Source organism: Malania oleifera, chromosome 11 (assembly GCF_029873635.1).
Source record: "Malania oleifera isolate guangnan ecotype guangnan chromosome 11, ASM2987363v1, whole genome shotgun sequence".
Lineage (NCBI taxonomy): Eukaryota > Viridiplantae > Streptophyta > Magnoliopsida > Santalales > Ximeniaceae > Malania > Malania oleifera.
In genome coordinates this window covers 49,983,899-50,055,987 of record NC_080427.1, presented here as the reverse complement: position 1 = coordinate 50,055,987, position 72,089 = coordinate 49,983,899, and the positions used below count along the sequence as shown (strand labels likewise).

General features: G+C 34.8%; 3 protein-coding genes across 4 annotated transcripts; all 3 read left to right on the top strand.

Annotated features, from left to right (window-relative positions):
• Positions 1–14,439: 14,439 nt before the first annotated feature.
• LOC131168286 (protein LOW PHOTOSYNTHETIC EFFICIENCY 1, chloroplastic-like) lies at positions 14,440–23,989 on the top strand. The gene is made up of 2 exons (XM_058127606.1): positions 14,440–17,180; positions 23,955–23,989. Exon 1 carries the CDS (start codon positions 14,942–14,944, stop codon positions 17,081–17,083), a length of 2,142 nt encoding a protein of 713 aa, XP_057983589.1. The 5' UTR covers positions 14,440–14,941; the 3' UTR covers positions 17,084–17,180; positions 23,955–23,989.
• A 13,228-nt stretch (positions 23,990–37,217) lies between these two features.
• Positions 37,218–46,463, top strand: LOC131168231 (uncharacterized membrane protein At3g27390). 2 transcript variants are annotated; one of them, XM_058127533.1, is made up of 10 exons: positions 37,218–38,079; positions 41,884–41,992; positions 42,087–42,279; positions 42,385–42,521; positions 43,175–43,463; positions 44,195–44,301; positions 44,418–44,553; positions 44,681–44,879; positions 45,242–45,473; positions 45,592–46,463. In XM_058127533.1, exons 1-10 carry the CDS (start codon positions 37,986–37,988, stop codon positions 45,845–45,847), a joined length of 1,752 nt encoding a protein of 583 aa, XP_057983516.1. In that variant the 5' UTR covers positions 37,218–37,985; the 3' UTR covers positions 45,848–46,463. The 2 variants fall into 2 exon arrangements, with proteins under 2 accessions (XP_057983516.1, XP_057983517.1); XM_058127534.1 differs by having other exon boundaries at positions 37,238–38,497; positions 41,434–41,992.
• A 5,421-nt stretch (positions 46,464–51,884) lies between these two features.
• On the top strand, positions 51,885–54,485 carry LOC131168230 (early nodulin-like protein 6). The gene is made up of 2 exons (XM_058127532.1): positions 51,885–53,590; positions 53,932–54,485. Exons 1-2 carry the CDS (start codon positions 53,218–53,220, stop codon positions 54,255–54,257), a joined length of 699 nt encoding a protein of 232 aa, XP_057983515.1. The 5' UTR covers positions 51,885–53,217; the 3' UTR covers positions 54,258–54,485.
• The last annotated feature ends 17,604 nt before the right edge of the window (positions 54,486–72,089 follow it).

Here is a 72,089-nt window from a genome sequence, read left to right as displayed (position 1 = left end):
AAAGAAGGGTAAACTAAGCCTTAGGTATATTGGCCCATTTGAGATACTTGAGAGAGTGGGTCCAGTCGCTTACAGACTAGCCTTACCACTAGCTCTATTCAAGATTCATGATGTATTCCATGTTTACATGTTGAGGAAATACACACTAGATCCTTCCCATGTGATCAGTTACGAGGAGATAGAACTTAGAGATACTTTAGCATATGAAGAAACACTGTGCAGATTCTAGATAGAAAAGAACAGGAGTTGCGCACTAAGACAATTCCACTGGAAAAAGTATTATAGAAGAATCATGCAATAGAAGAGGCATCGTGGGAGCTTGAGGAGGAAACACGACAGAAGTACCCACATTTGTTCAGTGGGGATCAATATTAGACTGAAAAGAAACAGCAGTAGTTCAAATAAAGTAAGTTTTATTTTGTTACCATTTATATAGTATAGGGTAATCGATGTATAAGTTATATATTAGACTATAGAATAGGTAGTGTTTTGGTTTTAGGAGAATTTTCTTTTATGAGTATATTTTTAATCTCTTGGAACCCTAATTGTAACTACGGTATTCCTCCACCACAAGTGAGGGTAATTAATAACATAAGTAGCAAATTTTATTTAGAGGATGGTGTATAGCATAGATAGCAAATTTTGAGGACAAAATTTTATAAGGAGGGGAGAATGTAAAGACTTAGAAAATAAAGGAAAATTAAAAAGAAATAAAAGTAGGGTTCATCGATGAACCCCCTGGCTTCATCGACGAACGCCCATATACAGTTCGTAGATGAGCTTCAGTCTCTTGTCCACGAAGTGATAACGAGAGGGGTAATTCAAACCCTTTTGGTTCGTCGACAAGCTCATCACCTTCATCAACGAACTCTCTTCTTCAGTTCATCGACGAGTCCACATGTCTCTTCAAAGAAGCCACATGGCCAGTCACCTATAAATATGTGAAAAATTAGATTTAGCGAGGAAATCAGTTCTTGTTCTCTCTCTCACTCTAGAATTTCGGTTTCTCTCACTTGTCTTTAAGATTCTGGCTCCATTTTTTCCCTGTTTGATGATCAAAAGTTACCACGATGATCTTGGGGAGATTCTATACAACTTATCCAGAGTATAATTTTAGTTTGAGAAGTTCAGACGCCCATCCAAAATCAGGGTAAGTAGGTTATTTTAGGGTTTTTGTAGTTATCCGATTTTTCTGAACTCATATTTTGTTAAAGATGGGAATATATTGGTATTTGAGTTGATTAAACTAGGGTGTTGTGATTTCAGGGTTTGGGTTTCCAAACACCACAGACATGGGTTGAGGATCCCGACAGGGGTTTTCTCAAGAACTTAGGTAATATTGATAAATAAATAGTAGTTTAGAATTTTATGGAAAAAGAAATATGTAAGCCTAGGGAAAACCCGAATATAGTTATTGTCTAATTTTGGATTGATTGAATATGGGAATATATAATATTTTAGGATTTTGTATTTGATACACTATAGGTGTGAGGATAGAGTTGGAGTCAGGCCTTCTAGTTATTCAGGTAAAGGAAATATGTTATGCTAGTAATTGTAGAAATTTTACCAGTAAAACATATGTATTTTGGGATATGAATTATGGATGGTTTATAGTATGAAATTATGGGTTTTTTAAGAAAGTTCCATAGATTATAGATTATTTTTATTATTAGGAAGATACAGTTTTTAATACAGGGGTTGTATTTAGTTAGTTGTATAGCTTAAGTTAATATCAAATCAGCACAGAATTTACACAGCTTTCAGAATATCATGATTTGCAGTATACACATAGAAATATATTTTATAACAGTTTACAGAATACCATGATATACAGAGTTCAGAACCATAACATTTAAATATTTCAGTTATTCAGATACTTAGGTTATTTAGATAAGTTATTTCAATATTATGATTATTTTAGTTGAAATAGAATCATGGTAAAACAGTAATATATATATATATATATAGAGAGAGAGAGAGAGAGAGAGAGAGAGAGAGAGAGAGAGAATAGTATTATACAGTATCACACCCTGATGGATCAGATCTGTAGTGACCCGAAGAATAATAGTTTTTTAATATTAAAGAGGGAGAGAAAATAGAACCAGAAACAGAAGGAGGCCGTAGACTTTGTCGACGACATTACATTTTGGGAATAATAGAAATTTCAGAAATTTTCCAGGCTTCATCGATGAACACAGGGTTTTGTCGACGAAGGTCTTCAGAATTTCGTTGACGAACACAGGGCTTCGTCGACAAGAAAATACCGAGAGAGGTTTCGGCTACTCTGAATTTCGTCGACGAATACAGGGCTTCGTCGACGAATTTTTCGAAAGACTCATCGACGAGGTGACGTGTCTCGTCGACGAATCTGGTAGTATATAAGGAGAAAAACCGGGATATTTCTCATTTCTCTCGCCGCTGTCTCTCTCTCTCTCTCTCTCTCTCTCTCTCTCCCTTCTCTCTTCATTTCCAGACCCACTAGTAGCCAGATCGATGATCTGAAGCTACCACGACGCTCCTTGTGGAGTTCTCTACGCATCTACCAGAGCGGATCATCGGGAAATCGGAGTTGGAAATCATCCCAAATTCAGGGTAAGGCCTTTTAGTCTCTTTTTGACCTTGTGGTAGTTATAGGAAATTATACAAGCAGAAAAATACTGATGTTTAGTTCTGGAAAATATTGATTTCAGGGTGTTTTGTAGGAGGCCCTGCGGGTATCGGGCTAGAGTACAGTAGGGGTTTTTCAAAGATAAGGTAAGGGATATATGCTATGCTAGGAAATTTCTAAATATTATGCATTGTATTTATTTATGAAAATTATGTACTCAAGTATGGTGTGGCTTGAGAATATGTAAGTAGTATGGGAGTATGTTTTACGAATTGTAGTTTCATGATTTTATGTATTTCAGTGCTATGATTATGTGAATTATAGTACCATGATTTTACGGATTTTAACATCATGATTATACGAATTACGGATACAGTATTATGATTACGTAGTTCTAGTATTATGATTTACAGAGTTTAAAGCATGCCATGTTTTCTATTACCATAACATTCAAAGTATACAGACAGAGCATTTACAGAATATATAGACAGTTATATACAGTTACAGAATTTACAGAACAGAGAGATAATGTGATGACCCAAAAATATATATATATGATTAAAGTACAATAATAATAAAATAATAAAAATAGTCATTAAGTTAATATCAATACAGAAGTGTTTTTCTGTAGGATCCTTGATTCCATGTTTGATGCCTAAGAAAGACCTTGTCTTAGCGAGTGCTCAGAGACCATTGCGGCTCAGTCGCTCCCTGGAGGTCGGCCTGGTCAAAATGGAATTTCATAGGATAAACAGGATAGACACTATTTGTACACATAAATAAGTATATATACATAAAATAGTGTTTTGACAGACATAATTTGTAGAAATACATAATAAGATAATAATAATATAGGTATCATATGTGGGGCCCACAAGACTATGTGGGGTCCACATGAGTCCCGGAGCCACAAGACACTGTTTATATACGTAAATGAGTACATAAAACAATGTTTTAACTGATATAATTTGAAGAAATATATGATAAAATAATAATAATATAGGTATCCTATGCGGGGCCCACAAGACTGTGTGGGGCCCACATGAGTCCCGAAGCCGTATGGAGGTTTACACGAGTCTCAAAGCTATTTAGGATGCATAAAATCGTATAAGAATTATTCGAGTTACGTAGGATCCATTCGGGTCTCGAAGTTGTGTGGGGCCCACAAGACCGTATGGGGCCCACATGAGTTTTCAAAATTCAAATTTAATTCTTGTTCAAAAATAAATAATAAAATAAATAAATACTCAAAATAGTTTAAAAGTAATAACAATGATAATAATAATGATAATAATGATTAAGAAAAATAATAAAATAATAAAATAATTAATTAACTAATTGATTAATTAATTAGGTAAGTGATTAATTAAAAATTTATTTAATGGGAATGGTGGCAAGCACTCCCACATGGCCTCCATCCCCATCCCATACTCAACCCATACCTTGCCCATCCCTTGCCCATTCTTTAATTTTTAAAATTTTAATTTCACCCATCTCCCCACACTTTTATAAATTCTATTTCTTCCCCAAAATTTTCCTATAAATAGGGAGCTCTCAACCTTCATTTTTCACAACAATTTTCCAAGGAAGAGAAGGATTAGTGAGTGAAAGAATTTGTGGTGGAGAGAGAATTTTTGAATAAATTCTTAATCACCCACTTTTTCCGATCTCATTTCTTAAAGATAATTATTGTGTTCGTAGCACACGGTAAAAGAAGAAGGTAAGTAAATTTTGATTATGTTAGTTTCTTTTTATTTTAAATTCATACCCGAGCTTATTTTGTACGTAAATTTTAATTATGTCAATTAGTTCCACAAAATTTTCATGAGTTTATTTTCACGCATATTTAATTATACCAGTTCTATCTTTAATATACTTGCATCTATTTTTGGGTTAAGAAATGTTCCAATCCCCTCGGGTAAATTTTCAGCATTTCTTTCTATTCAAAAATAAAATTATATATATATTTTTAACACAAAAATTGTGTGGCATGAGTTTATTTCTACGTTACATTTTTTTATGTAAATATGAGTAAAGATAAGATTTTCACGATATTATTTTAAATTGCATAAATGATAATAAGATGATTTTCAAACCCCTTATGGCAACGAAAGTTCAAAGTTACAGATGCTCGGTACCGCAGCTTAAAGTTTATACGGATCAGAGTGCACCCACACTGTTTACAGAGTGGTTATTTATGTTAGTGGATTTCTCCTGAGTGCACACCTGGTTTAAGTCCAGGACTTAATAAGGAAAATCTCACTTAAAGTTTACGTACGTTGATTTAGTTTGGTCAGCCAGCCAGCTAAGTCCAGTCTTCGGACCGCACAACCCAGTCATGGGGGTAAACATGACTTACGGCAAACAGGCCTAAGGGTGGGTTTTTACAATATATGTTTATACATATTTAATTACGTGTACAAAGTTACTGATAATTTAAAGGAAAAGTGTAAGTTTACGTGAAAAGGATCATTTTGATGCTTATATGACGATCTAAGGAAAACGTATGAGGAAAAGTATATATATGTTTATCATTAAATATTTTTACAGTTTTAAAGTTAAAAGTTTAATTTAGCAGTTATAGTATATGATTTAAAAATTTACTGTTGAAATTGATGACAAAAGTTTTATGCAGAAATTGTTAAATTTATGTTTATTCTAAAAGAAATCTTGAAATTATAGTATTCATTATTGTTTTACGAAATTCTTTAAAAACTCATTTTGGCCACACACTAATAATAATCTTATTTACTTACTGAGCGTCGTCTCATCCCAATCATATTTTATTTCAGATAACTCTGAAGGACATGTCGGGAATCAGGCTTAGCAAGCATGCGGGTGGGGGATTAGAAAAATAAAGATTGATTAGAAATATTAGTATGGTTTCAGATATTTATGTTTGTGTAATTTTCCTTCTTTTGAAATAAATGATTGTAATATGGAATATTAGTGCTCTGGTTTAATAAAAATTGAGTTTATTTGCTTCCGCTGTAAATTAGTAGTAAAAAGTTAATATCCCAGGCCCGTCGGGGTCGGGGTGTTACAGATAACGTTATGGTAATTTTGAAAACATGATGAAAACAATGAAAGAGTATATATGAATATGTATATAGTATCAGACCCTGTTGGACCATACAGTTTACAAAGCACGATACCGTAACTACATGCAGTATACAGTTTACAGAGTGCAATCGCCTATTCAGATAATAGGTTGTAGGTCGATCGTATAGTGCCCTTGACGTGGACAGGTTCCCCATCAGATATGGGTAGAGGTGGGTAGATCAACCAAGGGAGTATAGTGATTTACCTGGTCGGCCAGCCAGTGTAGATCCCGCCTACGGGCCGCACAACCTTGTCATGAGGGGTTAAATCATGACATACAGATATCCACAGGGAAAAGTTTACAGTTATTATTATGTATATTCTGATTTAAAGATACAAGGGAATTACTTATGTATGTTAGAAGTATTTTGAATAGTAACTTAAATACAGATGTGTTAAATGACATGAAAATGGTAATGAATATTATGATTTGTACTGTGTTTATAGATCCAGATATACATGATTATATGGAAACAGATTTTTATGATATGATGACTCATTTGCCACACACTAGTAATAGCATATATCGTCTTACTGAGTGTTGGCTCATCCCAGTGTTGAAACTTTTTTTTTCAGGTGATCCAGGTAAGTGAGCAGATCAGGCTCACAAATAGAGGGGTGTCTGTAGTGCCCTATCAGTAAAGTGAGTACAGTGGAGGATTTTTGTATTTGCCCTAGTTAGCTGAGGGTAATTTGGGGATTCAATGATATGTGTATATTTTGGGGAACACAGTAGTACTCTAGTATTGGTTTTTGTATTGTATGTAATGATTTATGGTTATGTTACATGATTTTCGCTTCTTACTGCTTAGGGTTTGGTTGGGTTTAACCCCATCATAGTATCAGAGCATGTAGAATATTAGTGTAAATATATATATATATATATATATATATATATATATATATATAAAATACCCAGTTAATCAAGCAGGTCGTTACAAGATCAGTTCTCAGAGCACGATACCGTAGTTATTTCAGATCAGAGTGCAACCACATATCTCAGATAGTATATGGATTTATCAGTAGTCGATCGTGCCTTGGGAGATACAGCAGACTCCTCGGTAGTTCGGGTTGAGGTGGCCGATTTGGACAAGGGAAATTTCAGTTAACTTATCCTGGTAGGCCAACCAGTGTTAAGTTCCGCTTACAGGCTGCACAACCCTGTCATAAGGGGGTTAAATCATGACATACAACCATCTAGGGGAGTTTTCATAGTTATATATATAGTTTGACAGAAAAACAACAGATATATTTATTGTTGCTAAAAGTATGATCAAATAGAAAGTTAAGAAACAATTGTATTTTAAGCCACATAGGTGTGAGTTATATTGTATACTATTTTACATGCTATCTCAATTTCAGTTATCTATCAGTATATTATTCATGTAAACTCTACTGCCACACACTAGTAATAGTATATTTCGTCTTACTAAGAGTTGTCTCATCCCAGTAATTTAACATTTTTCAGATGATCTAGTTAGACAAGCAAATTAGGCTCAGAGATAGAGAGAATATTTATACTGCCCTATTAGAAGGGTGAGTATTTTGGGGAGTGTGATTATTAGTAGCATCTAGGAAGTCTGGTGGAGAATTTTTGGAAAGATGTATATGTATATATGGTTTGGGAAAATACTGATTTTTGGTATTGTAATTATGGATATATGACTTTATGTTTTCCGCCGCATAGGTGTGTTATTATGAACAAGGATTTCTTGGTACCCATTTAGGTACCGAGATGTTATAGTAGGTCCTTACTAGTTTTGTATCAGAGTGATATTAATTTACAACATATAGTTTTACAGATTATAAATATATATATATATATATATATAACGGTACGAATTTTTGGGTTGTTACACATGTACTACATATAATAAGTCAAACATAAAACATACATGTACTGAAATTGAAAGTGCGGAAAAATAAAAGCTACACCAGATATGTTATCGATGTTTGGCCAATGCTGCCTATGTCCTCGCCTCAGCCCGCAAACCCAAGGATTCCACTAATTGCTCACTTGCAAGTGCGGCGACACTGATTACAACACCTTACAGGTTGGTGCACCTAGTTCTCTTAACAGGGTCTGAACCAGTCCGAGACTATTTACAGGGCTAGTCTTCCTTTTTCGACAACCCGTTGGGAATACAATATATAATCAAATAATTTTTGTGTACAAGAAAATGCTTCTACTATAAGCAGATGTGTACAACAATAAGTACAAATACATTCACGTGTGATATGCAAATAAGCTCAATGTGAGAATGTGATTTTCACAAAAAAAAAAAAAAAATTGAATAAATATGTATATGATAAGTGCTTAAAAATTTAATGTCCAAATAAGAAATTTCTCCAAAAATATTTCTCTAAATAAAGTATTGGAGAATTTAGGATTTATGGCTCAAAAATATTTTCGCAAGCACAAGAAAATGAGCCTTTGAATCTTGCAATGGATGTAAAAGATTCACAAGCAAATAATGTTAACTCCCAAGAATATTTATCAAATAAAATATGTGGGAGAAACTTGAATAATACTCTCAAAATAGGATATGAAAGATAAATGCAATATGAGAGTAAATAGATTTCTATTTTGTAAAACAAATGCCCAAGATAAATAAAACACTCTTTTGAAAATGATTTTTCAAAGAAATAGCACAGAGAGGATGAAAAAAAAGCTTAGAAAGATGAAAATATGATATGAAAATTTGAGAAGATTTTCTAACTAATCATCTTACTAATTATGACTTATGAAGGGGTATATATAGAATTGAGTGAAAATATGACTATTGGGAGACGCTGGGTATTTTTAAAAATGTTTAATCATGTTTAATGAAAAATAACCCTTTTTAATCGTGGTAAAAATCTGACCAACCCGAGAGGTTCGATCGACCATATTACTGTGTTCGATCGACCGTGGCAATTTTGAATTGTAGGTTTGGTCGACCGTTTCAAGACGATTTCGAACCCTTCAAGGTTCGGTTGACCATTCATGAGGTTCGGTCGACCGTGGCCACTTTGAACTATGAGTTCGGTCGACCAAGTTGTTGGGGGTCAGACACGTGTGGGTTCGATCTACCGTGGAAGACACGTTCATTTTAGAACGGTCGACCGAGCAAAGTCAACATGTTGATTTTTGGTCAGTTTGGTCCATTAAGGCTTTTGTACTTTTTAGGTTCGGTCGACCGAAGCTTTGACTTTGGTCAACTTTCTCAGTTCGGTCAATTGAGGTCAAATGACCTTGCAATGGTCGGTCGACCAAGGTAAATGAAATTCCAATTTTGCCCCTAAGGTCAGCTATGGTCCTTGTCCAGTTCCCTATAGTCGAAGCTTTTGAATTAAGCCAAAAAATATGGCTTCGGTCGATCAAAATTTTTGTAAACTTCATTTTAACCCTAATCTTTGATCCTAACCAAATAATTAATTAAGAAATGAGTTTCTATGTAAAGTGCTGGTCCCTAGGGTCAGTCTATGGTCATTTTGAGCTTACATCCACATCATGCATGTCATGCAATTATTACATACCAAATTAAAAATTAAATGCAACACAATGAAATTTAAATGTCTTCTTCTTGATCTTTTGCTCTTCTTTTCATGGAGTACGCCAAGTATATGTGCATTATGATCCGTCTTGGTCTCCATTTCTGTTGTGCTGTATTATACAAGTTATGAATAGGTGTATCTGGTGCCCCACCTTGGGTATCAGGATGCTATAGCATATTTTAAGGAGATCAGATATGGAGTATAACACTCTGGGCCCCACTGAGTTCGGGGTATCATAGATTTGGTGGTATCAGAGCATAATTTTATTTATATTTATAATAGCGGGTTTTATTTTTAGGGGCATTACTGCATTAAGCTGGCTAAACTGTTATATCGTATTGAACACAACATTAAACTGGCTGAACTGTCATATCATAACTCCATAATATTTATAACATTTTATGAGAATCATCATCATATCGTACTTTCTTTGGATAATTATAAAATAATATGACATACATACATATATATAGTAAAAATATTCATACTCATGCCACACAATTTGAGTGATAATTTATAATATAATAACTCTTTGGAAAAAATATATTTTGCTGAGGATTTACATTAAATCATCATCTAGGGTTTACTCAACTCAAAATACCTGATTTCCTAAAAATATACATATAAGAATATTTCAAAATTTCCATTTCCATTTGCCTGAATATTTAGAAAAACACATATATTATTCCTAATAATCTAATATAATCAAATCCCTGCAGTTTAACTTAACTCATGCATATTTTTAAAATAAAATCTGAATATTAATATAATTAATTGCACATACTCAAATTAAATCATGCATATTTTAAATAACATAAATCTAATTAAATTCACATATTCAAATTTAATCGGAAATATTTTTAATATAACCTTAACATAATCTATTTCTCTTATCTTAACGCTGAAATGATGTCCACAACGTTCCAACGATGAATCCACTTCGGTTAAAATGTTTAGGAGCAAAGTTGGGACCCTGATATGGTGTTCGTTTTTCGATTCAGCCGAGAAATGCCAAAAAATTGGAGAGAGAGAGAGAGAGAGAGAGAGAGAGAGAGAGCTGTGAGGGGGGTGCCTCAAGATATTACTTTATACATATATATATATATATATATATATATATATATATATATATATGTGTGTGTGTGTGTGTGTGTATGTATGTATATATAAAATATTATATTATATTAATTTATTGTATTATATTATTTAATTAATAATAATTATTAATAAATTATTTTATTTAATTTAGTTTAATTAAATTTTTTTTTTTAAATCACTTCCATGCATATTATTTTCTGGGGCGTTACATAAACTACTCGAGTATTTTAAAGAATCAAGTTCGAGTTTGATAATAGTACTCAAGTAGGGTTTCTGACCTAATCGAACTTTTAAATTTTATTATTTTTATATTATATAAGTCATATAATACATATTTTATAAATATATCTAATATTATATAAACATTATATATATTTATACATGTATTTAATATTTATTTATAATGGAATCGAGCTCAAATTTTAAGAACTTCTAACCGAATTGAGTTCCAATTTAACGATTCCAAGATTGATCGCACTTGAGTCAAATTTCAAGTTTAACATTTTCAAGTCGAGTCGAGTTAAAATATTTTATTATCTCAACTCGGCTTGACTGGAATCCAGTTCATTATTTTTTGTTATGACGACAAATTATGACAAATCCCAAAACACTAAGCTTAGTGACTAATTTTTTGATTTATTTAATCAGTTTTTGTAATATAAATTAATGACAGAATCAACCATGCACAGTGAACAAAGAAGTCACATTTCTTGCTTCTTGTTTTGACAAATATTAAATGGTATCCAATCACAAGTGCCAAAGATCCTTGACCCAAAAGAATGCAGTACAAGATAAATAGATTAATTAATTAATTAATTAATTAATATTTTTATTTATTTATTATCTAGAATATGAATTGAGGAAGCTTTGTTGAAGACTCAACTTTTGTCAATCACAGTAATTCTAGGTACCCAACTAGATTTTCTGTCCCCTAAACATAGGGCACCCTATATTTGAAGGGATGCAATTGGGTCTATACTTAATTGTTTACCTTCATCTGTCCAAGAGTTTTTTTTGGATCTATACATGTTGTAGAAATATAGGGGAGTATAAATTAATATGGATTTTGACCCCAAAAAAAATTGTTAATGTAAAAAAAAAAAACATTGATTTAGTTAAAAGTTTAACTAAGCCGGAATTGATGGTGTCTGAGATTTTTTGAAAGTTCAACTAATCCATCGGGATAATAAGTCCGTTTCTCTGCCTTTCTCTACTAGAATGAATGTTAAGGTATTATATTAAATGGAAAGTTGAAAACTAGATAATTCAATCAAGAAAGTATTAAGTATGCTTTAGTAACAATTTTAATGTTTTTATTAATTATTGCACACTCTCGTACACTTAAGTTCGTACTTCTATAATTTTTTTGTTGACAACCAAATAGAATTAGACCTAAGAATCAGTAAAATATGCGCACATTTCGTGCTAAATTTTTTATTTTAGTTAGAAGAATGAGGACATTAAAAATAAATTTCTATATCTTTAAACTTTAAAATTGGGTGAGACTCAAAAATAATTTTATTATTTCTCTAACAATAATCTCCTAAGGAAAAATCTAGCCAAATGCATGGAATTTTTTTCTCTCGTCTCATTTCTTAGATGAGGTGAAGAACTTATATGCATTGAAACAAGAAAAGGACGGAAGAGTAAAATAATTATTCACTACAGGTCATTTGGTATGATTGTCAAAAATTAGAAAAATGAAATTTAGAAACAAAAATAAAAAACCGAAAACAGAAACCAAAAACTAGAAATCAGCAACCTGTTTGGCTAACATTAATGAAACTAATACAAATTAAAAATTAATTAAAAAATACTCATTTTAATATTTAGATCAAAATATTATAAAAATATGATTAAAATAATTAAATTATAAATAATGCACATCAAAAAATTATTGTAATAAAAACAAAATTTTTCATAATTATTTTACTTAATTGTTTTATTTTCAAATTTTACTTCACAATAAAAATTTTACTGGACATAACAATTGAAAAATAGTAAAAGCATTTTTTAATTGGTTTTAGTATTATTTTTTGAAATTTATGTATATTTTTATTTTAATTATAATTAAATTCATATGTTCATTTAAATTTTATTTTGATTTAAAAGTGTATAAAATGAATAATCCAATTCAAAAAATTATTTCTGGATATTAAAATTTCTGGCAATAGGTTGTCAAAACAATTGAAAACCATAAAATTTAATTTTTTATTTTTATTTTTTTTTCAAACAACTAAAAATCAATAATAAAAACAGAAAACTAACAATATAAACAAACGCATCTTTATAATCTGTTTTTTCACTGTGCAGAAACAGAAATAGATTAGAGTTGAAAACAACAATGATAACAAATAAACCCTAGATAATGTGGACTTGGGGGGTTTTAGGGCCTTATTTGTTAACACTTAAAAAGATTATTTATAATATTTATCAATTAACACAAGAGTTTTGCTTGGCATGTTTAAAAAAATGCTTGTTATGTGAAGTCTTTTAAAAAAAATTCTTATTTTCAGTACATTTCTATATGTGTGGCTGTCCATTAAGTATTGGGTGGGGGTTTTGAGTAAAAACACGACAGCTATGACTCAGTTAAAGGATGCTGATGTTCGGATTTTGCAGAATCTGAAAGTGCAAATTGTGAATAAAAGGAATAAAACTATGTAAGGCGTGAAATGACTAAAATCAAGGCAAGAGAGGTTGAAACTAAATTTGGATGGGAGCAGCTAGGGGAACCCAGGGCTGGCGGGTGGTAGTGGCATCCTTAGAGATTGTACATGTTATTTTATTATTGGTTTTTCAAAATATTTTTGTTCTTGTTTAAATAATGAAAATAAATTGAGAGTAGTGATGGAAGGAATAAAACTTTGCAAACAATTAGGCTATTACAGTATTGACATTGAATGCGATTCGAATATTGTAGTAAATTGGATAAAATCTAATAAATGCTATTTGCGATATTTGTGAGATTTTTGGGAGCAACTTATTGGTTTATTATAGGGAGTAAACTTTTTGATAAATCATTTGTATAGAGAAGGGAATAAAGTGATAGATGCTTTGGTTAGACAAGCTACTATGGGGAGGAATATTTTGTTTACAAATAGTAGTCAACTTACTGGAGTGATCAAAGGTTTGTATAAACTGGATAAAATGGGTACAACTTATATGAGATATGTTTAGTTGATTTTCTTTTGGTATTAGTATAAGTTTATTTTTTCTTTTGTTTGCTTTGATGTGTGGGGTATTTTATTGGTCAGTATGTTTCTTGGTTCGTTTTGTTTGAATTTGTAGTCCTATTTTGGTTGGATGTTGGTGTTGTTTTTGAAAGACCTTTAATTCTTTCTATCTGTATTCTCCTAGTACTTGTCTTGTAACCGCGGTATTCTTCCGTCAAAAGTGAGGGTATATCAATAAATAATTGGAGGTGCCGTCCTTCTTTAGTTAAAAAAAATAAAAATAAAATACATTTCTATATGTAATCTAAAATGGCTTACTTCGCTTCTATGAGCTAGTGCTACCATTACTACTCAATAATAAATGTTGTGAAAAAGAGTTTTCATTTCATTATTTCAAAAAATTTATACTAAAAAAATAGAAATATTAAATTTGTTTAATGTGTAGAACTATTTTCTTTTTTATTTTATATTTTAAAATAATTATAATAGGACCCCTTTTCCAATATTATAAGAAATTAAAAAATCAGAAAATAATAAAAAGATATTTCCTAATTTTTCTATAGAACTTTTAAAATTTTAAAAATAAGGTAGCATTTCTTTTAATTATTGATTTAAAAAAAAACTATATTCCTCAAGTGAATATTGCCAACAGTCGTTATTATTTTTTATTCTTTTTATATAAATGTTGCAAATTATAAAAAATAACGTTTTTTATTTTTAATTCTAAAAAAAACTAATAATAAAAAATAAAAATTGTTTTTTACAACTAAATTGACTCTTAATAATTTTTTCTAGAGTAGAAATTTTATCAAAAAATGGGCCGAAACTCACCCTGACAGGCCCTGGCCCAATTTGTCGCTAAATGGGCTAAGCATCATCGTGAATATGGGTCTAGAGCCCAAAATGCTCGCCAACCAACGGAAACTGAAGAGGGAAAAAAATATCTATTATCTACTACGATAAGTGCTAAAGAATGGATGTGAGATGAGTGGCGGTTGAGAAGGATCACTCAGATTTTTCAAGCAAGACAAACCTCAGTTCTCAGGTCTCTCCGTTTACCAATCTTCTTCAAGGTAAGAACCTTGAACCCATTTCTCTATGTTGGTGGAAATGCAAGTTCAGTACCCAAATTGCAGAAGAATGCCGTAGCTATCCTCTACTGCACTTCTTCGCTGTAGGATAGAAACTAATTTGTGGAGTGGTACTCAAATGTCTTCTTGTTCTTTTTCTGAATTTTGGTTCTGGGTTTCAAGCGTTGGGCATTTGGTCTGCAGCAGATGACTAGTGGGGAGTGCCCCAATTGCAATTCCAGCTGGTTTCTTGTTGAGCCATTTGTGGAGTTATATTCAATGTCTTCTGGTTCATTTACTGCGTTTTTGTTCTGGGTTTCTTTTCCCACTACTAAATTTGTTTGAAAGAAATGCAAGCTTTAGGCATTTGGGCTGCAAATGGTGACTTTTGGGGAGTATCCCAATTGGAATTCGATCTGGGTATTTCTTGTTGTGGTTCAAGTACAAGAAGAAGGAAAAAACTATGGAATCCTGGTTGCCCGTTTTGTCCCAACTTCAATTTTCCTGGAAAATTGGGGTTGGGACATGGGTTTTCCTCTGTGTGCCCAAAATTCGAAGTTCGGCTCTTTCATGGGCCAAAGAGGGATTCTTTAAGTGATTCTGTTGCATTGGCTTGGGCATTAACGGACCAAGAAGCAGTAGGGAATGAGTTTGTGAAAGAAAATTCAAATTCAGTAAATGGGCTATCAGAAAAATCTGAAAGGGAGAAGGTGAGTTGTCTTAATTTGGATTATGAAGTGAGAGATAGCTATGAAGATGGTGCTTGTGAAGGAAAAGAAGTAGATTCACAAAATAAGGAAGGAATTGAAAAAGAGAGTAGAATTGATGTTCGGGTGCTGGCATTGAGGTTAAGATTTTCTAAAACTGCAGATGATGTGCAGGAGGTTCTAAAGGATGAGGGGGAAGTGCCCCTTCAAGTGTTCTCAACCATTATTAAAGGTTTTGGCAAAGACAAGAAACTTGATTCTGCATTTGCTATTGTTGAGTGGCTTAAGAGAAGGAAGAAGGAAACTGGTGGTGCTATTGGTCCTAACCTTTTCGTCTATAACAGTCTTCTGGGTGCAATGAAACAATCTAAACAATATGACCAAGTGGAGAGAGTCATGAATGATATGGCCATGGAAGGTGTTGTTCCTACTGTTGTAACCTACAACACGCTAATGGGAATTTACTTGGAGAGAGGACGAGCTTCAGAAGCCCTTGATTTTCTTGAGGAGATTCAGAAGAAGTGTCTGTCTCCATCTCCCGCATCTTATTCTATAGCTCTATTGGCTTATCTTCGAGTCGAAGACGGGTTTGGAGCTCTAAGGTTCTTTGTTGAATTAAGAGAAAAGTATCTAAAAGGTCAAATTAGAGGAGATGCTGATGAAGATTGGGAAAATGAATTTGATAAGCTTGAGAACTTCACTATTCGTATTTGCTATCAAGTGATGCGGCAGTGGCTTGTGAAGGGTGACAACTTCAGCCCTAATGTGCTGAAGCTTATTACAGAAATGGACAAGGCACAGGTTCAGTTGGGTCGGGCTGAACATGAGCGCCTTGTGTGGGCATGTACAAGAGGAGAACAGTATAATGTGGCAAAAGAATTATATAACAGAATAAGAGAAAGGCATTCTGATATTAGCTTGTCTGTATGCAATCATGTGATCTGGCTGATGGGGAAGGCTAAAAAGTGGTGGGCAGCTTTGGAAATTTATGAAAATCTATTGGATAAGGGACCAAAGCCTAATAATTTATCATATGAACTGATTGTTTCCCATTTCAACGTACTACTCACTGCAGCTAGGAAAAAGGGAATTTGGAGATGGGGTGTGAGATTGCTCGACAAGATGGAAGATAAAGGTCTAAAACCTGGAAGTAGAGAATGGAATGCAGTTCTCATAGCATGTTCCAAAGCTTCTGAGCCTACTGCAGCTGTGCAGATATTTAGGAGAATGGTGGAGAAAGGTGAAAAGCCCACAATTATATCCTACGGAGCATTGCTTAGTGCCCTTGAAAAAGGGAAACTTTATGATGAGGCCTTTCGAGTGTGGGAACATATGATTAAAGTGGGTGTTGAGCCAAACTTGTATGCTTACACAATAATGGCTTCGGTCTGTGTTGGGCAAGGGAAGTTTAATAGGGTTGACTCCATCATTCGAGAGATGGCTTCTTCTGGGATTGAACCTACAGTAGTCACATATAATGCAATTATCAGTGGTTGCGCACGGAAAGGGATGGGCAGTGTGGCTTACGAATGGTTTCACCGGATGAAAGTCCAAAACATCACTCCAAATGAGGTTACATATGAAATGCTGATTGAGGCACTTGCTAAGGATGGCAAACCAAGGCTTGCCCTTGAGTTTTATTTGAGGGCTCGCAATGAGGGCCTGAATCTTGCCTTGAAGGCGTACGATGCAGTCATTCAATCATCACAAGTCAATGATGCTACAATTGATGTTAGTGTTTTAGGCCCTCGGCCTCCTGACAACAAGAAAAGAGTAGAAACTTGAAGAACTTTGTTTCAATTCTGTAATTTGGCTGATGTCCTTGGAGAAGTAAGCCGTTTGATAAAGAGGAAATCTACAGTCCTCAAGCAGAAGGAAGCCTGTAAGTAAATTTGGTGTTATGAACTCGGTATAATAATGAATTATTTACAAAAAAAAAAAATGTATACATTATGCTATTGAGAGGAGCCTCATATCAGATGCAGCCTAAATTTAACATTTTGCATTGAAATAGTCATGTAAATGTAGGGGATGTATGGTGGATTAACTTCTTCATCAAAAACAATTTCTGGTTCCAAAGTTCAAGAAGCAATTTCACCTTTAATTAATGATTATCAATACCATCCATGAGTCTCATCGAAGTGCTAGCTCTCGACTCTCGACTTGAACTTCAAATTTTACTGCAGATGTCAAAATTTAGGCACTGTGCAGCTGTCATTTGCAGACTACCTTTCCAGTTTCTGCATTGGAGACAGGAATTGCTTGCTGTTATTTAGTTATTTGGCAATTTTTGGCCTTCAGTTATGTTTGGTTCAGTTCAAGGAATATATATTCATAATTTTCTAGGAATAGAATGAAATAAAAGGAAAATGCAAGTAAAAGTTATATAACAATGTAATAAGTTAGAAAAATTCTTCATGCAAAAACTTGTGTTGTTCCATCTAACATTGAATATGATAAAAATAGATATTCTCAAGGTAAAATTTTGAAACAATCATTCCTTATCTATTTCATGTTAAGAATTTATAAAATTTTTACATTGTCATTTACTTTATGATGGCAACACATCTTCTTTTGCAGGCTATAAAAATAAAATAGACATTCCATGAAGTAAACACAACCTTAGTATTCCTTTGTTAATGCTAACAAAAAGAATTTTTTGGTGGTCTCGATTCCAAAGAGCAGAGAGAAATTATTGGTATGCTTGATTTTAAAGAAAATAGACTGCTTTACTATTTTTTGGTATAAGAATACCCATAAAGTATTTTGGGAAATTCCTCTCTTATGCTGGGAGATTGCAGCTTGCAGTCTCCATGTTGCAGAATATGCAGGTATATTAGTGTAGCACAATTCTCTTGCCTATGAAAGATTTTTGAACCTGTGAAGCAGACATGTGGCAAGATTTTTTTTTTTTTGGTAAAAGAGGGCGGTACCTCCTTTCTTTATTAGAAAACCCCTCACCTATGGCGGAGGAATACCGTGATTCCAACAAAACAAGTTACAAACAAATAAAACCAAAACGTAACAAAACATTCTGGTGGGAATGTTGAGATCTTGTTGCTGGGAATGTTGTGCAGCCCTAACAATGAAGCTGCATTTGAAAGTATAAATTTTGGTTCTTATATTTAAATTTGTGTAAATTTAGACAAAACTTAATAGAAAATTATATTATATTTTATCCAAATTTATACAAATTCAAAATCAAGACCTCTCCCAAACATTGAGTCATGGCATTCCACTGGTCCACCATTTCCTGACTTGGGATTCCTCCTTTCTAGATGAGCATTGCTGAATATAGATTGAAGTTCTTGCCACATTTTTCATTCATGGAAATCAGGGAATGGAAAGCAGAATTTGCTCTCTATTTTTATATGTTCTTCATTTTCTCTATTCTATTTATTTCTACCTATTCTATTCCATGATCCAAAGAGGTAACAAGTTGTTTACATAGCTCCAAAGAAATAGTCCTCAATTTTTGTGCATAATGATGTGTTCTACCTATTCTAGTCCATGATCCTAGGAATTAACATGAATTCCCAAATCCCGTGAGAAACAAAAATAGAGAAAATACAGGCCAAAGAAATGTTGGGTGTCCCTCCTTGTGGGGCTCAACAATTGAAAAGTTGTTTCTTTCTTTAATTATTGTTGGTTTCCCAGTAAAAGCAAAAGCTGGAGTTGTTTTGAATATCCAGCCCAAACCATGCGCATCACAACAACCCTCCATTTTTGGATTTTTAGTTAACAGTAGCAGCAGCCTCTCCGTTTTTTTCTCCATTCCATTTTCACTCACAGCAGATATGCCTCACCAGTTCCTCACGTTAGGAGCACCAGACACCCTCTGCCTGCAGCTAGCGCCTGCACCTGTGCCAGTCGTCCACTCCTTTTTCTGCAGCAGCTCCTCACACCTACGGAGCTGCTTGTCATCCACTCCAGCAACAGTGTCATATTTTCTCTAGCGAGCTTCCCTCCTTTGTGCAACTCTGCTGTGTTCGTGCAACTTTGGCTGTGTTTTATTATCAGTTTATTGGGATTTCTCTGGTTGTGCTACTTTGTTTGGTTGTTTGGAGTTTTGTTTACAATACTTGGTGAGACCTTTTTCATCTTACTACATTCGTTATACACCTTTGTGTATTTATAAGGTTTGTGCCTTTTGTACCTATTTTGTACAAATTTTAGTGATATTGGATTTGGACTGCCATGCCCCGTGGACGTATCTCAACATTTGAGGGTGTCACGCCCTAAACCCGAAAATGGGACCCGGGAGTGAAAATGTAATCTAACTTGTCCCTGTATCCATTAAAACATCCAAAATAAAGTACAAAGGATGAGGGTCCGATCCCGTGGGGTTCCCAAGCACCCTAAACACATCCAACACAACAAGAATATGCAATAGAAAAGGTCATTCTATATATATATATATATATATACTGTACCATACCAGAGTCTATACAATAGCAGAACACGACTCTATAAAAAACGTACAAACGGGTGCTCAAATACATCTCAAAATGGCAACCCACCAAAAATACAGTTTTAGCACTTACCTAAGTGCTAACCGCAGTACGCCGGCCACTACGCTCCCTACACCAGGTCGCTAGTTTCGGTTACTCGAAGGACCTGTAAAAATGTACGTACAGTAAGAGTTAGACACCTCTCAGTAAGGAAGAACATAAGTTATATCGGTGTGTGGCATTTGAGTGTTATCATGATGCAACATACACGTAATTAAATGCAGTCCAGTACTAGTTTACACAGTGCATACTCGCACACATACACATGATCAGCAATCCTGGTGTCGTCACACCCTTTAGCCCGAAGTCGGCCCGCGACAAACGGCATTGGCCCGTAGCCAACCCGCGAACACGGCGCCACCGGCATATGGCTAGTCCCTGACTCCTATGACATCGTACCGGCGCTAACTGGTGGATCCACACCCTTCGGCATGATCTTCCGGTATAGGCTCACGCCCTCGGATATAGAGTCGGACACTCTTGCCTACGTGGCAGGCGATAAACACACGCGCTCGGATATAGAACTGGACACTCTCAGTACCTGGAACAATTCGGAACCCTGTTCCTACTAGCATTTCAATAGTCACACACACATGCATGCTCATAAAACCAAACAAATCACACCCATTTGGTAATCTAAATTATGGTTTTCCAAACAAATACAGTTTAAACAAGCTAAGGCACGGCCATCCCAATAATCCAGTATAAATCAACATATACGCATGGTTTTCAACAAAACCAGGGATGCAACCCGTCGCCACCTTTTTCCCAAAACTGTAAGAATGAAAAACCCAAAGTTTTCCCTGTTAGATCCTCCCAAATTAGTAGCCAAAACACACACAGGACCGTGAACCACAGTTTCACCAAGTCCGATTTCAAAAATAACCAATATAACATAGTTCCCCTTGCCTTTTCCCCAAATAGCAAACCCCGAACTCCAAGGCCACTAAATAGCAAATCGAGTTCCAAAACCTACAAATCACAATACAGAATATACTCACAAGACTGTTTCCTACAAAACTACCGGATCAGAATTGAAAACCGAGCCTTACCTTGATTTTACGCCAAACCCCGAAAATCTCCGAAATGGGATTCCGATCCGTAGAACTTGTAGAGAATCCTTCCATGATCCTTGTGATAACTTCAGATTCCCGATTCCAACTACGATCGACGAAGAAATCTAGAGAGAGAGAGGAGGGAGAGCTTTAAAGAGAGAGAGAGATATTTGAAGTTTCTTAATGGAGAAGTAATGAAATTTCCATTTATAGCCCCTTTTACCCTGGAAAACTCGTCGACGAGTTAGTGTCCTCGTCGACGAGGCTCTATAGTACCCTCGTCGACAAGACGGAAGATTTGTCGACAAATCTTGATATCACCGTTTCTCAAAACTCCTCGGCTTCTCCTTATCGACGAGCCTCTAAATTTTGTCGACAAGAAGTACAAAGACTTCGTCGACGAAATTTGGCTTCGTCAACGAGGCCTGCTCTTTTACCAAAATGCCCCTCTTTTTAAATATTTAAAAACCATTATCAAAAGTCAGGTTCTTACAGAGGGAACCACATTAAATTTCTTGTGTCTTATTTTATTTATTATTTGCATTACTCCATTGATTTACTTGTGGGAATCATTCGTATATATATATATATATATATATATATATATATATATATATATATATATATATATTCCCAACAAATGGTATTAGAGTCGTGTTATTTAGACTCATTAGGATTGTGTAAATCATGGATAGTAATGTTGGCCGTATGATTAGCTTCAATGGAAGCAATTGGGTGACTTGGAAAATAAAAGTGTAAGATCTTTTATTTTGCAAAGATTTGGATGGACTTATTAAGGGTGATAGCCGAAAGCCTAAAGACAAAGTGATGATGAGTAGAATAAGCTTAATAGAAAAGTCGTTGGTGTCATCCATCAATGGATTGATGATAGTGTTTTTCATCATGTTTCTAACGAAACTTCGGCACATGAATTATGGAAAAAAAATTATAAGGTCTTTATGATAGAAAGTCGGCTACAAATAAACCTTTTCTTTTCTTAAAATTAGTGAACCTGAAATATAAAGATGGCGGTCTTATTACTGAGCATTTGAATGCGGTGAAAAATATTATCAATCAACTTGCTACTATGAAAATAGTTTTTGATAATGAGTTGCATGCCTTAATGCTTCTTAGCTCTTTGCCGAAAAGTTGGGAGACTTTGGTTGTGACAGTTAATAATTCAGCTCCCGATGGAATTGTTACTATGAACCAAGTAATTAGCAACTTGTTGAATGAAGAAATTAGAAGAAAATCAGTTGACTATTCTCATTCAAAAGCACTTGTGACTAAAATCGGGGGAGAGGTAGAAGCAAGAGTAGATCTTCTCACCGTAATGATAAATCAAAAGGCCGGTCTAGCTCAACTTCGAAGAAAGATATTGAGTGTCACTATTATCATAAGAAATGGCATATGAAATGGGAGTGTAAAAAATTGAAATTCAATGAGCAAAACAAAGAGAAAAATTTTGAGAAAAAACATGGAGACACAACTTTAGTTGCATCTGATGGTGATCTTATGATTATTTGTGATGAAAGCTGTATTAATTTGACAAGTCAAGAGACTGATTGGATTATTGATTTCGGTGCGTCATTCCATGTCACTTCTCAAGAAGATTTCTTCACTTCCTATTCCAAAAGAAGTTATGGAGTTGTTCGGATGGGAAATGAAGGTTTGTCAAAAATTGTTGGCATGAGAAATGTTTGCTTGGAAACAAATCTTGGATGTAAGTTGGTGTTCAAAGATGTGAGACTTGTACCCAACATTCGGCTAAATTTGATATCTATTGGAAAGCTTGATGATGAAGGGTTTGACAACCATTTTGCTGATGGAAAATGAAAGCTCACAAAGGGTAACTTGGTGGTGGCTAAAGGCAGGAAGACTAGTACACTATACATGATGCAAAGTAAAATCGGTAATAGTGTTGTGAATGCCATTGAGAATCACTCTTCCATTGATTTGTGGCATAATCGGCTTGGGCACATGAGCGAAAAAGGAATGCAATTTTTGTTCAAAAAGAAGCTTCTACGTGGGATGAATGGTACCCCTCTTAAAGCTTGTGTTCATTGTTTGGCCGATAAGCAATCACTCACTGATTATTTCGCTCAGCTCAAGATCTAATGGGATCAATTGTAGAATTTGAATCCATTTCCTCAGTGTACTTTTGGTCAGTGTGTGTGTGGGATCAATCAAAAGTTGCAAAATGTTCAAGCCAAGGAGTCCACCATGAAATTTCTCATGGGAGTGAATGATGTTTTCTCTCAAGTAAGAATTCAAATTTTATTGATGGATCCTTTGCCTTTTGTCAATAAGGTTCATTCTTTGTTCATTCAAGAAGAAATGTAGAGGTCTGTGCATAATGTTGTTAAAGTTGAATCCACTGCTCTAGCAACCAACAACTCAGGAACAAATTTTAAAGGCAAAGAAAGGCCTTTACGCACTCACTGCGGAAAGTTAGAACACACTATGGACAAATGCTATAATTTGCATGGTTTACCACCAAGAGTCAAGTTCAAGAACAATAAAAATGCCACTACTCATCAAGTTTCATCTAATATTGAACTCATTCAAAGAAATAATTCTAGTGGAGTTACTGATTATGCTTCATCAAAGTCTGTATCTCAAGCTCCAACTTTCACTCATGACCAACACCAACAATTTCTGACATTAATTGGTTCTTGTTCTATTCCAAAATTACCTAAAGATCAAGAACTTCGTGTTGCTAATGTTGTGTCTTGTCCATCAAATGTTGTTGCAGGTAATTATAAGCATTCTGTTTTTTCTGCTAAAGTTGTTAACAGACGAGCTTATGATCTTCATACATGGGTTATTGATACTGGTGCAAGTGATCATATAGTGTGTTCCATTCAAATGTTAACTTCTTATACTAAGATTTCACATACTATGGTTAAAATGTCTAATGGGAAAGCAGCTATTGTTACACACATTGGCACTATTCAACTTTCTTCCCACATAATCCTTCACAATGTTCTTTGTGTACCCTCTTTTACTTTTAATCTTTTATCAGTCAGTGCCTTAACCAAATCTCAACCTATATGTTTTGTTTTTCTGTCACAATTTTGTTTTCTACAGGACCTTACATGTTGGAGCATGATTGGAATAGGCAAAATGCATGATGGTTTATACTTATTACAAGATTCGAGTCGTTCTCAAGTCACTGCATCTTTTTCTGATTCCTTTTCTAAGCAGAATCTCAAGGCTTTCTCTGATGTTTGCTCTTCCTCTCTTTCTTCAAATGTGTTTTCACTTTGGCATTCAAGGCTTGGGCACCCTTCTGATGTAAAAGTTCATTCTTTGAGCAGTGTTTTACCTTTTCTTAAGAATTGTTGTAATAAACTTTGTAATGTTTGTCCTTTGGCAAAATAGAAGAGAATTCTTTTTCCTTTTAATAATAATAAATGTGCTTATCCTTTTGATCTTGTTCATATGGATGTTTAGGGTCCTTTTTTCTATTTTAACCTCTAATGGTCACAAATATTTTCTCACTATTGTTGATGATGCTTCTAGAGCAACTTGGGTTTTCTTGCTCAAAAATAAATCTGAAGTCATACCACTTATTGTATCTTTCTATAACATGATTCTCACTTAATTTGGAACCAAGATTAAATCCATTAGATCTGATAATGCCTTAGAATTTTGCTTTAATGATTTTTACAGCTCTAAAGGAATTATTCATCAATTGAATTGTGTTTACACTCCACAACAAAATTCAGTTGTGGAGAGAAAGCATCAACACATTCTTGCTACTGCTAGGGCATTACAGATTCAATCCAATGTTCCTCTCTCTTTTTGGGGTGATTGTGTCCTCACTGCAGTCTATTTAATAAATAGACTTCCATCCCCTTTTCTAAATCATAAAACACCTTTTGAACTTCTATTTCACAAACCTCCTTCCTATTCACATCTTAGGATTTTCGGTTGTTTGTGTTATGCTAACAATCTCAATCCTCATAAACACAAATTCACTCCTAGAGCTAGAAAGTATGTTTTTCTAGGATATCCCTTCAATGTCAAGGGTTATAAACTCTTTGATCTTGATTCTCATACAATTTTTTTTGTCTAGGGATGTTGTGTTTCATGAGTCAAGTTTTCCTTTTGCTTCAAATAACTCTTATAAATGTGACAATCTTATTCCTTTACCTATCTTTCCTTCCATTCCTTATTCTGAGTCTCCGACTGTCCCTTCTTCTTCTTTACCTATTTCTAATGACACCATTGCTCAAATTCATCAAGATTTTGATGACAATATTCATGAATTTCCTAATGCACATGGTGTTTCTGATACATCTGACTAGCCTATTATTCTTAGAAGGTCTACCGGGCATACTAAACTACCATATTATCTTGAGGCTTATTATTGTAATCAAGTCACATTAGATGTGATAACCCAAATAATAATGAGATTTAAATAATAAAGAGGAAGGGAAATGGAAACAGTAACAGAAGGAGAAGGTATAAGAGGACCTCGTCAACGAAGGCAAGATTCATCGACAAGAAAATACCAAGAGAGATTTTTGAGCAATTTGAATTTCGTCGACGAGGAGTGGGTTTCGTCGACGAAATTATTGAAGGACTCGTCGATGAGATGACATGGCTCGTCGATGAATCCAGTCCTATAAATATTAAAAACTCGAATTAAACGTCAAAAATTTGGAAAAATTCTTCCTCTCTCTCCTCCCTTTGGCTCTCTCTCCTTCTTTCTTCAATTTCAGGCCGGATTTACGCCGGTTCGACGATCTGAAGTCACTACGACGCTCCTGGAGTAGTTCTCTCCATATTTACTGAAGCGGATCGTCAGTATTATTTTTCATGAAATGTATTACGTTACAACAATTTTACGAATAAGCATGTTTTCAGGAATTACATAATAATGCAGTATATGATAATTTTGAAATACATGATAATTGATTTATTTTTAGAATATTATGAAATGTTCGGCACGAGGTTGTATTTATGAAATGTTCGCCACGAGACCGTAATTATGAAGTGTTCGGCACGAGGTCGTAATTATGAAGTGTTTGGCACGAGGCCATAATTATGAAATGTTCAGCGCAAAACCGTAATTATGAAATTATGAAAGATGCTACATTATCATGTATTATATGTTATCAGAACCCGGATGTTAGTTTAGTTCAGTTTCAAGAGCTCAGTACCGTAGTTATATAGATTAGATATCTATATTCAGACTTGTGCTAACCACCTCACAAGGGGGTAAGAGATGGATATTCGATGTGGCTTTCAGTGTAGAGTACAGACGTCCACCTGGTAGTCCGGACCAGGGTGTGGCGGGCCCATCGTACTTACAGACATTTTTGACTCGACAGTGGTCGGCCAGCCATTGTCGAGTCCTGCCTTCGGGTTGCACAACCTGTCATGGGGGGTAATACATGACACCAGCTAACTATTCATCCTGGGTATGTTTTCAGTATTATCAAATATAATAGACAATTTATGAATGATATGAGTTACTAGAAAAATATGAAAGTGTATGATGATTCAGTATGTTATGACGAATGTTTTCAGATATATGAAATGTATTGTATATATATAATTGCATTATATATTCATATTGTCACACAGTTGCATTTAGTTTATTTTTCCTTACCGAGATGTGTCTCACCCCCGAACTTAATTAATTTTTCAAGAGACCTTGAGAAACTGGCGGGTCATGGCCGCCGTTGAGCTTATTACGTTACCCCACTAGGAGGGTAAGATTTTGTACTAGGATCAGGATTATTTTTGTTGTATGATCCTAGGGTTATTTTGATGTTTTGGAGGTTGTATATAAATACAGTATTTTGATGATGTAGTAAACTCTAGTATTATGTTTTATGGTTAGACGTTTGAGATTTTATACTTACTGCTGCTTAGGTTTCCGCTATCATTGATAGGTGTCCCCGTTACCCACAGGTTCGGGTTGACTTTTCTATTTATTATGTTACATTTTATATTGAGATTTTGAGGTCGTTACATTAGCTGCCATTCCAAGATCTTCCATACATGCTTCGAGTACTTCTCATCCCATTCAATCTTATTTGTCTTATAATAACCTGTCTCCTTCATATAAATTCTTTTGTTGTGCCATCTCTTCCATTTTTTAACCTACTTTTTATCACCAAGTTGTTGGTAACCCCAAGTGGCAAGCTGCCATGGATGCTGAGATTTTAGCTTTGGAAGCTAATAATACCTGGACTATTACTTCCTTGCCACTTGGTAAGAAGCCCACTGGTTGTAAGTGGGTATATAAAGTGAAATACAAAGCAAATGGTTCTATTGAGAGGTATAAGGTCAGGCTGGTTGCCAAGGGTTTCACCCAAAAAGAGGGACTTGATTACATTGACACTTTCTCACCAGTTGCTAAAATGGTCTCTGTCAAAACTATACTTGCTGTGGCTGCTGTGAATGGCTGGTTTCTCAGCCAACTTGATGTAAACAATGCATTTCTTCATGGAGATTTGAATGAAGAGGTGTACATATCTTTTCCACCACGTTTTCACAGCAAGGGGGAGCAATCTCAGGTTGTTCACGGCCAGGGGGAGCAGCCTCAATTGGTTTGTAAACTCAATAAATCACTTTATGGTCTTAAACAGGCTTCTAGAACATGATTTTCTAATTTCTCAATTGTCTTAGTTGATCTTGGTTTTGTTCAATCCAAGGCTGATTACTCTTTATTCACTAGGCAACAAGGAGATTCATTTATTGTGTTACTGGTTTATATTGATGATGTTCTAATTGCAAGCAATGATAAAAAGGGAGTTTAGGAGTTTAAAGTCTTGTTAAACCAGGAGTTTGAGGTATTTTCTTGGTTTGGAGGTAGCAAGAACAGCCAAGGGCATTTTCTTGTGTCAAAGGAAGTATGCTCTAGAAATTTTGGAAGATGTTGGCCTACTAGGATGCAAACCAGCCAAAGTTCCTATGGATCCTACTTTGAAACTTAGCAAACATGAAGGTGATGTGTTAAATGATCCAAGTCAGTACGGAAGATTGCTTGGCAGGTTATTATACTTAACTATTACTAGGCCTGACATTACATTTGCTATTCACAAGCTCAGTTAGTTCATGGCAAAACCTAGAAAGCCTCATTATGCAGCTGCTCTTAAGGTACTTCATTATATTAAAAATGAACCAGGGAAAGGAGTATTCTTTTCCTGCAAAATCAAAACGCCATGTCAAAGGTTTCAATAATGTAGATTGGGCATCATGCTTAGACACAAGACGATCTGTTACAGGATATTGCATTTTTCTTGGAGATTCATTGATTTCTTGGAAATCAAAGAAACAAGTTACTGTGTCAAGGTCTTCAACTGAGGCAGAGTACAGAGCTATGGCTGTAGCAACTTGTGAGATCGTGTGGATTCTTTATCTGCTAAGGGACTTGCAGATTAGGCATGATAGAGAAGCAATGCTGTTTTGTGATAGCCAATCAGCTTTGCACATAGGGTCCAATCCAGTTTTCCATGAAAGGACCAAACATATAGAGATTGATTGTCACATTGTAATGGACAAGGTGTTGGCTAAGGTGATTAAACTAAATGATGTGAGAACTCATTGTCAATTGGCAGATTTGTTGACTAAGGCATTGGGTTATAAACAATTTTCAGAGTTATTATCCAAGATGGGACTGTTTAACATTTGTTCTTCATTAGTCCATCTTGAGAGGGAGTATGAAAAGTCAGACAACAGCAGCAGCAATTTATTCGTGCATCAAAGCTGCCCAGCCCAGAGAAGTTAGCAAGTTTCAAGTTAGAACAGAAAATTTGTTATATTGACAGCATGTATTTTAATTAGTTAATTAGTTTTTTTTTTTTTTTTTACCAAATTCATACATAAATCTGTTATAGTTATTAAGTTGAGAGTATGTATATACACAGTTGTATAGTTATTAATTCAATTAATGAAATCAGTTTTTTTTTTATCAAGATTGATTTCTCATAGGGAGATTGTTGAGAATTCCAATTGTAAATTTGTCCTACATCGAAAAAATTGAGTGGATAATGGGTGTTTATATACATGGTTTGGCCCATGACCCAATAAGCTTAAGCTTTTGAGTCAAGTTGGTGTTCACCCATGTATATCAAACCCACCCATGGGCTCTTCCGATGTTAACAATTGCTTCCTAAGTTGTCTTTCATTCCTTGAATAATCAGTTGACATCTTCACCAAACCACCCTACCCTAGTTGTTTTTAGCATTTAGTTTCCAAACTCAAGTTGATCCTTTTATCTCTTTGAGTTTGAGGGGAGATGTTAGTAAGATACAATTATGTGTTAATGCAGCTACGCATGCATACCTAACTTGTATGAATTAATCTTTGTGACTCATAAACCTTTTTTTGTGAATAAACCCATGTGATCCATGTGTATAAATATTTATACTTTGTGGATTAAGCCATGTGATTATCCTTTTGGACCCAAAGAAGATATTGTCATTTATTCTTTCCAAATTACGCTTAGCTAACAATTATATTTTAATAATATAATATAATAATTGAAGTTTTGATATCATATGGTCTTCAATCATATTAATTAATGAGATTGAGATCAACATCATATTTTTGGAAATGAGATCTTAGAAAATATTATTTTACAATAATATATTTATTTTTGCTAATCAAATGATCCTTGGGAGAACAGAGAAGAGCCGTAGAAGCAACTTTGTGCAATTTAGAAGCCAAATCCCACCATTAATTACTTGCAGAACTCATCAACTCAATGAGTCACAATCACCATTGACATGAAGAAAAGATGCAGAGCCCACCAATTCTTGTAGTGCTCCACTGAGAATTAAAATGCATACTAGTACATTCACACACTTTGTCAGTGCTCCAAAGTCTTCTTCTTCTCTTATTTCTTTATTTATTAATTAATAAAATAAGCAGCTAGTGATATTTTTAAGAATTAAAAAATAAAAAAGATATGCACTTCACCAAACAAAAAAAATTGTTTTATTGAGAAAATGGGCATGTGTATGATAATTTAAGAACTAAAATTTTTTGTTTTAGTTGTCAGATTTTTATATGTTACTATTTTTAAAATATTACCATTAATGGGTAACTTGAAATTCGGGATTTCTTTTAATTTTTTGATACGTTACTGGAGGGATTCTTTTCAATATGTTGAAGCAATGACTACAAATAAAGAAATTTTTTTCTTAATTTATTATTTTTGTTCATAAAGAAATATTTCACTAATTAACGTTTGAAATTTTCGAATTAAAGAACTTAGATCTAATGACATTTTTACTTATTTTATTTATATTTTTCATTCAAATTTATGTTCCATTTCATTCTCACATATTGGCATCATGCTGCCAATTTAACATGATATATATATATTGGTTTATTAGGAGTCCAAATTAAATTGGAATAAATAACAAAAGATAATCCATATATCATTCATGTCTCTTCTTGCTCCTCTTTGAAATTCAAGCTTAAGAAATTCAACATCCACGTACAACACAAAATAAACTATGCCACTCACAAATAATTCAGGAGTTTAGCTCAATTAGAGCTTGTTCTGGGTTATTCATTACGTAAATGATTTTTGAGTTCAACTTTTAAGCTCATTTAGTAAATGAACTAAACCTAAACACAAACGGGTTAAGATCATTTCATCTTTTGAGCGAATTTTTGAGGATACTTTGCCTTAATTCTAGGAAAATATTATTTATATATTTTCCTTTTATTTGTCCTCTAGTTAATAGGTAATTGATATATAATTATTACATGTAATTTGTAAATTAATATGAATAAACAACACTTACCACTTTACAAGTGCGGTTGTTTTACAAACACTTTCATAGTATCAAATTAGCCTCCCACAATCCTACCTTCCTTTTTCTTATTAACACTTTTAACACTACTACTTACATCATCAACCATTTGCCCATATCGCTTCTCGGGTGCAAGTCCCCTTTTGAGCTTTTGTATGGTGCCTCTCCAAATTATGACAACTTTCATCCCTTTGGTTGTCGTATATATCCTAATTTACGTGATTACATAACTAACAAATTTTTCCCCCCATAGTATTCTTTACATTTTTATGAGTTACAGTTCTTATAAAAGGTTTCTTTGTCTTGACGCCATCACCTCTAAACTTTATATCACTTGTCATGCCCAATTTGATGAGAACCACTTTCCTTTCCAACATACTTCTCAAGCTCAACCCATATCCTCCCTCTAGAACCCAATAATTCCTATACAGACATGCCCCTACCTTCTGCTGCACTAGCTTCCCAATACATTTCTCAATCCGGATCCACTTTGTGTATTATTTGTACTAATCTAGTGGATGAATCTTTGTAGGTAGCTAATTCTCATGCAGGTCCATCTCTACCGCACTTGGACCTCTGATTGGCTTTTCGTGAACCCATCACTGAGTTGCTTGTGAATTTAGGTGTATTCTCAAGAGGGGGGTTAATTGGGTATTTTAAAAATTCTTCATATGTCCTATCTTTAATCTCAGTATTAATCAATCTCAAGTATTTTAGATTGATATTCAGATATGTCAATATTTAAACATGCACAGTAAATCAAATAAATATAAGTGTGGAATTGTAGAGAGAGAGAGAGAGAGAGCCCAGATATCAAATTTTTAACGAGGTTCGGCCAAACACGGTCTACGTTCTCGCCTTGGGTAAACTACCCAAGGATTTTACTACTTCGCTCCTTAAATTTGGGGGGAGTTTCCCATTACAATCCGTTGCTTACAAGAGATACAATTTCCTCTTACTCCTCTGCTCACAAGAGATACAACTTCCTCCTACTCTGCTGCTTATAAAAAGCACAACTTTCTCCTCCTCTGCTACTTACAAGAGGCACATTTTCCTCCTCCCCAATTCACAACTCAAACCGTAAATACAAGTGATAACAAATAAATTTGGATACACTCAGATTACTTTTCAATAAGCTAATGAGTACAATAAATTTCTAAGTACACTCACAAGATATAACTTGAAACTCGATGAAGTGTATGTGATGAGTTCAATAAAATCTTTTGCTATAACAAATATATGATCTTTGTATAAAATATATATATGATACGTGCTCCAAATATCTAAACCAAATATATGATCTTTGTATATAAATATATATATATATATATATATATATATATATATATATATATGATAAGTTTGTTTCAAAGATTTAAACCCTATTTAATATTTTTTAGAAAGGATTTCTCAAGACTATATGTTTAGGAGCTCTTAGGATTTGCTACCAAATAGTTTTTGCAATAATATAATAAGATGAAATCTTTAAATAAAATATAAACGTGAATACTTTCAAAGATTCAAACTTTAGCAACACTTTTTCCCAAATAAAATTTTCAAGTAATGAATAGATGAAGAACAAGAGTTTTTCTTCTCAATAAAATATTAGATATAAGAGTATTAAAAAAAAATAACTTTTGATATAAAGATTGAATGCGCAAAGAAACTCCTTATTTTTCAAACCTCAATACCAAGGGATTGTTTGCAAGATATGTATGTTGCCCTTTGAAAACCAAGATAATTGCCCAAGGTTTCTGAATGCAATGGAGTGTTGGCAATAGTCTCAAAATGATACATGTGACTACATCACCAGCATTCTCTGCGTCGCCAGGTGTCAGAGAATACACCCTAGCCTAGGATGTACGCCCTTGCTGACCACTATGTTGCGTCTGAGTATTTCCTCTGTATGACTACTGCAAGGTTCCACTGTTTCCTGGCAGGCGACAATCTCTCGCCTTATTGTGTTGCTAGTTTATATTGATGATGTTCTAATTGCAAGCAATGATGAAAAGAGAGTTGAGAAGTTTAAAGTATATTTCAACTCCAATAGTCGCAAGTTGTGGTTCCACTTATCATATATACAATTTATAACAAAACATGATAACCTGTGCAATTCCAGTATTTTCACAAACTCATATATTCATATCTGGTATAAACTGGCACACACCCTTTCGGTTTACCCTTTTTGCATAATTAGCACGGTATATAACCAGCACCTGTTTTTCAACATTTTCCAGTATAACAATTTGGAACTCCATTCCCATAATTCATATCAATAATATCAAATGTTTACAAGTTCATTTTCATCCACATATCACACTAATTTAAACAAAAATCCGCTATATAGTATATAATACAGTAAACACCATTTAAATAAAAATAAGGGATTCAGGCATCTCCTGCATACATAATAATACAAATAAAGAAGTTTTGAAACATTTGGAGACCATACGCCAAAACCCGTATTTTTATCAAAACCATAAAATCACGAAACCTGACATTTCAACCTGGTGAAATTTAGTAAAATAACAGTCAAATCAATTATATGAATGTAAATAATTTTTTTACCTGTTTAGTTTTACGAAATAACTGTTGTAATCAATTTCCCCTTATCTTAAACTTGAAACCAAAACACGAATGAATTGATTGAAAACAACGACTCGGGGTCCTTAAAACCTAAAAACCGAAGAACAATACTTTAATATAATTTTTTATACTATCGATCTATAGAATCGAAATCCAATTCAGACCCTTACCTCGATTTTAGGAAAAATCTCGAAATTTCACAAATGAAGATCTGTTTCACAATAAACGTAGAGATTCTCCTCCTGACCCACATGGTAACGACGGATTGTAGATTCCAGCAACGGATGGCGCGAAATCCTAGAGAGAGAGAGAAAGAGAATGCGAGAGTTTATAGAATAAAATCTAACTTAGTCTTTAAGTAATCTAAATAAATATCTCCTCCAAGATATTTATATATAAATATCTCAAAATATTTCCTTTCAAAATATCTTTTCCTAAATATCTCCTCCAAAATATCTCTTTATTTATTTATTTATTTATTAATCATTATTTATTTATTTATTATTTATTTTTGGGTCGGGTTACAACATCATTAGCATAAACGAACAAATTTGAGGAAATATATATATTAAAATTCAATTTAAATTCATCTCGAATTTGAAGTCGATTAAAATTTTAATACGTAACTTCGAATATGATAAGTTCAACTCGCTCGAACTCGTTTGCAGCCCTAATAGTAACAAACGAAAGTGATGTAATATTCAAAGTTTGCTAGGTAGAAATAATGATGGGAAGATTGTATGATTAAGAAGGCCCAAGGTGTTAATTATGTTAAATTTTAATTTAAAAATGGTCTGCTACCTTCTAATCCCACACCCTTTAAAGTCTATACCTTACGTCTGCGTTCTTCCAAGTTGGTCTATGCCTTTGTGCTCACTACATTCCCATCCTCATCTCGTCTGGACAGAGTGTTCTTTGTCATGTGCTTAAGCGCCAAATTGTAGTTGTCATGTGGCCCATCCACCGATCCTGTTATCATGTTATTCTCTATATTTAGTAATTTAAAATTTTGATACTGTTTTTTTTGTTAAAAGGGTAAGGTTAATTTTGCTTTATTTGTTATGTTATGTTTGATTTAGGATAAAATGCGATGAAAATTTGAGTAAAAGGAATGAAGAAATAAGGTAAAATTCTTATTTAATCAAACGAGTGATTAAAGTTTAATGTCGTTTTTAATATACCTATAAACTTAAAAATTAGGCAATGTTCATCCTAATTTTTTTATTAATTTTTTAATATTTTTCTCCCTTACAATTTAAATTATTGTTATCATTTTAAAGGTGTCGCAATGTTGACAAGAAGGGTCCCGAGATGGTGAGGAATAAATCATATCGAAATTCGATAGGGTCGCTACTAACCTATTATTTACCTAGGTGCGGTTAGAACACCGAATTAATACTCATTTGATTGGTCACTAGACTAAACCCAGGTTAAGGAACCAAATAAAGTCAAAAATTCCTTTTGAAAAAATTTTGGCTTAAGGTCATGTGTCTAATTTTCAATTAATTTTATTATATTTTTATCCCATATCATTTAAATTTTTGTTATTATTTTAAAGGGTTTAATTTCAATTTGCTCCCTAAGTTTAAAATTATTTTCAATGCTCCCTTAAGGGTCCATTTGAGTTAAAGATTTCGCTTGGAAAAAAGAAAAGGAAAGGAAAATAAGAAGAAAAATCATTTTCCATTATATTTTCTTTCTATATTAAATTCTATTAAAAATGAAAGTTTGTTTTATATAATTAAAAATTAAGAAAAGTTAAATATTAATAATGTGAAAAATCAAAATTTTGTCAATGAATTTGGTATATTTTTTATTTTTTTTTCTTATTTTTATCGGTAATCAAACATGGAAACATGAATTCCTTAATATTTTGCTTTCCTTTTTCTAATATTTTTTGAGTTTCAAACGGGACCTAATTATAATAGAAAAATATGTCTTAAATACTAGTTTATTAAGCTTGACTCAGCTTCACTAGTTGACTTGTAAATGCATGACCTCAAGCGAAAAATTGATTTAGGTACATATTACATCGAAAACGTATACAACCATCCTTTTTGTTGTATGTAAGTTTCAAAATAAATTGCTTTCAAGTATAAGAAATGCGTTGAAATTCTAATAAGTTGTACGAACATAGTAGATTACTTCTGAAAAAAATAATTTATTCGTAGCAACTGAGTGAGAAAAGGGAAAAAGTAAAACTAGAATTATAAAAAAATTAACAATAAAAATGAACAAAAGTGCAAATCTATGTGGGTGCATCTAACCAACTAGGTTCGGTTCATGACAATCTATTAGGACTGATCAGTTGTATGTTGGGGCGTTCATGGTTCAGTTACTCAAATCAAAACTTTTGATTCGGTATATTTGCAAACTAAAACTGATCCAAACCTTTTTTTTAATCATTATGAATTTTTAAAGAAAATTAAATATTTTAATTAGATTTTGATTTAGTATGTGCATTTATACTTTATTTATATAATAAATTAATCACAAACAAAACGCATTTAGTGCATACTATTTTTTAAGATATATTTTATAAATTATTGTATAGTAATGTATAATATAAATAATATATATTGTAAATAAATACATATATCGATCGAGTTTAGGTAATCGTCGGTTTATGGACATAAAAACCAAAATTGAACCGAAAATCAAAAATCGTAAAATCATGAACCAAAATCAAATCGAACAAATCGATTAACTAATTTTTTTTTTCGATTCAGTTTTCAAAATCTAACTCAGTTTTAGGCATGAATCACCATATATTTTTTTTTAAGTCAATTGGTCAAAACTAAATGAGGTTCAGTAATATGATAACATGCACACCTAGAGTTTTTTCCCGTTTTATTATTAAAAATATATAAAATATCAAATAATACTCTCATTGGGAAAAAATTTCCCAAAGTAATGCTCACGTAATCTCGCAGCTTGATGCTGCGAGATTTAAACCGATAAGTCGCTGCAAGACGACACGTGGTAAGGAGGGAACCAAATCTCGCAGCTTGGAGCTGCGAGATTTAAAGAGAGCAGCCAGTTGGAAATCGACGCGTGGCGCGTAAAGGAAGAAAATCTCGCAGCTCTAAGCTGCGAGATTTAAAGGGCAAGCCAGCGTCACCTTCCCGAGTTATGCAGGCAACTTACCTGGATGCTGCCGGAGGTGGGTAGTCAGGTACAGGTTGCTGTGAGGGGCAGAAGGCTGGAATGCAACGGTGACGGAAAAGGATACGAGCAGCGTGGGCAACGGCATCGGTAAGGATGGTGAGCGACGACGGCGGCAAGGGGTGTTGGCGACTGTGGCGGCGAGGATTGGTTCTGCTTCAAGAGGTGTTGCAGGGTAAGGACGAGGAGGTTGCCTGAGGTGGAGATGCGTGGTGGTTGTGTCGGTTTTCTGGTGCGATCCGGAGTTGATAACGACGACGGTGACGATGGTTGCGGAAGTTGTTTGCAGTCGTGTGGTGTCGTGGCCAGATCTGCTGGTTCGTTGGGTGAGGTGGTGAAGTTGCCGCAAGGGAGGCTAGGCAAGTGGAGCAAGGGGTTGTGGAGCAGAGAGCGGCAGTGGCGGCTATTGTTTCTGCGAGTTGCCGAGAGGTGTGGGTTGTCGTCGGAGTTGCAGAGGCTTGAACTGACGGCGTTGGTGACGGCGAGGCTCGGCTCCTTTAAATCTCGCAGCTCCAAGCTACGAGATTTGCTCCCCTCCGCCATGTGTCACCTTCTCACTGGCTGTTCGATTTAAATCTCGCAGCACCAAGCTGCGAGATTTTCTTCCCCTCGTGTCACGCGTCACCTTCCCAATGGTCCATCAGTTTAAATCTCGTAGCATCAAGTTGCGAGATTACGTGAGCATTAGTTTGGGAAATTTTTTTCCAATCAAAGTATTATTTGATATTTTATATATTTTTAATAATAAAACGGGAAAAAAACTCTGCACACCCAACTACCTATAAAATAAACTAAAAACGAAAATTTCCAAACAGGGGATAAAACAGCCGTGAACCAAATTGACTCTGACGCATGACTGACTGAACTGAAGAAGGCAGTCTGCAGGCTGGGCGCTGCACCTGAGCATTCCCCTCACCATCTCACACACTTTCTGCTGCTTTAATTAATGATTTAACATTTAATTTAACGCCTGCCATGTTCATCCCACCTCCCTCAGTTTTAGCAGAGCAAGATAGGGAGTGCGCGCTTCTTGTTTTCTCTTTTTGAACAGGGTTTAATCAAAAACAAAAACAGTGATTTATTTTGTCTTCTGTGTGATTTTCTAGCAGTGATTTTGGAGTCCCTTGCTTTTGTTTTAAGCCAAAAGAAACCGCGAAGCTCTCGAAAGATTTCTGCTCTTTCTTTTTCATTTTTTCCTTTTTAGGGACTCCATAAGTATTCTTTGCTTCTGGTGCTGCTGTAACTGCACCAACCTCAATTCCTTCCCCTTCGGATTGAGGTCTCAAAGCGGTTTTTCAACCGCTTCGACCTCAAACCGCAACCCCTTCTGAGATTCTTCCTTAAATTCATACTTTTACCCCTGCTTCCATTTTCATTTGGTACTGGTGGAAATGGGAATTGCGATTCTTGGGCATGTGGGTTTGCAGAGAGAGTTTTTAGTTTCAGGTTTCTTGTCTGTGTGATGCTAATTGCCAAGTGGGTTAAAAAAGGGTGTCTCTTGTGTTCCGGGCAGGGTTTTGGGTTTGACTCTGTGATGGGTTTGGAGTGATTTGGGAGATCTGCGAGTTAGGTGCGGAGAGACATGGAGCCTCCAGTGGGGGTGTTGGCTACTCTCTGGAATTTTCTCTTTTTCTTGCCTTTCTTCATTGGGCTTCTTCTTCTGGGCATCATTAAAGGTGAGTACCGATCAATTTGTTCTTTGGTTCAGTTCAGGGGTTGTTTCAATTCATTTCTTTCCAAGAATTTGAAGATTGCGAGCGCTTTGTTTCTTTCCTTTTCTGCTGCTGTTTTCCTTCTACTTTGAATTATTTAGTTTTCCTGCCTCAACTGCGTGTATGAGCTTTGGTATGCCTACCTGTTTTTGTCTGCAAGTATTTGCAAATATCAATTTGTCTACTGAAGATTCAATCCCTCAATTGAATGTTCGAGATCTAAATACAATTCATTTATAGTCTGTCTACACTAAACAAAACACCCAGTACACAAAGCTCTTGCACCAATCTGGGTCTGAGAGAGAGACAGAGAGAGAACATGATGCACCCGGCCTTAACTCCTCCTGTGCCCTTCTGGCCTGAGTGTAACATTCTCACCATTGTAAGAAATATTTATATTATTTTATAAATTTTCCTTAAAGTGATTCACATTTCACCTTTATTTTATGGTTTCAATAACCACATTAAGTGATAGTTGTGATTGTTTACATTGCAGATTAAGTGCACTTGGTGGTTATTTATCCAATGAATGCATGAATTAATAATCTTATTAGTGATAAAGTTACAAATTCTTCATATTTGTTCCTTGATGGATGGAACTAATGAGGGAGCTCAAAAGTCATAAGAGTTACGTGGAGGGTCCCTAGTTTTGCCTATAAAAGGGTCTGTGTATTCTATCAATTTATCTGATCAAGTTTAAGGTAAAGACTAGAAGACACTTCATAAAATTATAGTTCTCTTTTCTAGAGATTAAAGTAGCTCTTAGGTGTATATTTACAAATCAAGCACAATGGACGGAGGTACAAATTTTTCCGCTGTTCATGTTTTTAACATGTTATTCTGTTTGATATTCATTCATTTCGTATCAGAGTCAAACCTCTTAGCCTATGCTTGATTAGTAATATTGACTCTATTTGGAGTTATTTTGGGTCTAAAGTTTTTTCACCCAAGAATTCCTAATCAATCTTGGAAATCAATATAAATGTCATGTGGCTTGATTTAAAATTTCGGGAGTAACCATAGCATCCCAATAAAGCAAATCAATTTTAAAAGTTTGTGCCACAATATGGTTATTGATATTAAAAATTGTAATTAAGTTGTGAAGTTAGTGACCCGGCCCTATAGGGAAGTTGTTGATTTTATAATTTAATTAGAATAAGAAAGTAAATTTATCAATCTGGTGAGGTTGCCCTAATGCCCTTAGGATAATGGGTAACTCTTTGTCATTTTGATTAAATTTATTTGTCTTACTAGTAAATTCATGCGTTTTGCAACCTTGACCCATAGGAAGGTGGAGTTTACTATATAAAGTTTTAATATTTTATTTAATAGCATTAAAGTCATTTCTTGATTTTGCAGTTTTTACTTTAGTTAATAGTGCACAACATGTTTCAATGCTTGAAGATAATAATCTTTCTGACTGGAAGGATTCCCTTATGTTTACTCTTGGGTACATGAATCTCGATTAGGCACTTCGGGAAGTGAAACCACCTACCCCTAAGGATGGTGACGCACAAGAAGTCTTTGATAAACATGCATGGTGGGAGCAAACCAATCGTTTAATTCTAATGCTCATAAAGTCCAATATGGGAAAGAGCATTAGAAATGCAATTGGTGAGCATGAACATGTTAAAGATTTTTTGAAAGCAATCGAAGATCAGTTTGTTAGTTCTGACAAAGCTCTTGCTAGTACCCTAATGAAGAAATTCACTAGCAAAACTTTTGACAGCTCTAAAAGTATTTGTGATCACATCATAGAGATGAGAGACTTAGAGGCTGGATTAAAATCTTTAAAGATAGAGATTGAGAAACCATTTTTGGTTCAGTTCATTCTGAACTCTCTTCCACCAGAGTATTGACATTTCAAAATTTCATACAACATTCATAAAGAAAATTGGACAATAATGGAACTCATGACCATGTGTGTTCAAGAGGAAGAGAGGTTGAAGCATGACAAACCATAAAGTGCTCACTTGGTGGCTCATGCGAATTCAAAAACCAAAAAGGGCAAATTTGACCAGGCAATAAGAAGCAAAATTTCCCAATAAAGAAAAATGACGATAAGACACTTAAATGTTTCTTTTGTCGCAAGAAGGGTCATATGAAGAAGGATTGCCTGAAATACAAGAAATGGTTAGAAAAGAAAGGCAAACTCTTATCTCTAGTATGTCATGAATCTTTTTTTTGTAGAAGCTCCAAAAAATTCTTGGTGGATTGATTCTGGTACTACAATCCATATTGTTAATACCATGTAAGGATTTCTCAACCTAAGGAAGCCAACGGAAAATGAGCGATTTGTCTATTCAGGAAATAAAGGACAATCCTTGGTCGTGGGTGTTGGGAAATTAGAATAATTTTGCGATCGGGATTTTTTTTAGATTTAAATAATGTATTTTATATACCAGAACTTTCAAGAAACTTGATTTCTGTTTCGAGGTTGGCTGTAATGGGTTATGGTTTTTTATTTGAAAATTTTGTTACTATACTTAAAAATAAAGTTCCTATTGGAACTAGTATTTTAGTTTAAAATCTTTTCAAGCTTGACTTAGATCCTGATTTTGAGCAAAATTTTTTATGTTTGAATGTTACTACTGGGATTAAAAGGAACCTTTTAGATGAAAGTTCCTCTTTATTATGGCATAAGAGATTAGGACATATCTCTTTAGAGAGGATTACGAGATTAGTAAATGAAGGAATCCTAAAAACTCTTGATTTTACTGATTATGAGACTTGTGTGAACTGCGTAAAGGGCAAGCAGACCAACAAGATATCTAAAGGTTCAAAAAGGAGCTCAGACATTCTTGAACTCATACATACGAATATCTGTGGACCATTCTCCACTCCTTGCCTAAATGGTCAGAGATTTTTTATTTCATTTATTGATGACTAATGAAAGAATATCAAATAGAATAACATGTTAAAAACATGAGCAACAGAAAAATTTGTGCCTCCGTCCATTGTCCTTGATTTGTAAATATACTACTAGGAGTTGCTTCAATTTCTAGAAAAGAGAACTATAATTTTTTGAAGTGTTTTCTAGTCTTTACCTTAGACTTGATGGGATAGATTGATGGAATACACATTACACAGGCCCTTTTATAGGCAAGACTAGGGACCCTTCACATAACTCTTATGACTTTTGAGCTTCTTCATTAGTTCCATCCATTCAGGAACAAATATGAAGAGTTTGTAACTTTATCACTAATAAGACTATTAATTCATGCACTCATTGGATAAATAACCACCAAGTGCACTTAATGTGGAATGTAAACAATCACAACTATCACTTAATGTGGTTATTGGAACCATAAAATAAAGGTGAAATGTGAATCACTTTAAGGGAATATTTATAAAATAATATAAATATTTCTTACAACCATTTGGTCAGGCTCGCCCTCTATATTCTGTCTACACTCTACAGAATATTTAGTCCATGAAATGTTTGAGAATTACTCCGGTTCATATCTTTGTAAATAGTTTCTGTATTTTCGCTTTTCCGTAGTTGGTACGTTTTCTTGAAGTGTTTTAGAATAAAGCGGTTATCTTGATTATGTATGAAAAAATTGCAAACAGTATTATGCTCTCTTCTTCTCTTTCTTGGTCTCAACAACTACCTTCTGTGCAGAAATGGAACTTTCTTGCTTGTCATCCCACCCCCTTCCCCCTTTTTTTTTCGGGTGGAGTACTTGCCTGGTTACACGATTTGATTGTTGTTGTTTCAATTTGTTTGCTAAGATGTAATTTATTGTACTGAACTTTTTATTACAGGGATTGTTTTCTGCCCATTGATATGCCTTATTATGTCAATCGGAAACACTGCAATTATTGTGGGTCTTTGGCCAGCGCATAGTATCTGGACATATTATTGCATTGTGAGGTGCTTTCTCCTCAGCTCCATCTTGTTGCTTTGTTTAATGCCTTTTTCATACTTTAGTAATCACCTTCTTAACAAGTTGTCTCTCTAACAACAGAGCTAAACAATTAGGGCCCATTTTGAAGCTTGTTCTCTGCATATGCGTCACTGTTCTCTTGATTTTGTGGCCACTGGTTGGCATTGTTGGGAGTATAATTGGTGGTGCTGCATATGGGCTTTTTGCGCCAATATTTGCCACTTTTGAAGCAGTTGGAGAAGGGAAGACTAATGAATTTTTCCATTGTATCTATGTATGTGACAATTTTCCAAGTTCCATTATTATTATTATTATTATTATTTGGGTAGCTTTTCTTGCCCCTTTCCATGGATGTGACACCTTTTTCCTACATTTGCAGGATGGAACTTGGACCACTGTCCAAGGGACTTGTACCGTCATCAGGGATTTTATGGATGTTTGTTTCCATTCCTATTTCTCACTTATGGATGACTTGCGCCGCCAAGTGCCACCTGATGGCAAACGTTATGAGATCAGGTTTTCTATTTGTTTTTTTATTCCCATAATCGTGTAATGACACAAAACGGGATAAGTTGAGATGATCTGAATTGTGGGGTAAAGAGTTTGTTTAGACTCTGGTGGAATGAATTCACTTGTCAGAGTTCAACTACCTAGTTTGTCTTGTGGGTCTGCCCAACAATTTCAATCATGCAAGAGCATGGAGATAAACAGTTCTTTGTACTACCAGTAATTGTTGAATTCGGTAGTTGATTTTATTCATCATGCTCTAGCTGCATACCAAAGATTTACAGTCCATTTTTTCCCATTGCCAAGCTATCTCAAATCATTTTTTCTTACATCCCTATTTTGCTCCTGAGTATGAAGTTTCAGTGAAATCCTTGCCACTATTGTAATGATACATGTGCTTGTAATAAGAGAATAACTGCTTTAGTTGACAGAAATGCATGATTCATCCAAATCCATTGATCCTTGTTTCATTGGATTTTGAGAGGACAATAGAATATTTGGACAGACTTAATCGTGGAAGATAACTTTTTTTTTTAAAGTGTTCAATGCTTTTACCATCCACATGTATTTTCCATGTATGAATTAGACTGGTGGATCTGGTGGTTATTCCTCTCATGGATCTTACGTGTTTATATCAGATTTTTTTATTAATTTTCTTGCAGATTGCTTCATCTTCCTGGTGCTATTATAGCTGGGGTACTTGGCGTCATGCTTGACATGCCAATTATTTCACTCATTGCCCTATTCAAGAGCCCTTATATGCTTTTCAAGGGGTGGCACCGTTTGTTTCATGATCTTATAGGTCGAGAAGGCCCATTTTTGGAGACTATATGTGTGCCATTTGCAGGTCTTGCCATCTTGCTCTGGCCATTGGCTGTTGTGGGTGCAGTATCAGGTTCTGTGGTATCAAGCATCTTCCTAGGTTCTTATGCTGGAGTGGTTGTTTATCAGGTTAAACTTTTTTACTCAATAAGTTCAACTATTTTTTGATTGTCTTACAAGATGAATAGATGGTCTTTTACACAAAATTTGCTTCCATTTTCTCAGGACAGTTTGAAAGTAGAAGTTTGCGAACCAAATGAAAATCTCATTCACACAGAATGTGAACTAAGTCTCTAATTCATTAATTATATTAAATCATGGATATTTAAAAAAAAAAAAAAAGCGGAACAATAAAATTCTTGTAATATAGGAGCAAACACATAGACGCATTATTTTGATGATGGTTTCATCCAAGCTATTTTGATTTCATTGTAGGCATTGAATTTGCATGTTAAAAATTTATTGGAGAGCTTAGAAAAAAAAAACCTCTATTGGGGAGAAACTCTGGATTGTTCTTTCCTTTGTGTGTCTAACACTCTAAGCAGTTTTTCCCATGTGCAATAATAGATTTCTTTTGTTTCAATGTTATCATCTAAACTTTTAATGGTTTCTTAAATTGAACTAGTTGAAAGCTATAAACAACCCGTATTTTAGCATATTTAGCTGTCATGGACATTGGAACATGCATGCATGTCAGACACCAGTCCTGGCAATGCCATCTCTGTCATTGCTCATTTTATTTGAGCCTGCCTTAGTCAACTTCGTAAATTTGGTTGGACATGACTTCATTTATATCATCATCCTTGTTATGAAGACTCCAAGCTACTCTGATAACTGTTCTTTGGGAATTTTGATTGCAGGAGTCCTCTTTTTGGTTGGGGCTTTGTTATATCATTGCTTCGTTATCCTTGTTTGACGAATACAGCAATGATGTTCTTGACATGCCTGAAGGGTCCTGTTTTCCTAGGTCCTATTCTGTGTTTCTATTTCAATAATTTGTCGGTGTTATGATAATTATATGGGGTTTGTGCTTTTGTATGCTGTAGCTTTGATGAGCTCTTTACAAATTTCTGAAATTGACAGGCCTCAGTTTAGAAAAAGGCCTGAAGCGCGAACTAGCACACATTCAAGTTCCTTTTCGAGGCCCAACTCTTTCAAAAACCCCCCTTCTCATACTGCTTCACTTAAGGGTTCCGTGATTGAGTTGAGGCCACTTGAGGTACCATTTTCTATTCCATTTTAGCATATTGATGGAAGGCATTTCCCTAAAATTTTGATGTTTGGAAAAATAAATGTTTCGACTTATGATGAAATGCTGAATGGAATTCTGCATATGGCTTTTGTAGCTATTTGATAATGTATTTAGGGAGGCTCAACGCCATGGGGAAACCATGGTTTTTGGTGGACTAATAACTAAGGAAGACATTGAAGATTCCAAGTCTAAAAAGGCTAACAGCAAAGTAATAAGGATTGGCTTACCAGCTTATTGCCTCCTTCAGGCACTCCTCCGCTCTGCAAAAGCCAACTGTACTGGTTTGCTATTGAGTGAGTAGAAAAAGTTCGGGTGTCAGGATACTTAATAGACATCATTAATTAAGAACTTATTTTTAATAACTGGAGAGGAATGATGAGATTTGAACCCCACTGGAATGTGGTGTGGATGAACTTATCATTTGTTAAGCATTTTGGAAGTACTCTCTTGCTTTTCAAGGAAAAAAAATTGCATCAAAATTATAGTTCTCAAATAAATTACTACTTCCCAGAATGCTTTCCAAACAGCACCTCGCACATATATGCACACGATACAGCAGAGATGTTTGGCAGCATAGATGTTTGTGTGCGTGCATTTCTATTTTTGACTGAGCAGCTTGAACATTACTTGCCTGCACTTGCTTTCATTGGCATAGGTGACAATGTTACTGAGATTACTAGCACGAACAGACCAAGAGATACGTTCTTTGATTGGTTTCTTAATCCCCTCTTGATCATTAAAGACCAGATCAAAGCTATAAACCTTTCAGAGGCTGAAGAGGACTATCTTGGCAGATTAGTTCTATTCAACAGCAGTCCTGAGAAGTTAAATTCTAATATACCTGAGTCTGAGCGCAGACGAGCCGAACTCGATGCATTAGCTCGAAGGTGATAATGCATGTCTTTTAGAGGAATCATCAGAGAGACTTCTCTTTCTCGTACTACGATTCCATAAAATGATTCATTCTCATTTTAACTTTTGTTGCATTTCACCCTTTTCATAAAGGCTTCGAGGAATTACAGCATCTATCTCAAGGTATCCAACATACAGGCGGCGTTTTGAATATCTTGTGAAGACCTTATCTGAAGATCTTGCCAAGAAGAATGGTGACAGCAAATCGAGCCATGAACAAACAATTCCAAGGTCCAGGAATGGTTTTGCCCGGATATTTAGCCAGAAATCTTTTAAAAGAAAAGGGAGCGACACTGGGTCTGAACTCACTGGATCCGATCAAGAGTCTAGGATTGTGGAAATTACATGATGAGAGATATCCAATACGATCCAAAAAGTTACTTGATATATCCCATTAAAGTGGGGAAAAAGAAAAGAAAGAGAGAAAGAAAGAAAGAAAGGAGGAACACTTATCATTTTATGTTTTGATTCTTGTTCCGGCCTCTTTAGAAAGGAGAGTACATTTGAATGAATGTAGGAAATGCAAATGAAATGTAGCTTTCACTGTGTATATAGGTTGTAAAAGTTACTGCTCAGATAATCCATGAGATTTTTACTCCAATGCGTGAGCAGCCGCTGGACACTATAGAAGCTTGAGAGATGGAGCTAAACATCAGAAGACTACAGGGATGAGCTGAACAACTGGTGAAGAAAGCTGCTGAGTGCTATGGACTGAATGTGTTCTCTGCTAGGGTCTGCCTTTTAATTTTTTTTTTCTCCTTTGGGTTGAGTGGAGTGCTTTGTATGGCTGATAGGGACCTTGACTACTGTGAATCAGTTAAAAAAAAAAAAATTGGAAGAATGTTTTTTTTTATTACTTTGTGTGAATAGAAGTTGATTGAAAACATAATAGGATTTCTGTATTTCTTGAATTATTTTGTACAAGTCAATACAAACTATTTATAATACAATTTTTACTCTAAATATGGAAACAATCTCTCACTCAATACTATACAATAAATACTCCCTAAATTTCTTCAATATACACAGGATTTCTATACTCTCCCTCAAGTTGGATCATAGATATTAATCATGTCCAACTTGCAGATGAAATTATTGAAACTCTGTTGGGCTAACCCTTTAGTATAGATGTCTGTTGTCTGTTCCTTGGTTAGGTATATGTGTCATACAAATGGTTCATTCTTCAACCTTTTCTTTAATAAAGTGTTGGTTCACTTCTACATACTTAGTCTTGTTATGTTGAACTGGATTGAGAGAGATACTGATGACTGCTTTGTTGTCACAATAAAGTTTGATAGGGAATTTCATCGGAATCTGTAATTCTCTCAAGAGTTTTCGTAAGCACAGTCCTTCACATATCCCTTGTGCAGCTACCCTGAATTCAGCCTTGGCACTATTTCGAGCCACTACATTCTGTATTTTATTCCTCCAAGTCACCAAATTTTCCCATACAAAAATGCAATATCAAATGGTAGACCTTCTATCTTCTGCTAATCCTGCCCAATCTACATTTGTGAAAACTTCTACTTCCTTACTTTCATACTTCGTGAAGAAGAGTCCTTTGCCTAGAGAGCCCTTAAGATACCTAAGGATCTTGTACACGGTATCTAGGTGAGTCTTTTTAGGTGAATGCATGTGTTGACTTACCACACTAACTGCAAATGTAGTGTCGGGTTTGGTATGTGATAGATAGATGAGTTTACCAACCAATCTCTAATACCTCTCCTTTTCAACTGATATTTCGCAATCTTCAACTCTCTTTACTACTTCAATGGGGATTTCACTAGGTTTGCATTCAAGTATGCCAATTTCGGTTAGGAGATTAAGGATATACTTTCACTGAGAGACATTGATACCCTTTTTTGATCTGGAAACTTCCATTCCTAAGAAGCATCGCATTTGTCCCAGGTCTTTAACTTCAAATTCAGTAGTTAGGAATTCCTTCAATCTTTCCATCTCCATTGTTTCATCTCCAGTTAGGATTATATCATCAACATACACAATCAGAATTGTTTTCTTACCACTTTCAAACTGATGAAAAAACATAGTGTGATCTGATTGCCTTTGTCAGTATCCTTGGTTTTTTATCACCTTCACAAATCTGGCGAACCATGCTCTAGGATATTGCTTGAGTCCATACAGGGTCTTCTTGAGTCATACCCTGTTTTCTTCACCTCTTTTACTAAAACCTGGAGGTATCATCATGTAGACTTCTTCTTCTAACTTGTCATTTAGAAAAGCATTCTTAATGTCAAGTTGTTGCAGTGGCCAATCCAACTTGGCTGCCAAGGACAGAAGGACCCAAATTGTATTTTATTTTACCACTGGTGCAAATGTCTTCATGTAGTCAATGTCATAGGTCTGTGTAAACCCTTTTGCAACAAGTCGGGCTTTATACCGTTCAGCTGTCCCATTAGCTCTATATTTCACTATGAAGACCCATTTACAACCTACTGGCTTCTTCCCTTTCGGCAAATTAATTACGCCCCAAGTTTCATTCTTTTCTAGAGCCCACATTTCCTCTATGACAGTTTTCCTCCATTCAGGAATTTCCAAGGCTTATTGGATATTCTTTGGAATTTTTATCTTGTCAAGGTTAGAAGTAAAAGCACGATACTCTGTAGACAGACTATTATAAGACGTGTATTTTGACTAGGGATATTGAGTACATGACTTAGTTTGTTTTCAAACTGCAATGGTTAAATTGATGTCATCAGGTACAAGTTTATAAGAAGGGAGCTTATGACCATCTATTACCTGATCGAGATTAGGCATGGACTCATGGTTGCTCGGAGCTATCACCTGTTCCAACTCTCATGGTGCCTCAGGTATGAGATTCTCCCCATTCTTCGTGTTTGGCTTTCTTGAGTAAACAAGTATTTCCGTGTTGTTTTGTTTTTCTCCATCTTCCCCTGAGTGATATTTTGTACATGACAGGTCAGGAAATGATGCAATGGTAGACTCGGTGTATGGCATAGATTCATCAATAGAGAAATCAAAGAACCGATCTTCACTCCATTTCTCTCCCTGAAGAGAGGGCTTTGGGAAGTAAGAAGTGGTTTCAAAGAATGTGACGTCAAGGTTAACAAACAATTTTTTTTGTGATCGGATCATAACATTTGTAACCTTTCTGAGTAGGAGAGTAACCAATAAAAACGCACTTAATGACACGAAGTTCCAATTTGTCCCGATTGTGAGCATGGACATGAACAAATGTAGTACACCCAAATATTTTGAGAGAGAGATTGGAGTGGAGCCGAGAGTTGGGAAAACATTCTTAGAATTTTTGGAGAGGGGTGGCAAAAAAAAAAAAAAAAAGAATCCAATTAGGCATTCAATTAATGAAATATGTAGCTGTTAAAATGGTATCGCCCCAAAAATATTTTTTCATATTTGTAGTGAACATTAATGTCAGAGCTACTTCGAAAATATGCCTATTTTTACGTTCAGCAACTCCATTTTGTTGAGGAGTATCCACACAGGAACTTTGATGAACAATTCCATTTTCTTGAAGATAATGTCCCAAGATATTATTAAAATATTATGTGTCATTATCAGTACATAAAATTTGAATGTAAGTTTGGAATTGTGTTTGAATCATGGAGTACTGAAAAATATAGAACGGACTTCAGTTTTATTCTTTCAACAGGTAAACCCAACAAATACGAGTATAATCATCAATAAAAGTAACAAATCATCTCATGTGAGTGCAATTAAGAGAGCTAAGGGCCCCCATAAATCATTGTGAATCATGGTAAAGGGCTTGGATGGTTTGTATGTTGATTTCTAAAAAAAATTACGCTGGAGTTTTGTAAGTTCACAAATCTCATATTGAAATTCAGAAGACGATTTATTTGAACAAATGGAAGGAAATAAACGTTAAGATATTGAAAATTTGGATGACACATCTAGATAGTCATAACAAAATTTCACTATTTCTAAAAAAAGAAGAATTACAAATAACAATTTTATATTGTTACATTCGTAGTAGAGTCCCTCACACTTCTTCCTCTTCCTCCTCTCGGCCACGCAACGCATTTATTCCCCTTCGCATCCTACTCGAGCTCCGTCATTGCTGGCGACCACGGACTAGACACGTAGGTGACGCTGACTGGTCGGAGAAATCACTTGGTCTTCTAGTGTAACGACCTGCTCCTTTTTCACATATATATATTTTTTATATAAATAAATTATCATCACATCATACATTCCAACTCAGCAGATCACAATCCACCTAGGCCCGTGGGCACCAGGGATATAACAAAACATACAGCAGAAGCCTTCGCAGCAGAAAATATAAAATCATATACATCTCATCATAATGTGCATAACACATACCAGAGTCACTACAATTACTATCTCACAGTATATACATCTCAAAAATGAAATCTAGGGACAATCCCCACAAAACCTAACTGTCCCTACCAAAAACTTATCCTTCCAAAGAGGGCAACAATTGATCTAGATCAGCGGTGCTTTTCCCACTCTCCTATTAGGGGCTCCTGAAAAATGTATAAGATTTAGGGGTGAGACACCTCTCAGTAAGGGAAATAAACTAATACCAGTGTGTGGCAACATGAGTATTCTGTGTTCTACATATACCATACATAACATATTTAATGTTGTTTATCAAATCTGGGAAAACATATGCATATCAAAACATGGCAGAACATACTGCATTTTCATAAACATTTCTCATCTCATATCATAATAATAATAACATAAGAACAACCCTGGTAGGTTAGTTGGCTGTTGTCATGTATTACCCCCACATGACTAGGTTGTGTGGCCCGAAGGCGGGACCTGACAATGGTTGGCCGACCACTGTCAAGTCAAACAGTAGTCTGTAGGTCCGATGGGTCTACCCAGACTGGTCCGTACACCAGGGGCGATAACAGCACACTTCTTGAAAATAACCACATCGACCATCCAATCTTACACCACTCCGTACAGCAGCGTTAACACAGATATCATGATCACGAGGACCATGGACACATAGCAACGGTACCGTGCAAGTGCTAGCCTAGACCAAGTCAACCAGGTTCTGATATCATATACGTATACTAAAACCGTGATACATAAATATCTCATATCATTTATTTTCACATCAATCATATCATTTCACATATATACGTGTATCATAAAAATCATCGGCCCGTACGCCGGTATTACACATTTTAACATAGCACGGCCCGTATGCCGGCAAATTATATAGCACAGCCCGTACGCCGGCAAATCACATAGCACAGCCCGTACGCTGGCAAATCACATAGCACAGCCCGTACGCCGGCAAATCTCATCCACATAGCAAGGCCCATACGCCGGCAAATCACATATACATATAAAAATATCTCGGCCCGTACGCCGGTTTTCCATCATAGAAATCCATATCGTCCACATTAAAAAAAAAAAACAGTATTTCACAACATTTTTATACTCATGCCACACTAAACAAATTTTCTACGTATTCAACATATTATCATTTAAATAGTATTTTCCAAATATAAATCATATATATAAATATATTTATTTTTCCTAAAACCAGATGCTATATATATATATATATACATACATTTTCTCAAAACAAAACTAGTTTAGTTTATCCCCTTACCTGATTCCTGAAAAGCCCATAAGAAAATCTTCCCTGTACCTACAAGGTTCTCAACTCAATACCCTGAAAATGAAAACTCGCAGAATTAAAGTTTAGTATTTTCGTACGTACAACATTTTCTATAACTACCACTAAGTCAAATTCAACTTAAAAAGTCTTACCTCAACTTAGGAATGATTCCCAACGTTCCCAATCAATACCCTAGAACTAAAAATTTTCAATATTAAAGTTCAGTATTTTTACGCGTATATCATTTTCTTCAACTGTCGAAAATCCAAATATTAAATATAAAGCCTTATCTTGGATTTGAGATGAAATCCAACTTCGTTTCCCTGACGATCCGCTGCGGCAGACTTGTAGAGAACTTCACCAGGAGCGTCGTGGTGGCTTCGGTTTGTCGATCCGGCGTAAAACTAGCCCGAAATCGAAGAGAGAGAGTCATAGGAGAGAGAGAGAAGAGAGAGAGAAAACACTTCCAAAAAATATCCAAGTAAGCTTCTTGAAGAAGCTTTCCACTTTCTATATATATATATATATACCTTTAACCTTTATATTAAATACATATCATAATAACTTACTTTTATATATATATATATATATATATATATATTTTCCTTATCATACTATTCATTTTAGTTGTTAATTTAATTAATTAATTTTATTTTATTATTTTATTATTTTATTATTATTATATTTTTTTTTAAATTAAATTTTATTATTATTATTTTTTTTTTTCCCGGTTACTACATCTAGCACATCGATTCGATTGGTTTATGAACTGGGACGCCTCTGCGAGGGCCGAGGGGGATTTGATCTGTGCGACGGTTGATACTGCGTTTGTGAATGTAGAAGGCGGATGACATAGATCTGGGAGATGTGGCCTTTGCCCTTGACACGGATGCGCAAGTCGACCCCTTTGAAGTGGAGGCAGCTGAGCAGGAGGATGGGTTCTAGCGCCTTCTAGCAGTAGGACTTCTGGAACCTAGCGTGAGCACTGGGACCACCGAACTTCTTAGGCGCACCACCGGGGATCGGCGACGAGGAGGGTCCGGTCGTGGAAGGAATCATCTTTGATAATGATAACGACGACGACAAAGGCAATGACGATAAGAACGATGATGAGGAAATTGAAGCTTCGTGACACAAGATCGGGCGGTCTCTGAGAATCCCATCCCAGTCATTGTTAGGCAATGTGCCAAGATGCCAGATTTCGCCACCTGTGGGATCCCGCGATGACGTCGGTAGTGCGCCTGATTCGTGCTTGCGTCGCCAGTCCAGAAGATGTCGTCTACGTCAAGCTCGTCGCCACCGCCACCACCACCACCGACTTCGATTTTCGGTTGAGATAGGGAGCAGAGGTCGAGGAATCGATCGGACGACGGAGCTGTGCTGTTGATGGCGCTGTCTGCCATTGCTAACTAAGGTTTAGAAACCCGATACCATAAAAATAGAATTGAATTTTTGTATTTCTTGAATTATGTTATATAAGTCAATATAAACTACTTATAATATAATTTCTATTCTAAATATGGAAATAATCTCTCACTCAATAATAAACAATAAATACCTCCTAAATCTCTTCAATATACATAGGATTTCTACATTGATATTTCAGTTGAAATGAGAAGAGCGTTCTAATTGCCAAAAATATATGTGTTCATTTTTCCGAAAATAAGTAAATACGAAATTAAAAGAAAAATCAGTATAATACATAGTTTTGTATTATATATTATGTAATTTGAATACTGGGTTTTGTAATTTGAATACTGGGTTTTGTCCATTTTCATAAAATTTGAAGTCTAAAGATAAGAAAAAAGAAAAGATTACATTTTTGTTAAATGTATTGGTAGCTTAATTTTTTTAGACAAAGGGGAAATGGGTATTTTCAAATGGAAAACTTATTAAGTGGGCCCAAAATCTAATGTAACTGTCAAAATGCTCTCTCTCTCTCTCCCGCCGTATTTTGGAAATCGAGAAATTTGAAACAAGTGACTAAGTCAATGTGAAGCCATGGGAGGGAGCTAACCGTTGCTTCCCACAATCCCACGACCTCTCTTTTTCTCTCTCTGGTAACGACTCTTCCCCAACTTCCCCTATTAAAGCCAAGCATGCAGTTAAGCACCAAATCTCTCAGTGATCAGCACCCAAATCCCTTCTCCTCCTCCTCCTCCTCCTCTTTCTCTTTCTTTTCAATTCTCATCGACCAGAGAGAGAGAGTGAGAGAGAGGCTCCAATCAAGTAAAACTTGCCATTTAATGGCTTCCACGATGAAACTTTCGAGTGACAACATGATGAATGCGCTGCTACTGCTGTCATTCACTGTATTCTTCTGTTCTTCTCTTCACCAACACCCGTCAATGGCGTCCGCATTCGAGTTCCAAGTTGGCGACCCCAATGGCTGGGTCGTCCCCCCCGCCAACGACTCCAAAATCTACAACGACTGGGCCTCCGAGAATCGCTTCAAAATCGGCGACACCGTCCGTAAGTACTTCCTCTCTCTCTCTCTCTCTGATACTAGCCTCCACTGGGCAATCACCAATCACAGAAATTACTCTGGAAATCAATCTTGGAACGACTCATCTTTCGGATTCCTCATCTGGGTATGTGACTAATTTTGGATTCTTATTCAAAATTATTCCACCTGCCCCAATCTCTCTCTCTCTCTCTCTCTCTCTGATAATTGTCTCAAGTGAAGAATCACCAGTCAGAGGAATTACTGTGGAAATTAATCTGGGAGGCACTCATCATTCAGATTCCTCATCTGGGCATGTGATGAATTTTGGATTCTTACTTTTGAAATAAACAAATTGGATTGTTAACAGGTTTCAAGTACAGGAAGGACTCTGTAATGGAAGTGGAGGAGGGAGACTACAAGAGATGCAACTCGACACATCCCATCTCCTTCTCCAACACCGGCAACACCGTGTTCAAGCTCGACCGCTCCGGCGCTTTCTACTTCATCAGCGGCGTCGCCGACCACTGCCAGAGAGGGCAGCGCATGATCGTCAAGGTCATGACTTCCGATCACTCTTACACCGCCGGACGCGCTTCCTCTGCCGCCCTCTCATTTGGGTCTCCCGAGCCAGTAGTCCTTCACCTTGTCATGTTGATGTCTTGTGCTCTTGCTTCTTATTATGATCTTTTCTAGGTTAGTTTCCCGGGAAAATTATGATAGTTTCCCAGGAAAATGACATGGCCAGTGTGTTGTTTAATGAATCAGAATCAGTTCATTTTATGGTTTTTTAAACAAGGTTTCTATTGTTCAGACGTTTGATTGTTAGTTTCTAGCTTGTTAGGCTCTGCTCTGAAGAGTTGTAAGGTGATTTGTTTGGAACATTAATTGGGTTTGAATTATTTGATTTTAATTTCTGCTTTCTAGCCTTCTAGTTAGGTTCTTCATTAATTATTTTTTTCTGCATATTTCTTCTTTTCTTTCTCTTCATTGAAAAATGCTTTCTCATATCATGTTATTGGTTAGTCATTCTTATGTATTCTGTAACCAATAGCTATCCTCATTTCATGTAACTATTATCGTCAATTCGAGAAATATTGAATGTTACAATATTATTAAAGCACTTGGGGCCGTGATAATTGGTTAGTGCCCGCTATTTTCAATCTTGATCATGAGACAAAGCAGTTGTCAATGCATGATAACTACTATTGCATTTTGAATTTCCACTGTTACAAGATTGAAAATTTATAAAGGATATATTTGAAGGTTTAAATTTGTTAGGTTGTTAGGGTTGACCTTAGGAGACGAAGCAATTTTACATAAAAGAATCATCCAATATAAGGGGAAAAACTATAAGGTTGAACTTCATCTGCCAAATCCTCTACTATGTTTAATAACAGTATTAGAAGTACAAATTTTTAAATCAGATTATCAATTAATGATATATACGATCCTAAGAGTGTATAAAATCTTAGATCACTACAATTTTATTAGTTGTAAGGTGAATCTAAAAACGCATAAAAAATCTCACAAATGAGTATTTGTAGCAAGTAAACAAAATGCCAATAGGCAATCATGACCGAAAGAAATAAATTCCATACCATTAGGTGCAATATATTGAAGTTTTATTGAAATCGGGCTTCAAACAATAATTTAATCTTGGCTCTGAAGATGTAGAAATTGTGAACAAAAACCAATATTTTTCTCTCCCTAGTCCTCATGCACGCTCTCTCAAAAGATTTACAAGAATGACTCTACTAACCCAGCAATTAACCCAACTATAATAGTTACTTGGCAAGATTCTCAAATAAAATGACTAACTACTTTGACTTGCTCTTTCTTCGGCATTAACATTTTTCCCCAAGATAGTTGTGTCCCCACACATGGGGGAAACACCACCCAACAAATCTCCCCCAACCTCCACATAAATGGTGGGTTCTACCAAGCTCGTTACGCTCTAAATTTTCACATTGGCAAGGTTTTAGTCATTATATTAGATTCATTATCCATATAGATTTTCTTAAACTTTAACAACTTCATCTTCGAAGTATTTTGAATCTAGTGATATATACACATATATACTTAAATTTTGAATTAGAACGTCATGTTTGAATATCACTTTAATTGTAATAATAAAGTACGAATTTATCTTCCTTTTAACTCAACTCGTATAGAAAAATTCTCAACCTTGCAAGCTTCAATTATAGTCATATGTAATCAAACTCGATTATAGATTGACAAAGCAATATATTTTGTAGTCTAAATTGCTATGATATTGCTCCCTTGAAAAATGTTTTTAACGTGAAGCGAACCTCTTAATATCAGTACCACCCGCCATATATGAATCTATAAAACCACCCAACACATGTCTATCGTCTACGAAGTATAAGCACGCCCGAATGACACTTTTTAGATACGTGAGAATCCATTTTATGGTAGTTCAATGCTTTTATCTAGATTAGAAATAGAAATGGCTAACAACATCCAATCTTGCAAACCATGGCATCATAGTAGTCCTATCATTAAGCATTTTGTTCCTCACTCCTTGTGGAGCTATGAATATATATTAAAACTGGTGGCTTGCTTCTATGATGTTTCCTCTTTGAGAGCTGCCATTGACTTTAATCCAAACCATGATGGTAAAATTAGCTGTCAATATGATTTGAATTGTTGGTGGTGATAACTAAAAGGGCGACTCGGGTGATAAACTCAAGGCTATCTTGATTAAATGACTAGAGTTGAGTCTTTGAGGTTATGACATTTCGTTTTAGATAATATCTTGGTATTTAAGTGGAGAAAGGTGGAGGGGCGGACCTATTATCCCGGTGGATCAGCCAAGTTTCCAAAGGGTCTTGGACACCATCGTTTCAAAATAAATAAATAAAGAAAATTGATAGAAGAAGTGCTCTTTTGGTCATTCTTCACCCTTGCAATTTTTTTAAATTAAAAATTATTTTGGAAAGTTAAGGATTACTCTTGGGTGTAGTTTTGGGATTTATTTGGACTTTTAATTTTTATAAAGACAAATTAAGGGTATATTTGACATTATGATTTTTGTCACTTAAGGACTACCAAGTTTTCCCCATTATTCTTTTACAAGTAGTTTAATAATAAAATAAAAAATCTTCAATAGACGTGCAGATTCAAGAACAAAGAGAAACCACAAGTTAGAAGTAGAAAAAGAATAAAAAGTATTAAGGAATCTAAACAAACAAGAATTGTGAAGACGTGGTGGGGGAGATGAAAAGGGTGGGTGGCTGTTCAATATTCACTTCTAGATAAATTTGGCATTTCAATTTTTGTGACTTTAGGGACTACCAAATTTTCTCTTTTATGTTGTACATTATATATCTAATATTTATATAATGGAGCTACCGTCAAAAAAAGAAAAGGTATTTGTAGGAGGTGCTCTAAACTTTTGATAAACCTAATTAAAATAGCCTACTGTGGTTTTTATTTTATGTCTTATGATCTTAAAAATCCTCAAAATGTGAATTGGTATAAAATTGAGATTATTTGTGAGCTATTTTAAGACATGTAATAAATTTATACTGTAGAGACACAAGAAATAGAAATAATAAGACAAATAAAGAAAAATAGGAAAATGGTTTGGTGAGGGTCAAACCGTTGATGGTTTTAGGAGAGCCTAAGAAAACCGTCGATGATTATATTTTTACCGCGGTCAGGTTAAGGGTAAACAATGAAAACTGGTTTAGTTAAAGACCAAACCGTCAACGGTTTTCTCAGAGCCCTAGAGTACTAAATCATCCATATTTACATATATGTTTAACACATTCCCCAAAAACAAAACATCATAGGGAAACACACACATCCCTAGTTCAAAGCACTCACCCTGTATATCAGGGTACCAGCTCCCCACTATCCCGAAGCTCTATCATCTACTCTATCACAGCTTCTTGAAATATTTAGATATTTGGGTGAGACACATCTTAGTAAGACGAAATAAATTATTTACAATGTGTAACAATATGAGTTTCATCATATCATAATATACTCTTTTAAATTATCATATTATCTCAGAAAATAACTTATATACGCTCATAATCATATAAATATAAAACACAAGCTTTCATAAGCTTTTAGTTTCATTTTCAAAATCATTCACACGCAACCCAAGTTTGCCAGCGAAGTTCCCGAGAATAGGGAAGATTACCCGCCTATACAAGTAGCTTCCCTCTACCCTAATACTTTATGCAGCCAGGTATGACTACATTTGATACCTATCAGGGCACTCACCTTACTCAATAAGCTCTCAGGCAAAGAGTTTTACTTCGTTTTAATTATTTATGTTATTAACTCACATATATTCATTTTTTCAATTTCACTATCCAGCACATGAGTATCCTTGGTATTCAGTACCAACATTACGTCTGTAACTCATGGCTACCCTGAGGATCTCTTTTTCATGCCATGCTTCCCCTTATGGTCAGGGTTGTGCGGCCCAAAGGCTGGATTTGACTACGGTTGGCCTATCCGGTTAGATTAAAATGGAAATTCATCCATGTGTCTGTAGAACGACTGGCCGGCTTATAGCACTGGTCCGGACTCAGGGGGCACAATAATTCTACTAAATGGCTCAGTCGAGTGCCCACACTACACTCTCCACGAGACTGAGTGGTTGTACTAAAACCTCTAGCAATGGTACCGTGCTCAATATCACAACCCCATCATTAGGGTTTCCATAACCATCTGTAAGGGTTATTATTACCACATACCTACAATCATTATGCGGTATTGACATTTCATCAATCATATTTCAATGATCTCATTACAGCTTTCGCACTTTGCAATGTTCACATTTCCTATTATTTAATGATCCCATTGCAACTTTCGCACTTTACAATGTTCACATTTCAATTTCCATATTTCAATATTTATATTGCAGAAATTACATTGCAATATTCTCATTTTTAATATTCACATTTCAAAATTCATTTCATAATAATACATATATATATATATATATATATATATATATATCTCATTTCACATTATTCAACATTTCCTAGTAAAACATTTCTATACTACATATTTCATCATTTTTCAGAAAATACTCTTCAATATATATATTCTCGTTTCAATGTTTCTCAATAAAACATATCCTCATTTCATTCACATACTAGCATATATCATAATTCACATGTTTCAATATTTCTCAAAATACCCATATCAGTAGTTCACACATTCTTATTTTCATAGAAATCATTTCTATTCACATATAAATTCCACATTTCTTCATTTTCCATTAACATATAAATAATTCTCATTTCATTATTTTCTCAAAAATTACCCATCACTATATTTCACATTTTCAATATATGACATATGCCACACAACTTTTATCTAATACTCACAATATACTAATTTTTCAGGTAACTCATCATTTTCCATTTTCACAAAATAATTCATTCAATATTTTCCAAAATAACTACTATAATTTATTCCCCTTACTTGGTTTCTAGAAATTACGCCAACGGGGACCCTAAAATTATACCCATGGCGCTCACCCGAACCCTGTATTCCAAAAACCCAACTTACTCAGTTCAACCCTAGAATGTCCAATATTTTAACATGTTCAAATCTACATTAATTTAATAATAATTTCTCAATAACTCCCTTATCTTAATTTTGGGGCTATGCCTACGACGACCCCATGAGAAATCCGCCCCACTTGACTTGTTGAGAATCATCCCTAGACTTTCATGGTGGTGTTCGATCGTCAATTAGGCTTAAGATTTTAAAAAAAATTGAGGTAAGAGTGAGAATTTACTTTATCCCAGGAGATATGCTTACGTCGCTCCTACGACAAATCCACTCCAATAAAAATGTCGGTGGCGGGGAATGGAGCCCAGCGGTATTTCTTGATTTTCGATCAACGCCCGTTTGACCAAAAAAATCGAGGAGAGATAGACAAGTGGAGACGAGAGAGTGAGTGAGTAATTTCATCTTGGGGGGGGGGGGGCACCCGAAGCTTCTTTAAGCTTCAGTTGTCTTCTCTTTTATATATATATATATATATATATATATATATAAATATATATATTATATTATTTAATTCATAATTCTTATTATTTAATTAATTTATTTATTATTCAATTTAATTTTAAATTTTAAATTATTTATTTATTTATTTATTATTAATATTATTTTATTTTATTTTTGCATTCCCAAGCATATCATTTTTTAGGGCGTTACATTCTCCCATTCATATAAAAATTTCGTCCTCGAAATTTGTTGAATATAACCCCAAGTAAAATCCATCATTAACCTAATAAGTTTTGAGTTAATTTTTTAAACAAACCCATTAGAACTTATAACTAACATAAATTGATGGATTATACATCATGTTCTAATGCACCTTACTTCAGCACTACACTTAACAACTTCAAATTTCATCTCTAGTCTTCCAAGGTATCTCACGTATGCATCTAGTACTTGAACAAGTATTTCTTGGATAGCACAAAGAGTGGAGGTATTGTCAAAGCCTAAAGGAGCTGAAAGATCAATTCATTAAGGATACAACTTGGCATCATAAAGGGCAGAGAATGAAGGCATTTTCATTTGTATTATGCATTTATTTGAGTATGTTATATGTGCTTTTATATGATGACAATGACAGCTAAAATACAACCATAGATCGACCTTAGGAAACACATCACTCTCACGAAAATCCCTTGCCTAAATTACTAAGCACTTACAAGGATTTTTGCAAATAAGCTTAAGGTGAAAAAAAAAAGGACCAAATTCTAAGTTTTAGCTTAGTTTGGTCGACCGACCCCACCATGCACAAATTGGCTTGGTCGACCGGACCTGTTACATGGAGCACGTTCTCTATTGCCTCGGTCAACCGAAGTAAAATACACACATTACCCTCAGTCAACCAAAATTTGAAATCTGAACTTTTTCACCTAATTGGTCGATCGAACCTATAGTTCAAATATACCTTGGTCGACCAAACCTCATAAATGGTCAACCGGCCTTTTGCCTTGGTCGACCAAACCCATGAAGGGTTCATAATCGCCCAAATGATGGTCGACCATCATGCTTCTTGGTCAACCGAGCTAGGATTGAAAATTCAAATTTTATACAAGTTAGTCGACTGACCCTTGCCCTTGGTCGACCGAACCTCTAAGGTTGCCAAGTTTTTATCACGATTAAAAGGGGTTAATTTTTACTAAACTTAATTAAATTTTTTCCAAAAATTCCCTTTGAGTCCCCAACGGTTATATTTTATGGGAAATCTATAAATACTATTAGAATTGATGTATTCCCAAAAGGGAGTGAATTGGAATTTTTAAACTTCTTCCTAAGATTAACCAGATATTAGCAGTATTTCACAATCTAGGGTCTTTCTAAATGCAATCTCCAAATGCGCAGATAAATATGATGTGCGGAAATTAAATCATGCGCAGCATTCACAGTCTATTGGAAATAACATATTTGTGTAGGAAATAAATTACGGAAATATAAAGTGCACACACGGTATGTTATCGGGGTTCAGCCAATACTACCTACATCCCCGCCTCAGCTCGCAAGCCTGAGGATTCCACTAATGCTCACTTAATTGGTGGAGCAGCATTGGATACAATACCATGTCAAATTACTAGGGCTGACCTCAACCTTAACAAACTCTCCTTATAGGGCGGAGAATACCCATCTCAGGCCACGCCTGGAATACAGTAGATAAGTAAATTTTTTGTACAATCAAGACACTTCTTACACTAAACGGATATGTACCACAATAAACACAATATAACTAATGCACTCAAATATAATAAGAGTTAATGCTCAAGTGAGTATATCAAATATATTTCTCAATCAAATAAATTATATGATATTGTGAGAGATTCTAATATGAAGTTATATGTCAACTCTCAACAATGTGTTATATATATATATATATGAGAGTGAGACCTTTGATTCAATATAGTATATTCAATAAATGAATAATCAAAGGTGGTTTATAAAACCCTAAGCAAATATTTCAAAATATTTTATCAAATATCTAGCACAATAGATATTAGGGTTTAAGCTTGCAAAAATATTTTTTATTAAGAACACAAAGCAAGCTTTTAAACCTTGCAATAAAGATGCCAAGATTCACAAGCAAGGAGGAGTTCTTCTCGAATAATATTTATCAATAAAATATAATGGGAAAAACTTTAACTTACTCTCAAAAATCAAGATCAAACCATGCAAGTATGTGAGAGTAGTTAGCTTAATCAGAATGTATAAATGCCCACAAGATATGAGTGTTCACTCAATTCTCAAGTTGCAATAACTTTGCAAATGAAGATGAAGAACATAATGCACTCTTTCTAAAATATGTAATCAATGGAGTATGAGAAAGAGTTTTAACAATGAGCTTATGAAAATGTGGGAGTATGAAATATTTTAGCACAATAAAATTTTCAGAGGATTTTTGGCTAATCACTTTGCTAATCTCATGCTAATTATGACAAATGAGGGGGTATATATAGAGTTGGGCAAAAATCTAACCGTTGGGGACATACAAGGTATTTTGAAAATTGTTTAATTATGTTCAATGCAAATTAACCCTGATTTACTGCAGTAAAAATTTCACCAACCCAAGAGGTTTGGTCGACCATATTCAAGGTTTGATCGACTGTATTACTAAGTTCGGTCGACCGTGGCACATTTGAACTAGGGATTTGGTCGACTGTCTTATGGCAGTTTTGAACCCTTTGAGGTTCAGTCAAGCAAGGCAGGTTCGGCTGACCATTTTCTAAGGTTCGATCGACCAAGTCAGTTTTGAACTAATGGTTCGGTCGACCAAGTTGTTGGAGGTCAGCCACGTGTCAGTTCGGTCAGCTGTGGAAGGCACGTTCATTTCAGAATGGTCAACCGTGAAGTCAAAATGTTGACTCTAGTAAGTTCGGTCGACCGAAGCTTCTATATAGCTTCGGGTTTGGTCGACTGAGACCACTTACAATGTGCATTTAAGTCCTGTTTTGGTTTCAGTGTTTCATCAACCCAGTGTAATTAAGCATAAGGCATTTTAGGTTATATGGGTGATGATTCCTATGGTCATTTTAATGTCTCATGAGAGTTAACCCCAAAAATCCTCTGTCAACCGAACGTGATCCCTAAGGTCAAACTATGGTTTTGAGTATTTAATTCTTTTCATGCATGATATGCAAATATTACAGACCCAAAATATAAAACAATATGCATTTTATAATAAGAACAAATATCTTCAATCTTCTTGCTTGTGTGTCTTCATGGAATGCGCCAGATACATATGATCTTGGAGTTTCTTATGGCTTCCAAGTCCCTTGATCTTATGTGTGCTAAAATTTAGACCTATTCACATACTTAAATACACATAAGATACCGGTACTTTGTCAGCATCAAAATAGAGATCAAACTCAAAAAGTCAACAAATACCCTTTTATTTGGTCAAATTAAAGGTTATTAGCATTTTTGATTAGCAATTTTTCTCTAAAATTCTTGTGCTAATCATAATATTTTTTACTCACATTCAGGCAAAACTTTTCACTCTCTTTCATATTGTTGCTTGCATATTTTTTTTAAGGGAACTTAGATCTCACCTTCTTCATTTGCAACTTAAAGCTAGGATTGAGTATATTTTATTGTGAGGTTTTCTAAGCATACTCAGAAGCTCAAACTCTCTCATATACTTGCATTTGTTAATTCTAATTGTTAAGAGTTAGCTTAAACGTTTTTCCCATAGCATTTTACTTATAAATATTTGATTGGATAAAACCTTTCATAGCTTGAGATCTTGCATCCTTGTTGCAAGATTCATAAGCTTGCCTTGTGACTCTAACAAGATATCTTCTAGCAAGCTTAAATCCTAGTATTGGTTGTGCTTCATATTTGAAAATTTTTATTAAGATATTTGCTTTAGGTTGCTAAGATTCTTTGATCGTTCATATTGAGAATATACCATCTAGAATCAAATATCTCACTCACTCATACATTCACATACAGATATACATATTGTTGTGAGTTGATATATTGCATTAACTAGATCTCACTTAAGCTTAAACTCCCATCATCTCTGAGCATATTGTACTAAACTATTGTACATATCTGTTTAGTGAAGAAGCACTTCTATTGTACACGTTTATTACTTGCTATTGTATTCCCGACGTGGGATCGTCGAAAGAGGATTGCACTGGCCTGTAACATGCACTAGATGGTTTAGACCCGGTTAAGAAAACCCGGTACACCTTTCTAAGGTGTGGTTGTAAAGGTGGGGGTCAACCCTATAAATTTGATCTGGGGTATTTCCTTACCTTGTAAGGAAATGGTGGTGTAATTGGTGTTGATCTACCCATTAAGTGAGCATTTAGTGAATCCTCTTACTTGTGAGCTTGAGGTGGGGACGTAAGCAATATTGGCTGAACCCAAATATCATATTTGTTGACCTTATAGGTCATACCCTGTTTTGATTATGACAAATAATCAAGTATTTAATGTCTATCAAGTTTGTCTGCAAGGTCATATTAGCAAGATCATTTGATGGCATGTGAAGACTTGAAGAATAAAGACCCAGAAGATTCATTTGTTGTAATTTATATTATCTTCATTTCGGGTCTATAATAGTAATATAGGAAAAGTCTGTAATAATGAATGTATATCATGCATGTAGGAACTAATAAGCTCAAAGACCTTAGAATGACCCTAGATCCTTGCACTTACTCGTAAGATTGTCCCCAATATCACATATACTATCAAGGGAACCTATTGAATTGAAACCGAACTTAAAGGGCTAAAATAGTAAGGTTTCGAGCGACTGAACCTTGGTGTTCAAAACACCTCGGTCGACCGAACCGTTGAATGGTCAGCGAGTTGACTTGGTTTCGGGCGATTGAACCAAAAGGACTGTAGCGTCCTTAGTCAACTGAATCTTTATTCCAACTTTTTCTACCAACTCGGCAACCCGTACTTTCACGTTCAAAATTGCCTCGGGCTACCGAACTTGATACCGGGCAACCGAATCGTGAACTTTTGGAAAATTGCCTTGGTTCAGCAAACTGTTCTCTTCCTAGGGCACCCGAATATGAAAAACGTACTTTTTCTCATGTGTCTGTTCAGGCGACCAAACCACAAGTTAGGCGCCCAAAACTCTCGAATTGCAAAATTTTTTACCGTGGTTAAGAGGGGTTAAACAGGATTAAATTTCCTAAATATTTTTTATATAAATTTAATAATACCCTATGTATCCCCAATGGTTATAAAATTGGGCAAGTGTATATATAGGGGTTCATTTGCTTTGATTAGAAAATAATTAGCAAATTGATTAGCAACAAATTCTCCGAAAATTTTCAAAGCCCATTCTTTTATACAAAATCTATATACTCACATACTACCATTCTTTTGAGAAATCTAGCATTGTAAGAATATCCTTGAGTGATTATTCATTGTTGATTGTTGCTAAAAACCCGCATTTTTTTATTGTATATTTGATTTTCGAATTGAGGGTTAAGCTTAGTTTTCCCCCAAGATTTAATTTAATAAATATTTTGTGTGGGAAAACTTAGAGCTTGTGGGTCTTAACATTCATATTGCAAGATACCTTAGCTCATATTTTTTATTGTGTAAAAAACTTTTCACAAGCTCATTTTTGAATATATCTTTGTGCTTTGATATTGAGAAAATATTTTTGAGATATTCCGATTACTCTTTGTGAAAATCTTTGAAACCCTAAGTCGTTATTTAGATTTGCATCTATACGTTGTTTCAAAGATTAGATTGTTGATACACTCATGTGCTCGAATGAATATATACATTTCTTGAGTGTTGGTTGCACACATATAACATTGAGCTTATTGTTCTTACATTAGTGGTGTGCTTTAATTATTACTGGTGCAAATCTTCTTGATTGAGAAGCATAATATTTGTACGCATCTTGTATTGAAAATTAAATGTATTCTAGGCGTGGCCGGAGAGGGTGTCAATCCAACCCGGAAGGATTGGTTGTAAAGGTTGAGGTCAACCATGTGCTAATTGACCTAGTTGTATTTAGGTGCCACTCCACCCATTAAGTGAGCCTTAGTGTAATCCTTGTGCTTGTGAGTCAAGGCGGGGACGTATGTAGTTTGCCAAACCTCGATAGCATATCTGGTATCATCTCTCTTTACTGCTTTATTGTGCTTGCTGATTAGATTACTCGTGCTATTTAATTTCAGTTGAATATATTGATTTATTTTATATCTACACTAGATTGGCTCTAGGGTTGTGTAATACTACTACTGGTTAAGTGACCTAAGGAAAAAATTTTAAAATACCAATTCACCCCTCTCTTGGGATTATAGTAAAACTAACAATTGCTATCAGAGTCTAGCAGCTTAGACTTAATTGTTATTCTACAAAAGATCTGGATGGCTCATAACACTATAACCCCTTCCCTGAGGGACCCTCTTCCACATGTCCTCCCATCTTCAGTGGTGTTAATTACACCTTCTGGAAACAGAGGATGCACATTTATCTTTAGAATATTGACTGGAAGGTGTAGAGAGTTTTCTCTACGGGAAACTAAAAGTTGAGGTGCAGTCCTATGAGGGGGTGAATTAGGTTATTTAAAATTTTCTTTTATTTCTTTCCAAGAATTCTTAACCACTTGTTACTTCAACAAACACACAACAAAAGCTTAGTTACTTAAGCAATCCACAACTCAATACTTAAACAAACATTCAACCAATCATCAACTTAAAATAATTAATCACAAAATACCAAACCAAGATATAGTATGCAACACTTTGCAATTTTCTTTTTTTGTTTGCAGCCCTGTGTATATATGTAAGCCCTGTGTTGATGGATTTGATTTCTTAATATGATTAACAATATGAAATCCAACACTCCTTCCAAGAACTTGGACTCTAAATAAACTTTTAGTTAATGACTCTTGGGTGTTAACCAATTAACGTACTCCCTTACAGCTTCTGCAATTTGTATTGATCAACCAACTAACTTCCTTTCGGTTTCCGAAAATCTCAAAATAAAATTAATCCTTAGTTTATTTAATATCCAATCCACATAGTGTATATGATCAAAAATTAAACTCAACCACGCAGTTAATATATGCTGAAAAGTAAAGAGAGTAAGGAAGGAGAGTGACACATGGTTTTTACAAGGTTCGGCTTATCCCTAGCCTATGTTCTCGCCTTTGGCCAATATCACCTAAGGATTCCACTATACCATTCCTTTCCGAGTAGAACAAACCTTTTACAAGTGATACCCCACGCTTAGACACTCTTTCAGTAGGCTAGAGCAACACCTCTCCAAGCGATACCCCATGCTCGGTCACTCCTTTACTAAGCTTGAGCAACGCCTCTCCAAGTGATACCCCACACTCGATAAATGATCCAACAACTTGAAATCGTAAAGAAACAAGAAACAATATCTGCGTACAATAATACTCTCACAAATAGCAGATTAGTACAATTCAAACACTATGTACTTCAATATTAAATATCAAAGTGAAATACAATGAAGCTGAAGTAAGAATTCACCAAGTTCTTTATAGATGAGAATTAGCAACTCAGAACTCAGTAGTAGGATGTTTAGCACTTCAGAAATTTAGCAATTTGGTTGTACAAAGAGTTTAGCAAGAGTGAGCAGCAAGATAGCAAGATGTGCTTTCAACTTTTGAAACAGATTTTTCAATTCTTTTATTCTCTTTCATATTTGATTTGCAAAATCATGTATTTATAGGCTTATAAAAGTTGTTTTGTGTTACCCAAGACTACTTGGAGTATCTCCTAAGTTTTCATAAATTTTGGGGCACACGAAACCTTTATTTGAAATTTAAAACATTTAAAATTTCTAACTATTAACAGTATTCAAACAACTGAAGTATCGAGTTCAGTCTTCTGATGTTCCTTAACACACTAAAAAATTTGAACTGGACACAGGGTCAAATGACTGAACTGAGGGTTCAGTCTTTTGAGAGCGTACTACCTCTTCTATATTCCTCTAGAAAAATCTTCAGTAGACTTAACTAATTCTTTTGTAACGACCTGCTATTTATTCATCATTTTTTTTTTATAAATATAATAAATGTCATCTGTCTGAATACTGATAATAACATCTCAGGCCCAAAAAGCGCTGAGGAAACTCTATCTGTCATATATAACTAAGCAAGGGTACATAAAACTAGGAACTACTAAATACAATACAATATACCAGAAAACTATACTGCTCTGCAATATATTTACAATACAAAATACCCAGTAACATCACTACAATCTGAAGACTATCCAAAAAATGATGTTATCTCAAAATACCTACCCTTCCCACAAGGGCAGCTCAAATCAGTCTCTACTCACGAGCCTGATCTGCTCGCCTAGCTGGATTTCCTAAAAAATGGTAAGTCACTAGGATGAGACAACACTCAGTGAGTTGAAATATGCTATTACTAGTGTGTGGCGGTTGAGTTAAGTAGTTAAAATACTGAAATAATACTGTAATTTGAGAGAACTGATAAATTGTACAGAATATTGCTACTTTGTGATATATCTGTACATAGGAACTTCTGCTATACCCTAGGATCTGTATATCATGATATATCCCCTCATGATAAGGTTGTGAGGCCCGTAGGCTAGGCTTACTTTGGTCGGCCCTCTAGGTAAGTTAATCTCTATCATCCACCAATCTGTAATGATTTATGTAGATCCTGGCCCACTGCAATCACTCCGAGCTAACTCAAACCTCTGTCATCGTCTAACTGGCTACCTCAACCCAGTATGCTAGGGAGATTGCAAAACTCTCCTAGCACAGTTAGACGGAATCCACATGCTATCTGAGTCATGTGCTTGCACGTGTCTGAAACTAGCAATGGTACAGTGCTCTGCTGTAATTATATCTATCTGTAATTTCCACAGGGATCTGATATCATGTAATACTGTATACATATATATAAATATATACTCATCTTGCTGCTTTTAACATGATTTCAAAAACAACCATAACACTATATTTCTTAGCTATATTATCTGAGATATCTGACTGAAATATATATATTTTCTATCTGTATCATCTGTGTTTTCAGTCTAAACTATCTGTAATATCTGTATAAAATATTTGTATGCTTTGTATATAATATTTTTTTGCTCTATATATAATATTTGCATGCTCTGTATATAATATTTGTGTGCTCCGTATGTAATATCTGTATATTCTGTATATCTACTGTAACATCTTGATGATATCACTGTATCATCTGTCTGAGTGTTATGGTCTAAAAATCATGTTTTTCTCTGAAAATACTGTAAGTCTCATTCATTTCTAATATTTTGAAATATCTGAATATTTGTATCTATAACATTGTAAAATCTATATATATATATATATATATATATATATATATATATATATATATATGCTACTGTAATAAACTCATGCCACACATTTGAATAAACATAGTCTTATGCTCAATTTCTATAATTTTGCTATAAAAATAGTATTCATAATTCTCTGGAAAATAACCTGATATACATGCTCATAAATACACCTTTATAATCTTCTGTATACATATTAAAAATTGCTAGCATAACATATTTCCCTTACCTTAACTCTGAAAAACCCCTACAAAATTCTGGTTCTATACCCGCAGGGTTCCTAACTCAATATCCTGAAAACAATATCTCCCAAAACAAAACATCAGTATTTTCTTACCTACAACATTTCTCATAACTACAAGGAAGGCATAATCTGAACAAAATACCTTACCTTGAATTTGGGATGAATTTCAAACTAACTTTCCTCACGATCTGCTCCAGCAGACTTGCGGAGAACTTCGCCAGGAGCATCGTGGTGGCCTCAGATCTTCAATTTGGCAAGAAATGGGGCTAGAATCAAAGAGAGAAAGGGAGGGGTTCGTAGGAGAGAGAGAGAGAGAGAGGAGAGGGTTCTACGCTGAAATTTTGGTTAAAAATTCGAGTTTCAACTATTTATAGGACTAGATTTGTTGACGAGACACGTCACCTCGTCGACGAGTCCTGTAGAAATTTCATCAACGAACCTGCACCCTCGTCGACGAGTTTCAGTCTACTTAAAACCCTTTCTCGGTATCTTCTCGTCAACGAAACTTATCTTTGTTGACGAGGTCCTCTTATGTGCTCGTCAACGAATTCCCTGTGTTCGTCGACAAGGCCCTGTGTAAGAATCCCAAGCTATTCCATCCAAAGTGCAATGTCGTCGACAAATGCTTTCCTACTGCCCCCTTCTGTTTTTGTTTCCATTTCCCCTCCCTCTTTATTTTTTAAATACCAATATTTTTCGGGTTGTTACATCTTCAGTCTTCTAAAGAAATTCTTTAGTAGACTGAACGAAATTTTCAGTCTTCTGAAGTACATCTTCAGTCTTTTGAGGGTGCACCTCATTCGTCTAAGCAGACCAAATTCACATTTTTCATTTTAGTTTTCAAAAATCCTCTTTTCTCTCTTGCTTTGATTTCTCATAAAACATTTTTCGAGATTTTTAAATAAGATCTGTAAGTCCATAATTACCCTTAAAAGAGCTTTCAACATATTTCACGAGATATTTAAATACGAAGTACTTACATAAAGACTTCTTAGGACTTTTGACATTCTAAGCACTTAAGTCTTCATGCTTGTCTTTCTTTAGCTCCATCTTGTCTTCAAGCTTCAATATACTTTAGCAAGTTCTCATTCATGCTCTCATGATCTTCAAGTTTTATTAAATCATCTTTGAATCCATGCTTTGTCTCTTTAAGCTTCATTTGATCATCTTTCTTTAAAATATAAGCTTCTATTTATCTTTGTGAGCACTTGACCTTGTATTCTATTTCTTGAGTCCTATCACATCATCACTTAACCAAATATGTTAAGTTCCTCTGATTTGTTATCTTCAAAACAAGATTTTAAGCCTTGTAAGGCCAACAATCTCTCCATTTTTTATGATGACAAATAAGAAGTAAAAAATTGAGTAAGTCTTAAAAAGACTCCCCCTTATAATAAATAATAACTTAACAATATTTGCAATATCAAGATCAAGTTCCATATTAATTTCAATATCATGCTCATATATCATATCATTCAAGATCAATACCAATATATCAACTTAAGTATGCAGTATTATGCTCAATTTTTGAAAAAAATTTCTCCCCCTTTTGACATCAATTAAAAAGAGTAAGATATCAAGAAAAACATATAAATATTAAGGTATTGAGCTGCCGTAAGCAAAAGTTTTCATTCATCATGCATAAAAAGATAGACAACAAGTTCCAAAGTAGCATGAAAAGAATACAGAAGATTGTATATTATAATTTTCAATGATTATCAGTAATGAACATAAATCATGATATCATTATTTATTAAGTTTAGCTCCCTCTAAATGAAATGTATCTTATCTTCAATAAATTTAGGCTTTCATTTGAAGTATTATGAAGATACCAATTATGCTTTTATATCGATCATGCCATGTTTCAAATATTTCATGGAAGTGCTCATGCATACCAATGTCATGAATAATACCAAGATTATATCAATATCATAAATATCATAACATGCTCATGAATACAAATATGTTGTCATGCTCAAGTATCAATTAACATACTCATGGATACCAATATATTTCATAGATACCAATAGTAATATCATATCATAAGCTGCTTATGGATATCAATTTATGTTCATAGATACCAATTTTTCAATTCAACTCTCTCTCCCCCTTTTTGTTATTAATAAAGAAGTTTATCAATAAGCACATGCATTCTAATGCACGGTGCAACACAAGACAAATAAGTCTTGGACAATTCATCCATTAATTGTGGCCAACAATATTATTTTCATTTGTTTCAATATGATAATAATCAATAAGCTCGGAAACTCATCCTTATCCCCTATTTCAACATGTCTAATATCCTTGTATTATTAAATGATTTTCCATAGATTTGATCAAGGAGAATTTTTCTTCTTGAGTCAACCATATGCTATGAGCATAAAACAAGTTCATTGCACCTACAATACTTTAATCAGTTGTATTTCATATTTTTCACTTATGAGCTTCGTTAGTGATTGATTTTCTATATCTCAAGTATGTGCAAATAATATTATATGTTGTGCTCTTAAAAATTTTTAACCTTAAGTACTTATAGCAGTTCATCTAAGGTTATGCTTTTTTCATCCCTTTAGCTATAACTGAAATATTCACCATGATATGCATTATAAACTTTCAGATTATGCATCAAATCTTTAAGGTAGACATATCTATTTATATTCTATGAGTTAAGCATGTCTATTATCAGACCACATTTATAATTATCACTTAATTTCTTTTAGGATTGGCTAACTTAAATTCTATAGGTTGTTGAGTCATTACTAATCCATTTCATTTCAGCATAATTTTAGCTTTTGTAACTCCTAATGAAAGAATACTTATACCTAAAATCTATGGTTTATGAACTAGTATTTCATCTTGGTACTCATACTTTCTTGGATCCAGATGGTTTAACAAGAGATGTTTCTTTTACTTTCCAAACTTGTTTAATTTTCA

What these genes read in the sequence shown, in the direction of transcription:
- LOC131168286 (XM_058127606.1), top strand. Translation starts at nt 14,942, where the DNA reads ATGCAAGCTTTAGGCATTTGGGCTGCAAATGGTGACTTTTGGGGAGTA.
- LOC131168231 (XM_058127533.1), top strand. Translation starts at nt 37,986, where the DNA reads ATGGAGCCTCCAGTGGGGGTGTTGGCTACTCTCTGGAATTTTCTCTTT. An exon ending in TCTTCTGGGCATCATTAAAG is followed by an intron (nt 38,080 to 41,883) that starts GTGAGTACCGAT and finishes TTTTTATTACAG; the next exon opens with GGATTGTTTTCTGCCCATTG. An exon ending in CTGGAGTGGTTGTTTATCAG is followed by an intron (nt 43,464 to 44,194) that starts GTTAAACTTTTT and finishes TTTTGATTGCAG; the next exon opens with GAGTCCTCTTTTTGGTTGGG.
- LOC131168230 (XM_058127532.1), top strand. Translation starts at nt 53,218, where the DNA reads ATGCAGTTAAGCACCAAATCTCTCAGTGATCAGCACCCAAATCCCTTC. An exon ending in CAAAATCGGCGACACCGTCC is followed by an intron (nt 53,591 to 53,931) that starts GTAAGTACTTCC and finishes GATTGTTAACAG; the next exon opens with GTTTCAAGTACAGGAAGGAC.